Source organism: Gopherus evgoodei, chromosome 9 (assembly GCF_007399415.2).
Source record: "Gopherus evgoodei ecotype Sinaloan lineage chromosome 9, rGopEvg1_v1.p, whole genome shotgun sequence".
Classification (NCBI taxonomy): Eukaryota; Metazoa; Chordata; order Testudines; family Testudinidae; genus Gopherus; species Gopherus evgoodei.
This window is the reverse complement of record NC_044330.1, coordinates 100,668,949-100,741,037: the sequence shown is the minus strand read 5'-3', so window position 1 is coordinate 100,741,037 and position 72,089 is coordinate 100,668,949.

Genomic DNA, 72,089 nt, shown 5'->3' with positions numbered 1-72,089 from the left:
CGACTTCCTAGATGTGTTTTAAAATCTGATACTCTAGTTGGGCAACCTCCTGCCTTAAGATATCACATTATAGTAGTATCAACTGTGCTGAGTACAGCTCTGCTCCACCTGTATTAGGATGGAAAAACAATAGCTGAATGGAAATTATCTTTGTCAGTCCCTTGGGTGATCTCTTTGTCAGGTTTCACTATAAACTAAAGCAGGCCTGCACAACTCGTAAAGCGGCGAGGGCCACATTACTCCAAAGAAAACAGCTGAGGGCTGAAACCCCCAAGCCCCACGGAAACACTCCCCAGGGGACCTCCCGGCCCCACGGAAACACCCCGCCCCAGCACCGCCCAGCCCTGCAGAAACAAACCCTCCTTCCCCAGCGTTACCCTACCAAAACAGCTGTGGGCCAAAAAGGAAGGTTGGGGGTGGGGAGGTGATACTTGATTTTAAATCAACCAGAGGCTCCCAGCTGAAGAGGTGGCTGGGAGCCCTCAGGAGCAAATTAAAAGAACTCGGGGCTCCAGCGGTTGGGGGAACCTGGAGCTTTGAGGGGCTGGGGCAGGGATTTAAAGGGCCCAGAGCTCCTGCCACTGATGGAAGTCCAAGCTCTTTAAATCCCAGCCACAGCCCATCCGCTGGAGCTGCGGCAGGGATTCAAAGGGCTCTGAGTGGCCTGCAGCCGTGGGGAGCCCTGAGCCCTTTAAATCTCAGCCACTGCCGGGATTCAAAGGGCTCTGGGCTGCCTGTGGCAGAGGGGAGCCCTGAGTCCTTTAAATCTCAGCCGCGGCCAGGAATCTCTGAGGGCAGCCCAGAGCCCTTTGAATCCCAGACGCGGCTGGCTGGGGTTTAAAGAGCTCTGGGCTCCCTACCGCTGCTGGTAGCCCAGAGCCCTATGAATCCCGGCTGCAGCTGGGATTTAAAGGACTCTGGGCTCCCCACTGCTGCGGGCAGCTCAGAGGCCTTTGATTCCCCGCCGGGGGTCGCATAGTGAGCCTCCGCGGTCCGCATGTTGCACAGGCCTGCACTAAAGTGTATAGAAAGGATGATATGTGGGCAAGAGATGGAAGAGAAACACCAATAGCAAGAGAAGTAATGTGAAAACTTAAGACAACTTTTAAAAATTTACCAACTTGACAGTCTGGTTTTCAATCAGTTTTTAAAAATTGGCATGTGTGATCAGGATAAGCCTTACAAAAATCAGGATTAAAATCTCATTTACACTACTGCTGCTTTAAGTAATGCTGTCAATGTAAAATGGACTTCAAGATACTTTAGACTGCAAGTGAGAATCAGCTCAACCATTCTTTAGTTGTGTTAATGATTGCTTCAGTGCTGCTACTGGCTAATGCATCCTCATCCATCCCCAGCAAAGAATTCTATAAGCTTTTCTCCCGATTCATGGCTCAGTTACTTGGTTGCACAGAGCTTCAAGTCAGTGACTGCAGATCAATAGGTGAATTATTATTAGGCTGTGTGATGAGTGTGCTTTTGTTTAATTGCTGTTTGGTGGCACAGCTTGGATGGAAACACTGCATCAGAAAACATCTGTGGTTTTTTGGGTTTTTTAAAGTTGCCCTATTTACAAAAAATCTCACAGCACTGACAGCAATTTCATTGGGTATGTAGAAGAATCCTGAATAGAGTCATGTCACAAAAGGATTTGACACACATGCTGCACTGTTATGGGGCTGAGAATAAGATTAATAAAATGTCTGTTCACCTGGGTCAAAGGTACAAATGAAGAACAATTTCTGCTTGTGCAATTTGGCTAAATTCCTTTGAATTGAGGAATAATGGAAGTGGGAAGCATCTGAGCTAACAGTAGCCTATTAATTTGCACTAATTTTACTCATTATCATTTTCCAGTTCTTCCTGGCTTTTGCTGGTGTAAGTGGGAGGAGACTCAAGCCCTACAGCTGTAATGTAGTGACTCCAAACCAGTGACTAATGACTTATAATCTGTTCCAGAGTGTGACTCTAATCCAGTTGATTACTTTGGGCAGGTCTACATGACAAATTTACGTCAGTATTTCTAGAGTACGTCTGTTGCAGATGCTCTAAGCCAACAGAAGGGAGCTCTTCTGTGGGCTTAATAACGCCACCTCTGAGAGTGGTGATAGCTATGTTGATGGGAGAAGCTCTTCTGTTGACACAGTGCTGTCCACACAGGTGGTTAAGGCTGGTATATTTATGTAACTCAGGGGTGTGGATTTTTCACACCGCTGTGCAACATGGTTATACCGAAGTAAGTAGGCAATGTAGAGCAGGCCTTTGTTTGCATCTGGGTTTTGTTATAAACCTGGGTAGATGGAGAAAGCAGCTAATCCACCTGATATTTTTGAATGGCAAAACTCTCATTCCATACTCACTCCTATTCCTGTGGCTCTTGGCATGCATTTAGGGCCTGATCCCGCACCAGTGGAGTCAATGAGAGTTTTAACATTGACTTCCATGGCAATAGGACTATATGCTTGGAACAAGACGAGACTGGGGAGTTTGGGTTAGCAGGAGGTTATCAAATTGTTTTATCATTTTGATTCATGTGGTTTCACTGTGGGTTGGGAATCATCTGTATTTATTTATTGTTCCTGATTCTGACAGGCTTGGCTGCAGCAGACCACTAACACTTTGAAGGGAGGCGAGAATTTTCCTGGTTGGCTGGTAAGCTATGGTGAAATAGAAAGCTACACGTCCAGTTTTAGCCACTTGAAAATGAGGTGGCTTCTTCAAGGAGCACACTGTGCTTTGGATGGGCTGGGTAAGAGGCCACCTTTGCTGTTCCTGCTGACACTTTTATTAATAATAATGATAATTAAAAGCACCAGTGCCTAGAGTGAATAGCACTAAGCTTAATTAGGTGTCACTCCCTGCTGTACAAGTATATTCATTTACATTAGCGGAGAATGGATGCAACACCATTGGCTTCAATATCTTCCTTATTTACATACTATACACTTATTTTTTTGAGAGAATGATGGTCTTCTCTTTAGTGTGCTCCTGTTGACTTAATGTTTCGTATGACTAGATGCTGTCCTGGGGACTGCTTCTGATGGAGGCTTTATACATAATATCTTCCTGTGCACTTTTATGTCGTTACTTTCATTCAAGGATCTCAAATTTCTTTACAAACAAGTTCATCACTTCTTACCTTTTAGCAAATGAAATAAAAACTAAACTTGTTTTGTTGTTAGTGTGGCAATACAGAGCTCAGCTAAATTCTCCCACAATCCGCATCTGATGACGTGTGCCTATATATGGACTGACTATCCACAATACGCATTGCAGACTCTTGGCCAGCATTGACTGAGACAATCTCTGTAATTTACTCCATATGACCTTTGGCCTGCAATCTTCCAATGAAACTGCAAAACTCGGCTCCTAGAGCTATCTGCCTGTTCTGCTCCAGTCAGAATCCCTTGCCTTCCCATGTCAGTAAGAGATCAACAGATGCTAAAAGAAGTTCATATGACACTTGTTTCCATGTTTAAACCAGGCACTAGCTTAGTTAAAGGTTCACATCTCTCTCTATCCAGACAAGCAATCTTTCCCATGACCCAAAAATAGAAGTTCACTGGTTTAAATTCTCTTTGTGTCTCTCATAATTGCAGCAAAGGAATATTTCAGCTCATAACTGATCCTGCTAAGTACTGGCCCATTGTGTTTTAGGTACTTGACTATCAGGATGAAAACCTAGATCAAGAAGACTTTTTTATGTGAACATCATCTTCACCTCCTTCCTACAATGGTTTAAGCACACTGGCCCCATCCAGCAAAACACTTACACATATCCTTAATTTTAAGTGCGTGGTTGATCTAATTGAATTCAGTGGGCCTATTCATGCTTAAAGTTAAGCATATGTATAGAGCCAAGCGACTCCACTCCGTGCCGGATGGAGCTCCTAGTGGCTTTCCCCATGAGGGTCATTGTATTGGTTTATGCCCTAATCTCAGAAAAATCTTAATTGCATTGCAGGGGTGGCCATTATGGGTACTTTATCTTAATGAACATCTCAGTTGACCCCCTTCCCATAGGCATCACCATAACTTAGTTATTTAATGAGAAACAACACAATTCCCCCACCCCAGTAAGGTAATAGGAATATCTAAACTGTTCTTATCTATTTACAGCAAAGCAATGCCTAATAGTACACAAACAATTTGTCCAACATTCCCTGCCCCCTTAAGTCTCCAGATTGTTTTTATTAAAGAATATAGGGGGAACAATTCAAAGGCACAAAGAATGATATTCTCCCAGCTGCTGTTCCCAAAGAAACTGTCCCCTGCAGCTTGCTGTTTACACTGTAGACCTCAGGTCTGCTTAACACACAGTTTGTGCATATGTTTATAGTGAAAACAAGGAGGCTTTTTTAACAAAGGACAGATTCAAATGATAGCAGGTAGGATTAGTGGAAACTAAGCTATAAAAGAAAATCATAACCTGCATTCTCAAGCCTAAAACACTGCACAAGGTGTCCTCTTGTCTAATAAGGTAATGCTTCCCCTAAAGGGCATCTCAGAGCGTTTTTCAACCAGAATGGTTCAGGCACTTCTCTCATGAGTCGAAGCCCAATTGTCTCATCGTGATGGGGGTGCCAGGGCATCTCTCTTTCCCCCTAGATGTGTCAGACCATTCCTTTTGTTCTTTACCTCTAAAAAGGGAGTCTCTCCATCCCCATTTAACTTCTTTCTGTTTCTCCCTGCTCCTTCTTATGTCCCCAGAATTTCACTAGCATTTGACTCAGTACTTTAATAGACTTCTAGTGTAAGATGCAGAATATGAAATAGTTATCTAGGGAGATGTATTCCACCTCTCTGGAGAAGTTCTGCCTCAAGGTGAGCTACCGCTGGGTAATTTACCTTTAACTATAAGGCCTTAGGAACATACTATCTCCTTATATATTATCCATACTTACATTTCACAAAGATTATGATGACACATGTGACACAGACTTTCAGCAGAAACCTTACATGACCCACTTTTGTGAACTAGAATGTATGTAACAGACATAGGGGATCCCTGTAACCCTTATGCCTCCCTGTATCCTCTGCCAGTTGGCATCAAGAGGTCCTTGGGTCACAGAGACTTGTGCTCCTAAGGGGCTTCAATGCTTTTAAAAATCCTACCCTAAACCCATCATGATTTTTTCAATGACCTGTCCTGTATGGTAGCTTTTCTAGCTTTCTTCTGACATAGCAGTTTTCAGCTTGGATTAATTAACTTCATTGGCAAATTAAACTTTCATGGGAAATAATGGCAATTGAAAGTGCTAACTTGTTAGCTCAGGAACTCCTTTACATCTTCTCAAGCTAAGACAGTGCTTAATAGCTACATATTCAGCCATGCCTTTGTTTAAAAATGGCACTTAATTTCTTGCCATGAACTTGATTAGCTATGAATTATTAGTTACGTTAAATTAATAGATTAAATTCTTAAGATATTTTCAGTAACTTGGGTGAAGGAAACCAGGCATATTGCCATAATCTTAAACTTAAATGGTTCCCATTGACAAAGCATTATATATAGACAGCTTGTAAAAGATGAAAAAGAGCAAATAATTATTCTTTGGTCAAAGCCGGTATAAAATACACATCAGCATTAACATACAAGACATATTTCAGTGCATTATTTAGTATCTTGAAAATATTCAGTAATTCCATGATACTGAGAGAAGGAGATGATTTATCAAAATCCCACCAAATTATCAGTGTATAACAACAAAATAGATGTCTTTGTTTGCCTAGCTGCAGTGGTATTAACTCATCTAAAACATGGAAGTGTGACCATGTGGAAATATAATGCTCCAAGGAAGGATTCTTGTACAAATACCAGGTGCATTAGCCACGTTTACTAGCTCCACAGAAAAGCTCATTGACTTCAACAGGAGTTGACCACGTGCTTAAAGTTCAGTGCATGCTTAAGTGTTTTGGGGCCTAAATGAATGAACTGAAGTCATTCTCTTTCGAAATAGTCCCAAATCAGTTTAGCCATAAAGGTGAGATTTTCAAATTTTCCTAGGGGGCCTAGGAGTAGAGCTTGTTGATTATCAGAATTTTTGAAGTTTAGTTTTGGCCCAGTATCAAGATGCAAAGTCGTAATCTCAGAATTTTACATAGAAAAGATATTTTGTTTTAATAAGGTCAAACTATAATGTAACAAAAGGCAAAACAAAACATTTTGACCTTAGTTAAATGTTTTGAAAATTTCCCAGAATGCTTTTATTAAATCAATACTTGTTTCAATGTTGTCAACTCAACATTTTCTGAGAGGAAAACCATTCCCTCTGCAAAAATTTCTACCATTTCTACTTTGGAATACATGAAACTCAATGGGTGATGTGCTCCTGTAGCATATAGGGCCAGAGTTATGACGGTATTTAGGAAAGTCAGTGAAAGTTATGATTTAGGTGCCTAACCTCCTTAGGCACTTCTGTACCTCTCTGTACATGCCAAAAGACCTCTGTACATCTGCCCCATAACTTGTGAAACTCCCATTTAATATCTACTGCCTGTTAAAATGTTATAGGATGAAGATTCTATGTTGTGGTCTTTCACAGAACAAACTGGTGAAAAATGAAACACTGATACAGTTAATAAATCGTGAACCTTACGTAGCAGTGTTTTTGCCATCAGTATTGCCCAAGAGATTACAACTACAGTATATTCCATATAACATGTGAGTTTTGACTAATCCTTGGTTAAGGATGAAGGAAATGGTAAGAGAAGTATGTTCTTGTGAATTTATGTGTGGGGAAGAGGTTTTTACAATATAAAAAATTGCATTTATTGTCTGCCTCAAAGACCAAAAAGTAATTTGGAGTGATAGATTTTCAGAACATATAGAGAAGTGATTAAGCACATATATTTTGTGATAGGTATACATTAAAAAAGAATGTCATATAGAAAATAAGTACTTTGAGTGTTTTGCTAGATATCTGGTTATCTCCCTAGATTTATACTGGAAGAAGAGATTTAGATACCCAGTAACAAAAATACAGCACTTTCAACAAATATGTATTCTTTGTCATTGTATACAGATAAATACCAGAAAACAGTGGTAGAAAATGTTAGTTTGGATCCCTGAAAGCTGTTGGGTTTATCCTTGTTTAAACCTCTTGTTTGCTATTTGAGAATGTCTGGGCAACTGGGTATTTGTTTGGGGAATGTCAGTGCTTCATATGAATACGTGAATTTAGATTTGAACAAAGACATTCATGCACAAACCAGAATATTCATTGTTCTCTGCTTATTCTTTGTTCTCTGTTCTGTTGTTCAGAACATTTCAGTCATCTGTTCCAGGAACAGGGAGGAAATGTGGCTTATATCAGTAATATATAGCTGCACAAGTAGCATGCGTCTCATGCTCTCGGTACATTAATACAGAACAACAGTCAAAGGGAAACACTTAATAGGTTGACATTAGTTCACAGGAACTGTTTGTAAATAGTTGCACATAATGTAAACCAAGTTCTGTTTGCAAAAGAGTCAATTTATAAAAAAGGCTAAATTCCGTTGGTAAGTTATCAAGACAAAATACAACAATTTCAAATACAGCTTGAGGGGTAATGCTTAGGGAGGATGAAGGTATATCTTTGGATTTCGGTTGCGGTATCACATCTGGTTCCCTTCTGTTTCGACTGACTGCATTTTTAATTGTAAGGGGTACCGAGAGCATGAGACACATGCTACTTGTGCAGCTATAAATCTAAGTAAATAAAATAATACTCTCATCTCTTTTTTTTAGAAAACCAACAGCATTATGTTTTTCCAAGAATACTCTTTATTTAGAATACAGTGTAATTTCAACTGTGGGAAAAAAATTAAATTATTTTTGAGGTGACAGGCAATTAAATGCCTGGTGCTTTCTGAACATTGCCTAGTAACATCATTGTACATAATAGAGGCATTGCATGGTGTCACATGTGATAACTTGTGATATGTCATGAGGCAGTTTCGTTAGAAATTAATTTGTTTCTAATCTGATCAGCAACAGACAGTTTCAGATGATTCAGTGCTTTAGAGGTAAAAGTCTTGAGAGGCCCTTTTGGTGACTAATTTGCAGAATCTCTGAATGAAGATGGGCAATCTTGATGTCTTCATGGCAAAACGGCCATCAGGTTAGCGCTGTAGAATCCTTGCACCTGTCCTGATGTGATTTTAAAAATAAAGGCTAGAAATCAAAACATGATCCCAATCAGAGACAGGCCATCTGAGGCTAGATCTCCAGCTGCTGTAAATCAACATGGTTCCATTGACTTCAGTGGAGTTATGCTAACCTACACCGTTTCGTACTTTGCATGCTTTTAAGATAGACTTTCATTTACCAAATATCTCCACTCACTTTTCAGTCTTGTTTTCCAGGCCTAGATTCAATAGTATAGCACAGTAAAATGTATGCAGATAGAATTTTATAGAGATGCCCAGTTTAATATTTCAATAGAAAATTATATCCTATTCTTCCTTCCCTCTGTCACACTCTGTAATCCTGATGTTTTGCTGGCTTTTTCTACTCTCTCTAGTAGGCTTTTTCCAAGTAGGGAAGGGAAGTACAGATGAATACATGCTCCAATTTCATTTCTATCTACTATAGGCTTCTACTTAACAAGCTTTGATTATGATAAAAATCTTTTGTATGTTTATAGTCAAACTTTTATCCATTAATTCTGATCCTATAATGCCCGCGGTCTGGATTTCTTCACAAAGCTGTATATGATTGGAGGTGGTGTGTGCGCGCCTTTCCTCAGTGATGTGTAAAATTCATTATTCAAATCCCTGCCCCTGCAATATCTCTAAAGATATTCTTAAAAGGGGACACTATCAGACTGACTGATTTAGGCCTCAAAGGTAGAAACAAGCATTTAGAAATTCTAAGACTAAAATGCAGCTCTCCCTCTTTGTGACTTTTAAAATTCCAAAGAAAAGAGTTTATTTTTAGGATTTGAAACGCTGCCCATCCATGTTTGTAACCCAGGCAATGCAACGCTGTGCTCAGGCCTGGTGGCCAAAAAGTGGGACTCACCAGATGTGTATAACGTGACTAATCCGTGTTCCTTGCCAATGGGGAAAAAATAGGTAAAATCAACATGAATAGTGAAAAAAAATTAGATTGCTGCAAGTTTTTAAAAAATGGACTATGTTAAAAACACAAGAGAAAGAACTTGTGTCTTGAAATGTATTTATATAATTCTTAACCTGATGGCATCCCTTATATTTGTAAACTACATGCCTAGAGATCTTTTTAAGAGATCTCAAGAGAAGGCGTGATGGGGAGGCATGAGTTGTCTGGGTCATTGAGCTAGGTAGACTTACAATTAGCTTTCCAGTCCCAGAAATTTCTGGAAGTGGGTGTGGTAGTTTGGGCATGCTCAATAGGCTCCCTGTATCTAGACTGGCCCATTGAGGGCTAGTAGTTAGGGCACCTGCTTTATAAAGCAACCGACTGGCCTGGGTTGGAGAAGCAAAGAAGCTGAAAGCAGCCTGTTTTCCCCTTAACTCTGAAGCATTTTGCAGCAGAGTTATTCATTTATAAATGTACTATTGACTGGTTGGTTAATTAGTTAGCTGACTAGCTAATGGAGTGATTCCACAGTACAGCGGAGGAGGCAAAAGAGTCCATATGGTTTGTGACTGGAGATTTCTGTAAGCAAGAGGAAGGAAGATATTATTGCAGTGTTTTAGATTCAGCCAACTGTAGAATTGATGGAACAAAGATTCTGAGACTCAGGTGAATTCAGTCTATGCTTTTTTTTAGCACACTAACTCAAGCCCTGTCTAGTGTGAATCTGTCTACCAGGGATGGGATACTTGCTCCCAGTTGCACTGTAGACAAACCCAGAGTGGCAAACTGTCAGTGTTTGAGTGGGCTTGACATTGGGCAAACTGAGTGAGTTTGCCCATCCCTAAAAGTTTTATAGACTAGTCTTTGGGCCAACAATTATAAAGGAGTGTTTGTTGTTCCAATGCTGTCTGTCATCAGTTTGTCACTTGTTCATATGCTAGTCTGTAGACACACATTGACATTTGAGCTATGGCTTTCTTACACACACGTTTCCTAGCCCAACATGGGTATCATGAGAGTGGTCAGCCCAGTTCTGCTCTGAGTTTTACTGATCTGAAGTCCAAGGAACTCCTTTGGTTTCCTCTGAGTTACTCTAGACTTGCACCTTTGTAACTAGGGACTGAATTGTGATCTACAATTTTAAATCTAATTGTTATGGTCATGTGAGATTGCAAACCATAGCACAAACCACAGGTCAGCTTTCCACCTTCTCTGCATGTATTTCGTATACACATGCTCTGTGAATACCTCCAAAGGTCATCGGCAGTGTCAGTATGAACCTGTTAGGCTAATGCTTTCATTTCTTGCCACACTGTAGAGTAGTAACTGTAATTTTTACTGTGTGCTGACAACTAATACATCTTTCTGATCACTAGGTGTTAAGTGTTAAACTTAGTAAATTTCAATCAAAAAAGAAAGGGAGGAATAGCCATATTAAAAACTGACTGAAAGGCTGCAGTTCTGTGCATCAGGTTACAGAGCTTACTGAGTGTGAAAATTTAAAATTCTTACGAGGCAGCAGGCTAGGTAGAAAAAGATTTGTTTAAGACAAACTGCTAGAGAGAGAGAGAGAGAGAGAGAGAGAGAGCAAAAATCAGAGAGATCACCGATGGCCATCATTCTAGGTGAATTTTAGTAGCTGATCCTTCTTTCATGGACTTCTCAGATGAATTGGGAATGGAATACCTTTGCAGCGTCAAACATCACACTGTGCTCTCACATATATTTGGCATTTTTGCTGCTTTGCAAGAGTCACCGACAATCATTAAACGTTTATTATCTCACTCAGCTTGTAGCTGAACAGCACAAGGCATGCCATTGATAGATGGTAAACACAAGTATATCATCAGGTGCTCTGTCAGTCATTTCTCTTTGATAATTTACCTGCTCACTTCTCTTCACAACACTCTGCCCCCATGCTGCTTCAAATTTACGACTGTATTTTGTCTCCCTCCAGAGTAATGAATGTGGCGCTGATCGGTCTGCATCATCCATAGCTAATCTTTATTCACATGATGATGTCTGTCTGGAGGGAGATTTTTTTTTCCACTTGTCATTAATTTGATCATCTTAGTGATGTATTTTACTTTATTTTTAATTTCTCATCTGTTTGTGTCTCGCTTCTGTTGCAACATAAAACTATCATTCCTCCTTCTATAATTCTTTGATGACCCTCAATCCATTTTATTCGGAAGTAACAAGATCATTCATACATCTGCATTTTATATTAAAAAAATACCTCCGGCCATATCCTTGCCTGGTGTAAATTAGCACACCTCCATTTTCTTAGTGGAACTATGCCAGCTTATACCAGTTGAGGAACTGACGAGTAAGTCATAAACTATTTCCCAAGCCAGTGTGATATAGCTTCTGTGAGACATTGCAACTTTTCATCTGTTCTTCCTCCTAGCCTAGGGATCCTCTTCATTATTTACTATTTGATTACTACCTAAGCTAAGCAGCTATTTCCTCCTGCTACTTGTTCCAGGTGCCTGTATTCCAGTTCCTATTTAATAATACATCTTTCTCAGGCGACCTCTTTTCTGAATGAATGTTGACTCTGACCTTCATTTTGTTCGGATCAGTTCATTACATGTTCCCTCTTCCTTTTTTCAGCTCTCCTACGCTCTAGGGGATGCTCACATTTCAGCTCAGAAGGGGTTTTGCTGCTAATGAATATCCCTAAGCATCGCAATTTAAAACATATTCCACTGTGCGAGATCTGTAAAAAGAACAATGTACATTGTGGTTAATGACTCAGACCCTGTTAAAAGGCATTAAGTTTAAGTTAAACTATTTCTTTAAATTTAAGGCTTTGGTTTCTTTTGATCTATAGTGTCTAAAGATTTAAACATAATGAGCCAGATTCTGGTCTCAAATCCCATGGGAGCCACACCATTTGTGCCAGAACACTTCCCCTGATGATGCTGGTCCAGGACAGATTGTTCCAGCTTTTCAGTTTCAAAATTCATGCCTCCATGATTATAAAGAAGCATTAATTACTCCACTCTGGCTTGTCTTAATTTAATTTCAGACACTGGATCATGCCAGATGCCAGCGGCACTCGTTTACATTTTAACTGAGACTTTCACATGTGCATGCTCGCCATGTTTTACAGCGAGCATGCACATGTTTTACATGTTTTAAAAACAAAAAATCTGCTAGGGCTATTTCTTCCATCCCACTGACTGTGAAGTCCTGTGCCTTAAGGTTCTTTCTACATTGTGTTCTTCCCCGCTCCCCCTGCAGTGAGTCTCAGAGCCCAAATTAACTGACTTGGGCTCACAGACCTTGTGCTACGGAGCTATAAAGAACAGTGTTGATGTTCCATCTCAGGTTAGAACCCAGGTTTCAAACCCCAGCAAGCAGGTGGAGTCTCAGAACCTGGGCTCCAGTCCAAATGGGAACATCTACAAGCTGTTTTAAGCCCTGTAGTCCAAGCCTGAGTTAGCTGACCCAGGCACCGAGGCTCACTGCTGTTTTTTAATTTTGTTTTGTTTTTAGTTTGCAGGGTAGATGTACCCTCTGGTTTCTATAGCATATGTGGTAAATGCAAAATACACAATGGTATGGAGTAATATAAAGGCTTTATCTGTACTCAGCTGGGATAATCTGCATAACTCCTTCATAGCTGTGCCACTCATTAGTAATCATCTCAAACTCACGTTGATAAAACCCTTTATACCACAATGTCCTGTATTCCATCTCTCTCTCTCTCCCTAGCCATCCATTATAAAAATGGCTGTTTGTGATATGTTTTGTAACTGTAGCACCCTTGTGGCCAAGATGGAGTCTGTTCTGCAGGCAGTTTTAGCCAAGGAAAGACGTGCATAGAAACGTAGCAGGGGACACTCCCTTCTATCCTGGGGCACCTATTCCACACCCCCTGGAGTAAGCACACACACCAGTATAGTACAGTGAGTATAGGAAAGGGAAATATTTATGTTCAAAGGGATGAATGGTGCTGCTGCAAAATCCTACCTCAACACCTCAAAGTGGTGCAGCAGTGACCCTAGCTTGTCTGACAGTGAGGGTAATGGAGTGTATTCTTTAGTATGTTCAACCATGCTATTAAGGTGTCAGACTGCCAACCCCAGGGAGAGGACAACTGTTCTCCTTCTTGAGGTTGGGTGCTAGCTAAGTTGAGGAGGTAAACATATCATTGACAGCATAACCAGTGGGTGGATGAAGAAATGACTAAAACAGCATGAATAAATGGGCCCCAACTCCGTGTGTACTCCTTGATCTATTCTATAACAGTAGTGGGGAGTTCAGTCAATGAGAGGCTGTTAAAAATCTCAAGGGCCAGAAAAAGGGCTTCCTATAACTGCAGGACACTGGTGAGAGATGATTAGATCAACCATCTAATGGAGGAGAAGGCAAAGAGAGCCTGAGATATCCTTGGTCTCTGCAAAACACAACAAAGAAAGGAGATGGAAGTGAAGTGGAGAGATGAAAGTACCATCATGCTGAGAAAAGGAGAAGTCATGAGAACTGTTGAAGGAAATGGCTTCATCATTAACAAGGAATGGTCTTCAAAAATCATCTCCTGCACGTTCAAGTCATCATGCATTGGAGTGCTATGCCTCTAACTGAACAAGAATAGCACCCTCAAGATTGGTCAGATCTATGCTCCCATTAGCACAAGTGGAGATGACAATGTGGAAGAATTCTATCAAGAGCTTGAGGAAACCCTCTCTCAAATATCCACATATGATTGTAATGGTGATGGGAGATTTCAGCGCCAAAGTTGGAAGATGTGTGTGAAATTAGCCAAGAAAGAAAGACCAACAAGAGCAAAAGAAGAATCTCGGAGGCAACACAGAACTTGCTAGAGAAGCGGAGGAATATGAAACAAAATGATGGTGACAAATCTGAGTACTCCCTTCCTCTGCAAGTTGATAAGAAGACTAAAGGAGGACTTTGAGAAGTACTGAAATGAAAGTCTCTTAAAGATGGCTGAAGATCGCAGAAGTCTCAAAAAATGCAAAAGGGAATCGACACTGTACAGGCCATAAATAATGGCACTGAAGAACAGGGATGGAAAACGAATAATTGACAGAACAGGGATGGAAGTGGTTTGCAAAGATTTCTACACCTAACTGTTCATATCTCAGATAAATATCTCAATACCAGCACTTCAACAGACCAACAAGCATGTACTCTCATTCCTTGTCAGCGAAGTTCAACATGCAATTCACCAAATGAAGGAAGGAAAATCCCCAGGTAAAGATCGACAGACAATTGAAATGATAAGAGCTGGAGTCCAAGACCTCTGGAAAACCCTTGCTCAGAGGTTTAGCCTTTACTTGAAATGCAGAAGATACCATCTAGCTGGAAGGAGTCCAACACCATTCTGCTGTACAAGAAGGGCGATTGTGAAGATCTAAAGAACTATCATCCAATATGTCTGATCTCACATATCTACAAGCTGTTCACCAAAATAATAACAAATTTGATTCTCACAGAGTCTGGACAAGCAGCAGCCAAGAGAGCAGGCAGGCTTTTGAAGGAATTTCAGCACAATGGACCATATTTTCCAGTATAAATCAGCTATTGAAATGCTCAGGGGAATAAAAATTCCCTTTATGCATTGCCTTTGTCAAATAAAAGCATTCAGCAGTGTAGAGGTGAATGCAGCGTTGAAAGCTCTTGCAGAACAGGGCACTGAAACAAACTATATCAAATTATTAAAGGAAGCAAATTCTGACTTTACTACAAGTACTACTACTACTTTATTTGATACCCCTTTCACATCCCAGTTAAGAAACATGTGAAACGCGGTTTCACCAAAACTCTTCACAGCCTGCCTTGAAATGGTAATGTGGCAGATGAATTGGAAAGATGGAATCAATATCTATGGAGAGCAGTTAAACCATCTGAGATTCACGGACAATATTGTGCTGATCACCAAAAACACTATCAAACTACAGAAAATGCTGCAAGAACTCAACACAAAAAGCAGCTAAGTTAGATTGAATATTAACTGCTCCAAATCTAAATTTATGCAGTCTGATACTTTGCCAAAAAGCAAATAACAATTAAGGAAGAACAAACAGAAGAAGTTGAGGAATATGTCTATTTGGACCAAGAAATTAATACATCCCATGATCGGGAAGGTGAACTCTCACAAAGAATGAAAGCAGGTTGGTGCGCTTTCAGTTCTATTAAGGATGTCCTTCAAAGAAAAATCAGCAAGCAATATGTGCCAGCCTCCTCAACTCAACAGTACTGCCAGCAATGTTGTATGGCAGCGAAACATGGGCGCTGACAAAGACAGAGGAGCAGCAACTGTCTGTCACAGAGAGAGCGATGGAAAGAAGAATTCTGGGAATTTCAATCCACGACCGAGTCCCCAGTGAAGTGATCAGACAGCAGAGTGGAGTGCTGAGGGATGGATTGATCAAGGGTGATGAATGGAGAAAAAAGGGGGCAAGATGGAAGAGTGATAAAACAGGGTTATATCTAACAGGCCCTACAGGCCCAGTGGTACCACAGTCTGAAAGGGCAGACACCGGGCAATGCGTCTACATTCAGAGATCAGGAGTACTAGGCAAAGTTCCAGTCTTGCAGTGAGTCTTGGGTGCTCCTGGTCATCTTTGGCACCAGTCAACCTTCCCCAACAAACTCTCCGGTGCCCTCTTCTGCTGCTCTCTGCAAACCCACACAGAGCGAAACCTCCCGACTTACCTAGCTACAGCCTCCTCCCTTATTCCCAATGCAAGGTCACAAGCCCCAATATTCATGGCCCCATTCTGCTCTAGGTAGCAGTGCTACTGAGTCCAGCTCCAGTTTGTCCCTGTCAGGTGATTCCTCTCTGGTACGGTGCTCCTCGTGGCTCCTGTTCTGTGGTGTCCCCGGTCAGCCGCTCTGTCCCTCCTGTGCTTCAAGCTGGTTCATGGCTGCTTTGCTATGTGAGGGCCAGCTCACTGTAGCCCTGTTGTGTGCTCTCTCTCCCCCCCACTCACCTCCACATGCCCCTGGACCCATCAGCATTTCCTCTGCCTGAGGACAAAGGTTTAAAGAGACCATGCTCTCTAAAGCCCAAGGAGGTTACAGTTTGATGAAGGGAGTGCTTGGTCAATCTATATGCAAGCAATTCATCAAATGACTATAGAAAAAAAATCCTACTTCAAAGCAGTATAGAGATTGAAGAACTGTTGCCCCTGGCCTGCCTCCCAGCCTGCATGGTCAGAATACTACATATGATCTCTGATGGGGTGGGAAATAAGACTGGAGCATGTCCTCAAGCCAGTACTCCACCACTCCTTTGTCTGTCCCAGCTGATCTAAGTCCCCTTCCCACTTATGGAATGCTAGCGAAGAACCGGAGACGTGATTTACTGAGGTAACTGGCAATGCCTTGCTTCAGCAGTAAGAGTGACATATTGGATTTAGCTTATATTCCCCTGCAAAGAATTAATCCACAAAGTCAGCCTCTCTCCCTTGAGAAGACAAATTCTAGCCTCTTCGCTGAGGTATTGTCCACATGGGCAAGACTTACCATTTCAAAAGCATTTCTCTGCAGTGTTTCTGTCATCTTCGTTATAATTATACTGTAATTTGAAATGACTGGAAAATTGGCAAAATACCATATAATTAAAGGGAAGAGCCTGATTTGATCACAAGACATAGGGTTTTTCTGTAATTTTTTTTGTTTAATAATAATAAAAAAGTTTCAGAATTTGAAATGGAATTTAATTAATCCAGGTTGAGTCTTTAATTTAATGGTGACAGATAAACCTTAATGAAAATGAGCCTATTCCAGTGAATACAATTTTCTTTTTTAGAATTTAATAAAGGATCAGTCAGCTTCTGCAATTTACATCTCTACAACTCCACTGACTTCCTCATATACATTTTGTGCCTGTCATTTTAGTCAGTATTTCATTTCAACTCTTCAGGCTTTTTGAAAATGAAGTTTTCTTTTAGGCCTCTCCTGCAAACATGTTACTTTAAGACTATGAGCAGCCCCATTATTCTTAAGGTGTGGGCCTTTGGACCAGATTCAAAGCCCTTTGAAGTCAAAAGGAGTCCTTCCATTACCTTCATTGGGGTTTGGATCAGGCCCTTAATCAGGGAATATTTTAAATCTCAAATTTCCATGGGTCAGGAAAACTGTTCTCTGCCCTACTTAACTCCTGGCTCTCTGTCTCTGCAGTTCTAATTGAGCTATAAAGTTTGGCAGCTCAAGCAGGGAGACTGCAGTGCAGCGGTGTGATCTGTCCAGCAAGACAAGATCTACGTTGCAGAGACTGTCCCAGCATTGCTGAGTCAGCATAGCTATGCCAGATGCAGCCTACACGGGCAGGAGTTTTTCAGCCTGTAAGAACACCAACTCCCCGAACAGCACTAGCTACATTGATGGAAGCATTCTTCTATTGACGTAGCTGTGTTGATGCTAGGGGTCATGTTCACACTGCTGCATCAGTCAGAGATGTGGTGGTAATATTGGAGTTGCTTTGTGTACCGCTGACAGATGTAGCAATGCCAATATAACTTTCACGTGTAGACAAAGTTTGGGACCATTTTATCTGCTAATTTATTTTTGGAGTAGAAGTTGCTGCATGGGGGAGGAGGGTCTAAAACTGCAATATATGTCATATGTATTCAAAACAGAGCCAAAAATCCCCTGAATTGCTTTAGATCTCCCCATCACAAGTCTGAGATTCGATATCTGTCATTTAAACATGAAGCTTTTTGGTAGATTTTAATAATTTGCTTTGTAGGAATATCTGTCAATGGTTGAACCAGTTCTCCTTTAGAAAACTTCTCTCTGGGGCAATGTCATCTGCAGTCTTGGGTCAGGATGGCCATTGGACGTGAGCAGTATGTGTTGGCTAACTAATGCACCAACACATCAAAATGAAGATTTAATTTTTTTCAGAAGAGCCCTGAGGTTTCCCAGCCTCCATTAATTTGTTTCCCCAGGAGCAATAAAAGTACTGAAAGTCTGCAACATAAATACATCCATCAAAAGAATTTCAATTCCCAACTTTGAAAAGGAAGCATCAACAACATTGAAAGCAAAAATAATTGTGGGAGATCTGAAATCAAAGGCAAGATTCATGGAATTCAAATGGAAATAATATTGTGTGTTATCTCTGTACTCATGTGCACTTGTGTTTTAATTGTATGTAGTTATACATTTGCAAGTCCTGACCACTTTAGATCCTCTCAACCTAAGTTTACTCATTATCAACTGTTGCGGAATCTTTTGGAGACTTTGGGTGGGATGTTGAAAGGTATTTAGGTGCAGATAGGCACCTAGTAGGATTTTCAAAACTACCTGCCTGCATCTTTGGGCCAGATTTTTACTTAATGGTTGTTGCACTTTGTGTGGCAATGCCTAGCTTATTTAGGAGCCTAAATCTCATTTTCAAACAGATTTAGGCACTTAGCTGTAAAATCCCATTGACTAAGTGCCTAAATCACTTTTGAAAATGAGATTTAAGCTCTTAAATCAGCTAGCATTCAGGAGCTAGTCACCTAAATCTGTTAGGGGTTCCTTCACTCAGTGTTAAATGCCTCTTTATCTTGTAAACTCAGAGCCTTTGTTATTAAAGTAGTACCAAAAATCCATCTCTCATATTCCCCAGAGGATGTTGGATAAGAGGCAGAAATGGTGACTTACCCCCACTGTAGCAGTGAGGTTGGCCTAATCTAGATGTTCTCATGCTACAACAAAGGCTTTCTGAAGCTTGCTTGCAAACTCTGTATTGTCTCCAGAGGATTTCCAAACCATGGTCTGAGTAGAGGGAGCATTTTAGCATACCGCATGATAAGTGCAGATGATATCTCCAACTGTGGAGAAATAAAGTTAATAGATGAAAAAGATGCTTCCTCAATTTTTAGAATCATTGTTGTAGTCTCCTCACCTGTGGAAATAGTGGGCAGAGGGAGGGAGATTAATCTGGCGTTCTGCATCCATTTAGGAAAACAACCACACATTGTATTTGCTAGCCAGAATAATCAAGTGAACCAAAGATCTATGCATAAATTTGATGTCAGGTTGTTGGGTAAATAATGACCATTTGGAGAGTGGATCCAATCTAGAGGAAACAGAATTCCAACATCTGGATCTCAGTAGTAGGCAAGAAGTATTCTAAATAAGATCCGCCTGGCTTGTGCAGGGGAGGCCCACCGTTCAGGAACCTTTATTGTTTAATGATAAAATATTTCTAATGTTCTGATCTACATCTGAGGTGATGCTATCACAATCATTACAGCACAGTGAGGATTCCTAGCCTACACATTACCTCTGTGATACAAATACAGAGACAATTCTGATTTGAGCTGAAAAGTGTGGTACTATTAGTTAGTTTATGGTCATCAGTAAAGTAGGTTCCCTGACATGAATCCAAGCCTCCAATCTCTTCTGCTTAGACTATCTTACATGAATCCAATAACAATGACCCAAGTTTTATGTGATAATAGTTTGGAGTGGCCCTTAGTATGAGTTTTTCTGATTTCTAAAAAATTTGGAACTACTAGAAGTTGTAAAAGCAAAGGAACATTTTAAAGAAGATAAAATCTAGAACTTTTCATTAATTTTAGTTTTTACAGATCTATGTGTGGATAGTTGACTGACCAATACAGTCCTTTTAATCACAAATTTCTTGCTCCTGCTCAGTGAGAGAGCTTCTGCATAAAATGCATCAGGTAAATAAAATGCACAAATATCCATTTCATTAACTGATAGGGTCTCCTGAAAGCAAGGCAATGGCCCTCTGATAGGAAGCCAACTGCTTTCCCCTACGCTGAAAGTACATTTATTTATATCAATTCAGTTTGACACTCAAGCATTATGAATGTTAAAAAAATAAAAAGACCAGGCAGCATTCGCTTTCTTTATCAGCATAATTTATAGGTCACAATTTCCAGAACTGCAATTTCTGCTTAGTCCTCATTTTCCCCTTTCTCAGTAAAATAATCAGGCACGCTACTCATAAGCAGCTGTAAGAAAAGCATCACCTTTCTTCTGGAGCAGCTTAGGAATTGCACTTAAATTAGGTTCCTAACATCTTAATTTCTCCCCATCCACTCCAAATTGTCTGCACTGGTCTATGAAACATATTAATAGTAACGCCTTTAGCTTTACAGTAATTAAATGTGACGGGTTGCCATGCCAGTGGAATTCACATATCTTTCCTGGATCGTGTGGTCCAATATGACAAAGCACTGTGACTAGCCATTAAGGATACAGATGCATTATTGATATCAAATATATCATGATTCCCCCCTCAGGTTGTGAAATGTGTCAGGCTAAGGTTTCCCAGTCCTCCATAAATTGGCTGGTATGCTTCAGGCCTTGCAGCAGCCCCACAGCCATCTGGCTGTAGCCTGGGAATCTCCCTCCAGAGGAGAAATCAAGAGTCAGGGAACATCCTTATTCTAGAAGAAAACAACTGCAACTTAGCAATTACCGTTTCAAAATATTCGTAATGAACAACTCTCAACCTGTAGGATTTTGCATTCTGCTCTAAATGATACCATTATGCAATATGCTGACTTCAGGGTGATCCAATGGGGGTATGAATTGGGACAGAATTAGGTCCTACATTACTCTGGGTCTGATCCTGCAATATGTACCCACATTTCCAGCTGAGTTCCTGCAGGTTGCCTCTCAAATCCTGTCTGGAACCTCATGGGAAGGGAACCAGCCCCTGGAAGCCAAAGGTCAGCAAGTTAATAGAACATAATCACCTGGATTCTGAGACAGAGAGAGAGAAACACTCACAGAATTTATCTAAAACTAATGCTTATAGTAAAGTTTCTTAAACACCCATCACAGCCTTAGGTTCAATAACTTTATTGTCTTTAAAAAATCACTCACACATATATCTAATGAGTTAAGAAATGCATGTTTAATCCTGAGAGGTCATGCTATTGTCACCTAAATTCTTGTTTGAATTTTTAAATGCAACAACTTTCAGCATGACAACTTTTCTTATAACCCTGTCTGTGGCATGGGGAAGATTGGCAATTACGTAATCACACATAATTTGCGGGGTGGGCTTCCTTAAACTGGCATCTGAGATACAGTCTCAACATTAGCTTCAACCTGGAAGTGATTTCCTATAGCAGCTACTTGGCTGAAACTTCAGTATCAGTTATCACTGAGATTAAAAATACCCTGTTACTTTTGTGGACAATAGCTAAACAGGGTGCTTTCTCAAATTACATTGAATGTATAAAGAATTCTTGGTTTACTTGACAGTTTAATCAATTTCATAATTAGATTTGGCGATTTAATAGTAACCCATCTTTAAGCAAATACATATATCAAATTAGAATAATCACACAATTGGAAATCTTTAGTAACAGAAGGTGGGGTGGTTTTGTTTGTTTGTGTGTCTGTCCCAACTGGGTATATTTTTTGCTTTCACGAATGAGTCCTCACACCACACATAACGAGCCAAGTTACGCTAAGTGAAGTAAGAGAAACAAGCAGAAGGCAAAACTGCAAACTGAATTGAATTAATAACTCTGCTAGACACCAAAAATCATGGACTTAACAGTGACACTGGTTTTGTGGCTCATTACAACAACTTGGAACACATCCCACTGCCCTCTACTCTCACTTACTCCCTTCTAACCCTTTTTGAATAACAATCCAACCCACAGTTGTCCTCTTTATTTCAAGTGACTGCTTCTAGCATGCTGTTGCCCTGTCCAGAGTGGCTACATGGCCATGAATGCCTACCTCTGGGCAGACTGTGAAAAGCAGGGCAGACACCCCAAACTGGTGGCATGGTCTATACTTATATTTCACCAAGCCAGTACCAAATGTGAACTCCCAAAATACTGCAATAGTCTTATAATAGAGACACAGACAGTCCCCTTAGACACTCCAGTCTGTCCGGCCACTCAGGTAAGCTGGAATATGTGATAAATGGTCACGTACTCCAAAAATCACAAAATATCAGGGTACACCCAGGTCCAAGATACTAGTCATACCACCCAGGTCAATTTCCATCCTCACACCAAAAACAACGCCGATAGTCAATTCTAAATTAAACTAATTAAAGGTTATTTAAGAAAAAAAGAATGAGAGTTACTGAGAGATTAAAGCACGTAAATATACATCTATAGCTGAATCACAATCTATCATTTCAAAAGGTAGCAGAGATACAATAATCTGGCAGTTTCCCAGAAGTCTCTTAGGACTAACCAGAGTAACTCTGGGGATCTGCGTCTTCTTGTTAAGTTATTCGGCCTTGTTAGAATCCAAACAATCCAGGGATGAATTTTTTTCCCTTGTGTCCATATTTATAGCGTCTCACAGAAAACAAGCTGACAGGGTCACTTCCCATGTGGGCTCTTTCTTGATAACACAGAGAAGTGAAAACAATACATGCAGCATCCCATTTGTTTTCATGAAGTTTAAACTCCCAGTACATTCTTCTGCATTTAACTTTGAGCTGTACTAATACAGAAGTGAACTGGCTTAGCTTCCCGCTGTGAGTTTGTCAGTTCTCAACTGATGCCCAGACCTTGGCCGGAGCTGGGACTTGGCTTACCAGTGTCACACACGCATTACATCTTTTGCTTAACTATCTGTCCCAATGGGTCTGTAACTGTGACACACTGCTTCCTCCCCCAGATGTGAGGAGGCGCTCTGTGTAGCTTCAAGGCTTGTACCTTCCACCACAAAAGTTGTTCCAATAAAAGATATTGCCTCACCTACCTTGTTACTCATATCCGGGGACCAATACAGCTACAACACCACCACAAATGAGTGAAATAATACTCATTCATATTGCAGCTCCTCAGATATTGTAACAAAAGGCCCAAACCTTGAACCTATGTTCAAGCGAACACATTTCAGTGGGTGTAATCTGGTGGGTAAGGATTATTCCTAGGAGGAAAGGCTGCAGGACTGAGGTCATAAATTGCACAAGAGATATGAAAAATCTCCATCTGTCTTAAGCTGCAACCTAAATTAAAATGTTTCAAGCAACTATAAAACTCCTGTCGAAGACTTAAATTTAGCATTACCTGACTTACTTCTTCAGCTCAGAGGACTTTTCCTTTTGTTTGTTTGACTGTTTGATAATATTTCTCAACAGAACCACCTTCTCAAGTATAGTACATAGTCATTGTTGTGCTTTAACATTATTTGGTATTACAGCTAGTATCCACCATGTCTTTTGATATTGTTTGTATTTTGCCTTTTACTTTGCACAGACAACACAATTTCTCTTGTCCATTGATAGAAAGGAGAACTAAGGGGAAAAAATAAGAAAAGTCAATCTCTACATAATAGATAAACACTTTTTATTTGTATTTAAGAGGGGCTGAATCCTTCACAGAAGTGATCTGCATGAAGTCCAGCTATGGAAAATGAATTTTCCATCCCAGGAGAAATTCCGATATTTGAATATTTTCATCCTGAAATGGGACAAAAGTCAAAATATCAAAAACAATTTGCAAAAAGTTGCACAGAAAATGTTTATTCAGAAATGCTGAAATGAAACATTTTTATATTTTCAATTGAAGTGAAACAAATGTTGACAGGTCAATTCAAATCAAAACATTTCACATTTTTCTATTGAACAATTTAATTGAAATTGACTTTTTTTACATGAAAAAATCAATTTTGACAAAACTCCATATTTGATCAGAAAAATATTTCAGTCAAAAAAAAATGTGATCATCTCTAACATTGTCATGTGTAAAATATACAGCCAATATTTCTAGTCTACTCTTTCAATAGTGGAAGAAATCAGATAGAATAACTCAATATATCCAAATCATTGCCTTAGTTTATAAGTCTTGGAGTCCTATGAAATCTATGTTTCCTTTTAACTACAGTCTTGAAATATGTGCCCCTGCACTGATTCAACCGCTCATGCAAATGACTTAATTCTTTATGTTTGTACATATTAGGAAATTTTGGGGAACTTCATCAAGCTTGATTCAGCCCAGGATTTCACTGATGGACATTGGTCCTGCCTGAGGTTAAAAATTCTGCCTGGGGATAAAATTCTGCCTGGAGCATTATGCTGGCAGTCCAGCTTTAACTATTAATGCTATAATGCTTTATAAGGCCTGCCAGCATTTAAAAAAAAAATCCTACCACAACAAACTACTTTACAAATGAGCTTTAATTTGTTAACTATGCAGCAGGCTAGGCACTTATAAAATATAGTTTGGGATTCAGCAGTAACTCCCTCTTAAATATGGTTTAACCCCTTAAGAAGGTTGTTACAAGGTTACAAAAGGTAAATACATTTTGAGTCATGAATATTAATAGTTGTATTTAATGATTATATATTACTTACATGTTACATGTTACAAAAGGGCTACATTGCATGCAGAATGTTAACAAAAGATAAGTCGAATAAAATGCTCTTAAGTTGATCAGATAATACATTGCACATCTGAACTGCTATGTAAATGATCAGTGCTTTAAAAACAATAACTACTTAGTTCTCACAACCCCCTATCCCCCATGAGCCAAGTGGCCTCTTTTTTTTTTTTAAGGTGTGGAAAAGGAGACACAAAGGGTATGTCTATACTACAATTAAAAATCCAGAGCTGGCCTGTTATGATGCAGTTACAGTCTTCAAAGTTCTTTTTCTTAGTGTGAGAGCAAATGTTCAGTCTTGGGAAGACATGTTTTTGTGGTAGTAGTTTTTGTTGTGCAAAGCAGTGGTCCTTGGGAAAGAAGCTATCTGACAAGCAGGAGAGTTTGCTTTCTGTCTTGTTTTCTGATTGGAGTAAAATTCTTGAGGCAGAGTTGCTCTCTGGGAACTGGGCTTTGGTGCTGGGCTGAAATCCCTGAAGAAGAAATTGCCTGCATGCTGTGTAACTGTCATATCAGGATGATGTAAATGTGTAAACAAGTCATAATTAGATACCTAGATTCCACCTCACTGATTTCTCCTTTACTGGGAAGTCAACGTGCAAAGCCCTGGACTTCTGTCCATACTTGGCAGAGGAGCATTGCTGGTGTTGGACTGGGACTCAGGGACTGGAAGCCAGGGCAACAATACCTTACTAAATCATACGGCAATGCATGGTCTCATCATATGAATATATACTGATATTTGATGAGATCTCAAAAGCTTTAACAGTCTGAGATATGTACACATTAATGAATACATGTCCTAGAAAATTCAACGCTGATTATGAAATGATATATATCAGTGATCTTTTAGGAAAAATCTGGTGTCAAAAGATTACAGTATACATGGATTGTTCATTTCTATATGTAATTGGAAACCTTTTAAGGCTATCTAAGGCCATGTCTACATCTAAAATTTTGCAGCGCTGGTTGTTACAGCTGTATTAGTACAGCTGTATAGGGCCAGCGCTGCAGAGTGGCCACACTTACAGCAACCAGCGCTGCAAGTGGTGTTAGATGTGGCCACACTGCAGCGCTGTTGGGCGGCTTCAAGGGGGGTTCCGGGAACGCGAGAGCAAACCGGGAAAGGAGACCAGCTTCGCCGCGGTTTGCTCTCGCGTTCCCCGAACCACCCTGCAAACCGCAGGGAAGGAGACCTGCTTGCTCGGGGTTCCGGGAACGAGAGAGCAAACCGGGAAAGGAGACCAGCTTCACCGCGGTTTGCTCTCGCGTTCCCCGAACCACCCTGCAAACCGCAGGGAAGGAGACCTGCTTGCTCGGGGTTCCGGGAACGAGAGAGCAAACCGGGAAAGGAGACCAGCTTCACCGCGGTTTGCTCTCGCGTTCCCCGAACCACCCTGCAAACTGCAGGGAAGGAGACCTGCTTGCTCGGGGTTCCGGGAACGCGAGAGCAAGCCGGGGAAGGAGACCAGCTTGATTACCAGAGGCTTCCTCCTTCCACGGAGGTCAAGAAAAGCGCTGGTAAGTGTCTACATTGGATTACCAGCGCTGGATCACCAGCGCTGGATCCTCTACACCCGAGACAAAACGGGAGTACGGCCAGCGCTGCAAACAGGGAGTTGCAGCGCTGGTGATGCCCTGCAGATGTGTACACCTTCAAAGTTGCAGCGCTGTAACTCCCTCACCAGCGCTGCAACTTTCTGATGTAGACAAGCCCTAAGTAAGTTTCTATGTGCTGTATAAGAGCTATATTGTATTTTACTAGTAACCAGAGGAATTTTCAATGATCCGTATTATATCCATGGGATATTAGTCATCAACAGTCACAGATGAATAAATGTATTAGGGAAAAAAGTCACCAGATTTTATTTCAGTAACGGAAACTGAATCATATTCTTTCTATAGCAGCTAATTAATTCTGTATAACAGCAGATGAATTGATTCACTTTACTGGCAATTGCTCTACATTTATGAGAAATAAGACAATGGGGGAAAGTAAAAAACTATCCTCTTTCAGTAGGTTGGCTGAAATGTTAAAATTGAGCCAATAAACATCAGAATGTGATAAAATCAAATCAATGCAGGGTAATATGGAAGCACTAAAGGCCCCTAATAGTCCATGGTGTTTTTTTTTTCTTTCAAGATTGAGCAGTGGGTGTAGTTTGCCCAGTTTTGGAAGATCTATATTGTTGATGTTGTTGAGCAAAGATTTTTTTAAAAAATATTTTATTGCATCCTCTGTTAGTGGTGTCTTCAGAGCTGGATGCTGTGCAGTGCAGATGTGGAACTATGTGGCCACAGGGCCTGATCCAAAGCATGGCTGAAGCCAGTGGGAGTCTAGCATGAGGACCTTATGCTCAAAGCATGTCCTGATAAGCAGGACACAGGGCTTCAGGGTATAAGATCACATCCTATGGGCACACTCCAATTCCCATTAAAATCAATGGCAATCTTCATTAATATTAATGGATCTTGGAACAGAACCTAACATATTTCCTAATGTATCCACATGTATACTTAAGACTATAGAAATATAACAGTTCTCCTCAGAAAAGCACAGTATCTGCCTAGCAGCTGTGTCACTGCTCGGGACATTTTTCTTGCAGTTCTGCCACTTATGTGCAGAGTAAACTTTTTAATACAGCCTGCTTCAGAAAAATCCTCCATATCTTTTGGCCCAGAACAATCTCAAGCTGAGATCTATTGACACAGTGCAGCCAAGAGGACATGAGCACCATCATTGCCAGGAGGCACTGAAGATGGGTTAGCAATGTGCTTTGGATGGAAACTGATTCCATCAGCAGAGTAGCAATCAGATGGACACCTCAAGGCAAGTGAAAACTAGGCCGCCTGAAAAAAACATGGCAAAGAGCTGTGGAAGCCGAGCTGAAAAACCTGGGGCAGAGTTGGGGAACCATCGAAAGACTTGCCAGAAACAGACAGAAGAGGAGGAGCTTCATCGCTGCTCTAAACACCAGAGGCATAATGGGAACGTAATGACGAGGAGCTTCTTGTGGGTGAAAAGAAAACAGATAACATACTGAGGGAATATTTTTCTTCAAATATTTGGTTGAGGAAAGCACCAAGGTAATGTTCATTAACTTCTGAATCCATTATCTAATCCTGTTAACATTCAATTATAGAACCTGAAAAGATATTGTGATATTAAATCCTGATTCTTTCCTTTAACTCTTCTAATTTTAAGAGAGAGTTAAATTGGTGCTCATCATGTGTTCTGGTGTAGAGAGCCTTTTGTTTCTTTAAACTGATTTTTGTGGTGAGAAAAGTAGGAGAGCAGAAGAATAAAGGAGGGGTTTTGTTTTTGTTGCAGTGATTAGGTAATTTCATTTGTACTATCACTTGTAAGTACTATCATTTGTAAGTTTCTTCGCTGTCAATCTTGGAAATAGGGCATGGTACCTACGAAATGTCGACATTTCAATTTGACAATGCAGAGAGTTGTGCATGTAGAAAAATTCACAGGAAACAAACAGTTATGAGAGCAATTTGTAATGGCAACAAGGACTAAGGACTGACACTAATATAATATTGTAGTGTGCACCTGTAGTGCTTGCTACTGGTACAGATTGAGGTTCTGTTTCCATTCTCTTACCCATTTTTATTGGTGCTTAACTTCTTCATGCAAACACCTTTGGGGATTATATGTTGTGGTTTGGAGCCTACTCTAAAGCTAGAATTGTTTGGTTTAAGCAAAATCAGTTTAGCCATATTTCAGCTGTGTGAGCAGATAAAAATAACTGGGCCAGGTTCTAATATTAGATTCTGGCCTTTTGTGGCAATTCATTGGCGGAAGAAGGGCAGCTACTGGCCACAATAAGATAACAGAGAATGCCCCTGTTGAAGGAGAATGCTGCTGGCATCAAGTGTGTGCAGATGGATCCAACATGAACCCCCCTTCCTGTCAGCACTGTGGACTTGTCGGGGCAGTCAAGGGTGCGGAGCAGGTGTGTTGAATCTCCACTCTGCTGTGCCTATATTTCATTGGCATATGGCCACTAAGGATCCTGGGTGAGTGGTACAAGAGAGAGCCGCTCTAACTCTTACCAGGGCTCAGGCAGACCTAGGGAACAAGCAGAGAGAATCAAACCTGTCTTCTGTCTGTTCCCATTGACATATTGCACAATTCTGTGGGGAGTTGACTCATGGTTTTTGAACACCAGGCAATGCTGCAATCCTCCTCATGGAATGCATATTTAGATAGGTAGTGGTTTACGTTGTAAAGTGTATGTGGTTAAAATATGTGATCAGAAATATGGCCAACTTAGCATTGTTGCAGGAAGCCTAACTCCAGTGTGACGGATAATTCCATTTTGATGTTGGGGGACTGACAATGGCTCTTGCATTTGTAAATCAATAATGTGCATTTATTCTCGGGGAGCTACAGGTTTGTCCATTGCTAAACCCACAAATGAGATTTAGGAGTGCATTCTCAGCTCAAAGCACTGACCATTAACACTGAGCCAAAAATATAGCCCGAAGCACGAATCCAGGATAAATACTAGCTGTGGGAAATGAAAGGTATGTTTTACTCTGTCCTTCATCTGGACACCTAAGGTATGTCTACACTGCAAATAAACGTCTCTGGCTGGTCTCTGGCTGCTGACTCAGGTTCGGACTCAGGGCTGTAAAGTTGCCATGTAGACATTTGGGCCTGGGCCCCCTTTCAGTGTCCCAGAGTCTAGGCTCCAGTGTGAACCAAAAATCGATACCGCAATTTTACATCCCCGTAGCCAAATCCCCACAAGCCTGAGTTAGATGACATGGGCCAGCCACAGTGTTTAACAGCAGTGTTGACATATCCTCAGCGTCTTTCTCGCTTCTCCACATATGTTCCATCTGGGCCAGATTGTTCCCTTCTGCTCTAGGCATGAGGGTTCCATCCCTTTTGCACTCCTGGGCAACAGCAGGGCTTAGCTTCAGTCCATGCCTTTCTCCATAATGCACATTGCTTTCCATGTGTGCCCCTTTAAATTCAAGCCACGGGAAGGGAAGGAAAGTTAGGGTCATGATCTAACTCCCTATGCACCATCTAGGGCTGCACCTTCTGTTCAGGCTAAAGGAAGGATGGTCTTGTGTAGGTTTGGCAGAATGCATTTATATTTGTTTTATAATTTTAACAGATAACATTGATGATTATTTTAAGCATTTTTCCTACTGTAACAGACTTTAATTTTCATAGTTGTGAGAAACTATGGTGGGGGGGAAGGAGAGGCCAGATAATAATTATTTAATGACAGCAGATGTTGAGAATTCAAGAGTTCAAGTTTTGTAACCATTAAAACACAAATTGTTAACATCACATGTCAAAATATATAAAGGAAAGAGCTGCAAATCAAATACTAAGTTCTTCCCCACTTTGCCTTTTTGCAAATTTCAGTTGTTACCAATGGAGAATTTTTTTGTCAATTTGGGGATGTGTGTGAAATCAACATTTACCAATACCTATGTTCAAAGCACTGGACTGAGGTGTAGAAAACCTGGGTTATATCCTCAGTTGTGCCATAGACTCCTTTGTTGACTTTGGGTAAATCACTTAATCTTGCTGTGCCTCAATTTGCCATCAATAAAATGAGGATCAGAGCACTTCCTTTCTCCCCTCCTTCGTCTTTCTTGTCTATTTCAACTGTAAGCTCTTTGGGGCAGGGACTCTCTGATGTATGTGCACAGTGCTGAGTATTACAGGAGTTCTCTTAACACCTAGAGGGATGTGGCCCCAATTTGACTCAGGGCAGCTAAACACCACCGCAATACTACTAGAATAATCATCTCCTCCTTTATCAACTATTCTCAGAATAGGAATTTAGAGCACTTGGAAAATTCATATTAACAACCCAATAGATCACAACAGCCTTTCCAAACTATTATGGTCCATTATCTAAATTTATATTTAGGGAGATTTAAACACTGTTTTGTGAGTTATGATCTATCATCCGGATAAGTATTTCAGGAATTTCAGAATGCAGATTGTTGACTGATATAAATCGTTGATATAAATACTCTTTGGCAGTCCCATTTGTCTGCATACTTAACCCCTGCCCCATAAATGTGTTACTGGTGAGGAAGCATTACTGCTGTGTGCACTTAGAGGAGATTCATTTAAATTTGTAACACAAGATCAGATGGGCAGAGCTCCCCCTCCTGACGTGCAGACAGAAGGTCAGTTACCTCCATGGCATTGTTCTCTCCTTCAGGCAAACCCTACAAGGTCTTTTTTGGGAGGGGAAGGGAGTGGATAGGCCAGCACAACAGGAAATGAGCATCATCCTGCCAGCATCCAGTGCAAACCCCAGAGGAAAGTTAATACAGCCAGATTTCCTATGCACTTGGAAATCCCCTGGTAGAGAAGGCTTACAGATAGCTGCTGGTGTATGGAATTTATCATGCTGCAGGGGTCTGGAGCTGATGAAAAGCCCAGACTCTCCTTTCAGCTCATATTCTGCCCTCGGGGAGCCATAAGATCCATGCACATCTTGTGGGATCCATGGGATTTGGAGGCATGATTTCTGGTTTCTTCTTTGATGAGGCCCTACACCTCTGATGAAAGAATTCAGCGGAAATCCCACTAGGGGAACTTTGTAGAATTTCCTGACCCCTGCATGGAAAGTCTATGTACAGCTGTGATCTGGCCCATGCAATATTTAAAGGCACTAATGATCCTTTTTAGAGGTGGCAACCCCAACATTTAGCACAGGCGGGGAGGGGTTTGATTCTCGGTTCGAGCCCATGCCCCAAGCACAGGTTAGATCAGCCTAGGAACTGCTCTAATCTTTGTCAGCATGCTACAGTTCCCCGTTCCCTGGGATCACACACCATCTGGGGATAGGTGGAGCACATTTCACTTTGGCCACTCCTCCTCAGTGCACCTGGCATGTCTCTTATAGCCCCTGATACAGCTGGGGCTGTGGAAAGAGATGGGTGGGAACAGGCTGCATGCTTTCTGGGGACTTCTCTGTGGGTGGGAATCCCCCAGCGGGGGCATTGCCGGTGGTTTCTGAGCAACACAAACGGAGTGATGTAGGGCCAAGAATCTGGTTCACCCTTTTTATAATGTCTTTTTGATTTAAAGGAAGGTGAAAAGCATCCAGAGCCTTTAATGTCTTGCTCGTCTCTGCACTCCCGCATAAAGGAAAATGGGCAACTCCTTTTGCTAGTTTTGTTTATTTTTTTCACAGCTTAATGGGCTGAGACTTTGTAGGACAAGTTTCAGCACTAGGAATGTTTTTATGTGGGGGTGGGAAGGAAAACGGAAACACTCACACATGGCAGTGAGGATATCTGCATGAATTGGGCCACTGCACAAAAGGTGGTTTTAATTTGACTAAGAATGAATAGATTGCTGCAAATCAATTACAGTCTAATAAGGGTCTTATTGTCAAACCTGCTGATAAAATGGAGTGCTATTGTTCTGAACTGCACTACACTGAAATGAGCTTTCAAAAGAACTTAATGCTGACTTGTAAATCTTTGATCTCTTATCCTAGTGAGAATTTAGAAACACCGACCCCTAAATGTTTCCGCTTTAAAATAAGCAGTTATTAGATTATTATTAAGAGAGTTTCCTTCTTGGGTCTGATGGGGCTGAGCAGCTCCATACTTTCAACTCCAATTGTCTTCAGTGGGAGTGGAGGGTGCTCAGCACCTCCTAGAGTCAGGCCCCTAGACAGAGAGAAAGATTTTGGGGGGTTGTTTTTCTTTTTGTATTGTATCCACACCGAATAAATACAAAGGGATGAAACAGCCCTGGCAGGAGAAGCTATATTTTGTGCCTGTCAATGGTTTCTCATTATGGAGCTGAATGAACACATCACTTGGTAAAACTGGGAAGCACTCTTGCTGGGTTTCAGAACCTGGGCTCCAACCCAAGCCAGAACATCTACACTGCTATTGCTAGTCGCGTAGTCTGAGTCCCATAAAAACAGAGTCAATTCACCCAGGCTCTGGGCCTAGGTGCTGTGGGTGGGTCTTTTATTGCAGTGTAGACATATGCTAAGTGACAAACCTTTGTGGAGTTTCTCCTACGTTGGCCTGTTGAGGTGCATGGAGTATGCATCTAATTCATTCAGGATAACCGAGGGGATCTCCTTGGAAGACCCATTCATCCCAACTGCTGTCTCCACCCTCTCTTGCAAGGTCACTTCAGTTGGACACTCCTCCAGGGACTCCCCCTGGAAACTTTCTTAAAAGTTAAAAAAGGCAGGAAAGCCTGAAGTTATAGGGGTGATGTATAAAAGAAATGAAGCTGTATGAGTGTCCTTGAAAGAGCATACTCTAATGACACACAAGAATGTGTAGCATTCTTCTTAAATTAGCAGGGTCAATAAAATTGCTGCTATGAATTGCAATAACTTCCTAATTAAACACCTCTTAACAGCTGGGAACAACTTTCCCAGGGAAAGTCCCGGGATTCCTTGCCCACTCCTCCCACATGAATCTCCGGGCAACCTCCTTGGGCTAGGGGAGGGGGATAATGCGACAGAGGCAGTTGGACCCTCTTCTGTGCAGCAAGAAAGGAGAGGGACCTTTTTCACACAGATCATGAGGATACAATCTTCCCCAGGGCTTTAGGGAAATGTTCAAAAGAGAGGTATGTGTATTTAGAGCAACCGTGTTTAACCTCAGTGTTACACTAAGTATTGAGCTGACTCAAAAAGCAGAATCTAGTTTTACACAGAGCCTGGCATTCAAAATGTATCTCAGCACGTAAGTAATGAATTATTATATTAATTATGGGGCAAATCTTGCCATTGAACACATGGGAGCTGAGGGGGCAGTGCCTGTAGGCAGAGGCAGCGCTCAGAGCTGCCTGGCCACGCCTCCACCTAGGAGCTGAACAATGGGGGGGATGTTGCCACTTCTGGGAAGCCTCCCAGGTAAGCGCCACCCAAAGCCTGCTTGACCCCATCCCGTGCCTCAACCCCTTGCCCCCTACCACACTCAAACTCTGCTGCTGCTGCAGGTGGGGTGCACAGTGGCCCAAGACTGTCCCAGCAGCCACTGGTGTGACTGGCACAGGGGCTGCCTGAGCTGCCTTTGGATAAGGTACACTGGTCACTGCAGAAGTCACGGAGATCATGGAAAGTCATGGAATCCATGACCTCTGTGACAAATTCACAGCCTTAATCATGAACAATGAGAGTCAAATAGCAGAGGGAATGAGTGAAGGAACCATAGCTTGAAAATTATTTGTCCAAATTTATCTGGCAAACACTTATTGATAGCAAATGCTTTTGTAGAATTTAGGACTTTCTCAGGCATTATTCATAAACAAAATTAAGATACATTTGCTGCAAATGTATCAGCAACAAATCATTTGGGCCTGTCTGGACACAACTGATAATGGGAGACTATCACAAATGTTGGTGGGTCAGTGCTGTTTAAATTAAAATCAGTTCATTCAGACAATGATCTGCACTATCCTGACCTATTTTAAGCTCTTCAGCCTGCACACTTAGCTTGGAAAGACTAGGAAGAAGGGATTTTCTGCGTAATTTCTGGTGCCTCATTTTTCCCATATGTGTCAGGAATATTGTTAGTGGAGCTTGTCTCCGTATATTTTGGCACTCTTGATTCTGGTCCCAACCAGAGCCAGAAAGACAAAAGGTGTGTGAAAACGCAAATTGGTTTAAATAGAGTTTGAGGGCATAGCTAAAAGATCACATTACTTTGTTTTTTTTTCATTTTATTTTATTTTATTTTATTTTATTTTAATCAAACTGGTTTGCTTACTCCTATCTTCAACCACTATCATCTCTTTATGAAAAGCTAAAAGAATAGCAATCTCTGACAATATTTACATATAGCACTGTTCACACAGACTGCCACCAGCAAAAACACATAAACAGGGTTTTGCTCTAAAGAGATAAACATTCGTTCATATTACCTCACAATCACTCAGACACATAAAATATTCCTTCCCATTATATTTCTTCATTAGGGATCACTGAAGCAGAAAGACATAAAGTTAGATTGACATCGATAGCTGCCTGCAATATAGATTCCAGGAGAGAATTATCATGTCCTTTCCTTAAAAGTAAATGTAGTGCACATGAAAAGTTCCAGACTGACAAGCCTGGCGAATGAGATCCTCTGTTTATCTGGGGAACAAACACAAGATAAGCAGCTTTATGACTCTGCCAGGTGCCTCAACCTTGATATGAAGGTAGAACAGGGTGAAAGTCTTCAGCCAAAACTCTTTTTCAGCAAAAGATGCAGATTCAGCAATCCTGAAACATTTTGTGACTTTATTTTGGTTTTGCCAAAGCATTCCCCTTGAAAACACAACAATTCTGAAAAAGTGGAGTTGTTTCATTTTGACATTTTGAAAATGAAACTTTTTGATTTTTCAGTTGGAAATGATCTTTTCTGTCAATGTTCCCTTTGATTGTATATTTTTAAAAAATGTGAAAAATGTAAAACAAAAAGCCGAGCTCGAAATCAAAATGAAATGTTTTGTTCTGGGTTGAACAAAACAGTTAATCGGACCCCAAAATAATATTTGTATTCAGGGCTGGTGCAAGGATGTTTCGCGTTCTAGGCAAAACTTCCATCTTGCACCGTCCCCTATCCCTGTGCCCCCGCCCTGAGGTGCTCGCCCCATGGCAGCTCCCCCCTCCGCCCTGAGGCGCGCCCTCTGCAGCAGCTCCCCACACTCCACCCTCTGCCCTGAGGCACTCCCCCGCCCCAGCTCACCCCTGTTCCACCTCCACCCCGAGCACGCCGTCGCTGCTTCACTTCTCCCGCCTCCCAGGATTGCGGCACCAATCAGCTTAGGCGCTGCAAGCCTGGGAGGTGGGATAAGTGAAGCGGTGACAGTGTGCTCGGGGAGGAGGTGAGGCAGGGGTGAGCTGGGGCAAGGAGTTCCCCTGCGTGATGCCCCCCCTTACTTGCTGCAGGTGGCCCTCCCTGTGCTCCCCTGCCCCAACTCCCTCCGCCTAAATGCTGGTGGTGACCAGGGCGGTCAAAGATCCGGCCGCCACGGTCACTGCCAAAGAAAATGCCGCCCCCCAAATCCTAGCTCCCTAGACGACAGCCTAGGTCACCTAGGTCACCAGGCCTGTTTGTATTACTTTTTTGAATTGATTGGGAACATTTTCTTTAAAAAACATTGTGGGATTGCCAGGAAACCAAAAGTTCTCGCTGAAGGTACTATGTCAACTTTAAGGTCAAGAAATGGTTCAGTCTCCATTCCCATTCAATCCTTAAAGCCAATAAAAAAAAGAACTTGTGAAAAAATATAGAAGTTCTTTTAATTTGGAAGTTCTCGAAATGGACCCATTTTTGTTTCTTTCAAAATGTTTTGAACCTTTTTCCCTTTTTTTAAAAAATCAAAAGCTTTATCAAAGTGGTTACTGAAATGTTTAATTTAAAGAAAATGTCTTTCAGTATGTGAAAAAATGTGAATAACCACTGTAATAATGTTTTCCATTTCAAATTCAGAGAAGGGGAAAGTCACAATTCATTCTTTGTGTGTCAATATTTCTGTTTTTTAAATCTCAGTAATTTTCAGTAAAAAAAAATGTTTTTGTTTGTGGAGGGGATTGGTGGGGGAGGGGCAATTTTTATTTGAAAACTTTTGACCAGCCTTTCTCCTGGGGGTCAGTAAGGTTGCTGCTACTTTCTATCTAATCAAATTATATTTTTGCATCTACTCTGAAATGGATTGAGGTCACCCCTTTATTGTGTGAATGTCATCAAAAGTCATCATATAGTAATCTCTCTAAAGCCTGACTAATTCGGGATGGATGAGCTTCACCTTAGGGAATTCTAATGCACTGCTGGTGAATTCAGACATCCTAATCATGTCATGTTCAGCTTAGCTTCTCTAGCAATGCTGAGGAGGAGGAGGAGGAGGAGGAGAATAGCTAAAGACACAAAGCAATTGTCCAAACCTTGAAAGTATGAATTTACATGGATAGACGAGCAAGGCATTCCATATTCCTTTTGGGTGGGAGAGACATCTAACTTTTAGTACTGATCTGTGTGCTTCAGTGTAGAATCCATTGGACTCCAGTGTCCATCTGCAGAGCCAGCAATAGCCCATGGCAGTGAGCATCCAAGCCCAGGTCAAGAGACTCAGGCTTGCACCACTGTCCTAAGATGAGCTGTGTGGACAGTATTTTAAGTGGTGGCTTGGACTGGAGTTCTGGCTCTGAAGCCTACGTCCTCCCTAGGTTTATGATCCCAAGCCACAATGTGTACACAGCTATTTCTAGCATGGTAGCATGAGCCCCGCAGGCCCAAGTCAGTTAACCTGGGCTCGGAGGCTTGCTGCCATGGGCTGTGTACATGTATCTCGAGAGGGCTTGCTGGGAAGGTTGCTGGCTCTGTGTTTTTGGGGCCAGACCTAGCACCTTTCACAACTGCACTGTAAATCTCAAGATTTTTTAACCAGGTGAGTTTTAATTATTAAGTGTGATTAACTGCGTATCCTACCCTTGAGCTATATATTATAGGCCAGATTGTTATTTTTTGGAGTTAATAATTTACACAGCACTATTGCCCTTTACCATTCTCTCTTGCCTGAAATTTAATGTTCCTTTAACATCTCTGCGGGTCCCTGTTCACCTCTGCAACACACATGGGAAATCTAAAAGCACTGCATGCTGAGGAGAGTAGGAGTGAGACAAGCCTTTCACATTTCTGTGCTTTGAAATGATATGTCTTACGCAGAAATGGCAGAAGGATGAGAGAGAGGGATAGATTTGTGTTTTAGACTGTTTGGTCATACACAGGTCTATCTGTCTTCCTTGGGTTCTACAAACATTTATGTGTATCTACATGAGTTCTTGGCATCCATCTGATCTTTTCACATTGAAAATAGCAATGGAGTGAAAAGTTCACTCTATAATGGATGTGCAGCTGAAGAAACCATCAAGATGACTCTAGCAGGGCAGCTATGGCATCATTTTTTGATGATTATTATTTATTTACAATAGCACTCACTGTTACACGAAGCACCTCATATTCACACCCTCCACACTAGTCCTAGTACAAAGTATGCCTTGTGTAATAATTTGAAAACTAATAAATCACTGATCATTACTATTCTTGCATGATGTATGTATGCAGTGGCTATTAAGAGTTATGGATACATTCTAGACTTATGATGAAGGTGTGTTTAAACCTGACATGTCAGAGGGAGAAGATGGCAGGAAACAGAACAATTTGCATTTCAGCCAACAGAAGTAGGAGAAGGAAGAACATGGATTTTCCTTCACCACCAGACTCCATGTTGTCTTCCTAGCATCTTGAATAAACCTTACTTTGAGGGGTAACCCGCAGATAAATTCTTTTCAATGGTTAACTGGTCTGTAAAGACAGAGGGGCTGACCCTCAATTGATAAGCAATTGAATCAACTGATTCTTATAATTCAGTAATATTGTATACAGTGTTTAGAGTGAGGTCCCATCTAAAAGCTAATGACACCCTAGTGATTAGTATCATTGTGAAATTTATGTATTAACACTATATGAAGAAATATGGATACTTAATGACACAGTCTGTGGCCAAAGGGGGAGAAACAAGTTCCCTCCTGGCAGAAGAGAAGGCAGCTAGTTTCCTATGTAAATTAAGAATGGTGAAATCGAAACAATGGAAGCTCTATTTACATACAGGGGGATGGGAGGCTCAGAGGAAGGGAAGAACATGAGGTCATCCTACTATCTTTCCTTCATCTAAGTGGGGAGGGGGTTGAAGTCTCTGGAAATTGAATATAGTTGAGAAACCTGCTTAGGCAAAGATCTTTCACATAGAAAGACAAGGGAAGCCAGTGTCTTCTATGATTCTATGTCAGCTTGCTTAAATGCAAGCAGAACAGCAGAAGTGGGTCTTCAACAGGGACTTAGATGTGGGTAAGATACAGGCCTCGTGTATTAGCTGAGGGAGGTTATGCCATGCATAGGGACCTGCATGGAAGAGAGCACAGAAGCAGTGGTATATGACGCTGACAAACGGGCGGATATGGTTAGGAACTTTGGTGGAGTGGAAGTGATGGAATCTGATTTAGGGACTGGCCCTCGATGTTGATATTCAGGTTCCCTCTGTACATTTGGGATTAAATCATGTCTCTATCTTTTAATGCACGTTAGAGAACATAACAAAGGCATGGAGACTTTACTTCCAGTTCTTCTGTTCAGCAAACAGCTACAATGTTTCTACAAGTGCTCTGGTGAGCTTCAGTTAGTACTAACCACCGGGGATGGTGTCTGTCTGGTGGGAGTGTGCTAATAGTCAAAATCTCTTTCCTCCCCACACTAGCTGCCTTTTTATCTAGGTATAGCAAGTAGCTTTTGTAAATATTTAATAAGCCCTTCAGCATATCTTGAAGTATTACACATAATGATCCCAGCTACCACTGCTCATGGAATGTGCTTACCCTCCCAGCCATTTTGTGAGGCTTCACAGAGCACCATGGTTTTTAGGAGGCAGAGAGGCATATATGAGTGGTACATCATCTTCTTTTTTTTTAATTAACTGACTTATTCTTCATCCATAATAGCTGCTCATTTAAAATACCATTCATGCACCAGGAAAACTGCTGCACTCTGGGCTGCTATATAGATTTTAAATTTTCTCCAGTCAATGTTGTATGATGCTTTTCAACTGCTCATTTTGGTCTAAGGCTTTAGTAATTAGATTAGTCATGTTAGTTAAAGTAGGACAAAGTAATTTTAAAGGAGACTGTGAATGGAAGGAAGAAGCTGAAGGAAAATATGCTAATGATATCTAAAATACTTGAAAGTACAATAGCCTATTGTACATTGATAGAACCAGCAAGACCTTCGTTCTTAAGAAAGCTGAGAATGTTTTGGTTTAAAGTAGATATGGACCCAATACATAAAATTCAGATCCAGATTTTGAACCCCCCCCCCATCCCATTCCAAAAAGTTTGTTAGTGTTCAGAGGCAGAAGTTTGATTTGGATTCTTGACATAGACATCTGGATCTGGATTTGGATCTGCCACCCCCAAACTCCCAGGTGGTTGGGAACTGAAGTTTTGGGCCTGTATTCAGGAATGCAGTCATATTCAGGAAGAGCACGTAAGTATGTGCAAAGTCAATTAAAGTCAATTGAAGTTAAAATCATTTTTATAAAGTATTAACATCAATTGAAATACTAAAGTTAAACAGGTATTGAAAAACTTTATTGAATAGGGCTAGATTTAGAAGTTGCTTTAATTCTTTCCCGAATCAGGGCCTTTTTTGGCTAATTCTAATGTCAGACCCTCTATGAAAATTGGATCCGAATCTGAAATTAGGAAATGTGTGGGCATTTTGATTTTTTTTCTTTAAATTCAATAAGAAAACTTTTTAGAATAAGGCGGTTAGTCTAGTTTGTAAAATAATTGCAGAAGCAGTATGATCAAACAAGTCCAGCTGGATAAAATCCCCAAGGGACATTTATATTGATAGTCTCTTGCTTACTATTTTAACTCATAACTTTAATGATGTAAACTCTCATTATTTTTCTGTAGTCTTTTATTGTCAGCTTAAATTCCATGGAAGGCAAAAGAGGGCTACAAATTTATTATATTTACAGCTACTGAGCCAGATTCCTACAATTATCAGATTCCTTCTACATTTCTTAAATAAAACCTGGAGATAACCCAGGCTCCTGACCCACATTTTCCCTCCCTGAATAAAAACAAAGACATTCTAACAATCAAGGATGTAGGTAAGCTATTAATTGCTCAGCACGTAGCAGCTACTTCCTTTATGCACACAGATACTGCACCACTGGTGCTTAGCATTACTACTGACTTACACCCCATATAACTGCATTGAAATCAATGTAAGTCCTCTTGGAATTTGCACCCTGGAGTACAAATTGCATTGTATAAAATCAAATCCATTGTCTAGCTGCTGAAAATCTAAAAAGGCTGAACAAGGACGCTGAATAGTCAAATAACAAATCTAGTGGCTCGAACGGAGGCCCTAGAGAATGGTCCCCAATTTCTTCCATCTGGCAGGTGCCAGACAACAAGCCATGGAGGACTGTGGTGGCGGACGAGCATCCGCCGAAATGCTGTCAACAGGTGGCAACGTCAATAGGCATTGCCACCGAAATGCCACCAACAAGTATCGTCATCCAGAGGTATCGCCACCGAAATACCACCGAGAATCAGCGGCATTCCAGCGGTGATGCCTCTGGATGATGCAGCTTGTCAGCGGCATTTCAGTAGATGCTCCTCCCCCGGCCAGTATGCGGGCACATTTAGACACCCCAGCGGGTGCCATGGCGCCCGCGGGCACCGTGTTGGGGACCCCTGCCCTAGAGTGAGGACTCCTAGGTTTGTATTAATAATAATCATGTTTATTGCACTAGTGCCCAGGGCCAGCTGAGAGTGGGGCCCTGTTGGGCTAGGTGTTGTACAAGCACAGTGTGTGGTGCATGGTTTCTGCCCCCAGAGCTTACAATCTAAATAGACAAGACAGACACAGGTTGGGGGAAGGGGTAGGGCACAAAGACAGAGTGAGCACTTTAAAAGCAGCAATTTGGGGCAGGGAGGGAGTCAGCTAAATTCAGGGGGTAAAGGGAAGTAGGATGAGAGGGACAGGGCAAGGGAGAAGATGGTAAGGGGGCAGATGTGGTGTGAAGCTGAGGTGAAGAGCCTGTGAGAGAGTGGGAGTGTTGAATCAAACAACCAATCAGCACAGGACAGAGAAAGTCCAGTCAAAACTATTATTCTCTGAATGTCCAAAGGACCAGAGGTCCCTGCTATGTCTGCTTCTGTGCCTAGTGGCTGGAGTCTCTGACTGGAGGAATCTCTTCTGCACAGTCCTGGATTCAGGGCTGTGGCTGAGAGGAGAGGTGTCATTGGCTGGGCTCAGTTTTACCCTCCCTATGATGAAGCAGTAGTCCCTGCTTTGGCTGCTTCTGCTCCCACCTGCTGGAGCCTCCACATCTGTTCTTAACTCTGTCGCTGACTCACTCTGTGAACTTGGGTAAGTGGCTTCACCTCTTTGTGTCCCAGTTTCCCCATTTGTTAAAAAAGTCTATTTTTTTCTCCTTTAGAGAGTTATTGTTATTTGTATTGTTGTGGTGTTGAAGACCTCATTAAGGATGGGAGCCCCTAATACTGGCCAAACAGAGACCTTCCTGCCCATAACTGTACGATCCAAGATTTCCTCCTTCTAATTTGTGATGGACAGAGCTCCAGCATTGTAGAGGGTCAATATGGACTGAGAAAACATCTGGCATAGAGCACACTAAACCTGGAGATAACGCTCGGGTCTATTGTCTTTGAAAATATCAGCAAGGTGCATGAACCATTCATGAACCTATAGAAATATGTTGTTTACTCAGCCCTCAAACCCACTTGACAAGAGCAGCCCCAAGTTGCCCTCCATAACCCAGGAACTGGAATCTCCTGTTTCTGTTTGTCAAGGTGACACTAGAATGTATCTAGAAACAGGTGAGTTAGATTTGTTGGGTCAATGGTAACATGTACGGATATAAAACATTGTATTTATTTTAATATGAAGTAGGGCAGTAGTTCTTGAACTTGGACTGCTGCTTGTTCAGGGAAAGTCCCTTGTGGGCCAGGCCAGTTTGTTTACCTGCCGCATCCACAGGTTCGGCTGATCGTGGCTCCCATTGGCCATGGTTCACCTCTCCAGGCCAATAGGAGCTGCAGGAAGCGGCACAGGCCAAAGAACGTACTGGTCGCCCTTCCTGCAGCCCCCATTGGCTTGGAGCAACAAACTGAGGCCAGTGGGAGCTGTGATCGGTTGAACCTGTGAACATGGCAGGTAAACAAACTGGCCTGGCCTGCCAGGGGCTTTCCCTGAACAAGCAGCGGCCCAAGTTTAGGAACCACTGACATAGGGTATGGTGTAATTTCCAGCCCAGGTGGACATACACGCTCCAGATTTGATCGCACGAGTACTTTAAAAATAGCCATGTAGCCACAGCAGTACAGGCTAGCCACACTAGTCCCTGCAGTTCCAGGTGGGCTTGTAATTGGCACAGTTAGCCCATTCTGCCATCCACACTGCCTCTGCTACACTTCTCTTTTTACTTGCTCAGTCAAAGCTAGTGCACCTATATCTACCCAATCTGGATATCACAGCTCCGGTTCGTATGTAGATGTGTCCATCGTGACACTGATTATAAATATTTTAAATTTCAAAAGCATTGTTTTACATCAAACCGTTCCTATCAATGTGCAACAAATGAAACCACCTATGTGGTCAAACCAAGGTTCACTTGCAAGAAGCAAAGATGAATCTCAATCTTCTTCTATGCAAGCATTAGCTGTATTAGTTTTTACATTTGATCTCATCCCAAAACATCACACAGAGGTTTGAAGTAGGTTTAGCAACATTTTGAACTCAAATGGAAAATATTCAAAACAGGAAATACTTTAAATGTTTAGATTCCTCTGAATGTTGAGTTAATGAAGGAGATTAGAAATATTTCCCTATCTGTATGTGGAAAGCTGTCTACAATAAATATTCAAAGAGTATCAACGATTTCACTGTTGAGAAACTATGGTATCAAATGTAAAAGTGAGGCCAATGCCATAAAAGAACACAAAATCCTCTTATAGAGACTTACATTCTGTTGGGAATGAGGTTTTTGATGAAATTATTGTAGCATTGCAAAGGAATTACCCAGTTTTACATCATTGGTATGCCAATATAATTCTCTCTCCTATAATATTTAATTGATTATATTCCTAGAGCTCATGGAACCCAACTGCGATTCTGTTAATCAGAGAAGTGATGATCTTGTGGAGAACAAACAATTCAGTGCTTTCTTTCTCTTTGCACAAGGCTTGAATATCTAGATCCTTCTGTTACATTCATAGAATACATGCAAACAAGTTAGATAGAAACATTAAATATTCTTGTCAGAAGGTTGCCATGTAACACTACTTTATTTCTTAAAAACCAGAACCCTAATTCACAAGAACCAAAACCAGGAGAGACAAATAGAGTGTTCTCTAAGGCAGAGAGACCCAACTCTCCCCAGTCTGCTATTTGCAGACTGACAGCTGAAGATCCCGATCTCATGCTTCCCTACAGTCCCCTAGTCTGCCAACAGGACCAAGAAACAATTTGCTTTTAAAGACGCATCTTGGAATTTTAAGAGTTTTCAGTACATCACAACTATTAAAGTATCATGCTAAAGCAAGGAGACTTTTCTTTGGAGATGTGGGGCCAGATCCTCCAGTCCAGTGCAGCAGCTTTGTACCACATTGCTGATGGATCATTGTCTTAAAACTGACATAGCTGGCCGGGGAAGGATCACCACAATGGAATGGGTGATCCCACGGTGGCACTGAGTTGGTGTTGTGGCTCCTTTGCTCTTCATACTCTTCCCTATTTCTGTCCTAGGTGGACTGACCAAGGGAAAGGAGCCTTGCTACAGCATCCCTTCCTAGCTGTAATATCAACCTTTCGGTTCTGTTGACAACCCGTGTAATATAAGGTGGGGTTTCCTGCTGTTCCAAGTGACTCAAGGGAAATGGATTGCTGCATCGCTGAGTCAGGACTGAGAGATCATAAAGGCCACCACTATACCACTCCCCTTCCTAAACTATGCTTTGTGCTGAGGATCTGGCCCTTAGGGCTTCAACATGAATGAGAAGTGACCAAGATGTGACACTGGTCTTCTGCCCACTGTGATGATCATAGAAATGTAGGGCTGGAAGGGACATCAAGATGTCATGTAGTCCATTGTGCACACTAAGGAGGGATTACACACTCACGCCCTCTTTCTCCTGGTACCAAGGCAGAGTGGGAAAAATAGATGTACTGAACCATTCAGAAGTCAGCTGTTTGCATACAGTCTGTTCAGTTCATTAAATTTCCACTGTATTACCTTTATCTCTTGCTGAACTAAAAATCCATTTAATCCTTAACCTCCTCCCACAAACCCCTACATACTCAACCCCTACATACATTTATAAGGCACTTGTACAGCAGCTGAGTGAGCCGTACAGGTGCACTGAATTAAGCTGATCGTGATCAGCAAATGTTCACCAGCGTGTTCACTTAGCAAACATCAAGATTCCCATTATTTTATGATCCAGCTGTCAAGTGAATTCAGTTCTGATGTGTCTCTGAGAGCTTAAGACACATTTCATGTTGCAGTCTGAGCTTAGTACGAAGCGAAACCATTTTCACAAGAATGCAGCATTTTTTAATAGAAACCCTGACATCTATTTTCTAGGTTTCGAGACTTTATGCCAAAATTCATCACCACGGCAATTAAGAATTAAGTGGCTCAGAAGAGCTATGGAATAAATAAGAGCATCTATCCATGAGCATCCGGGCTACATTCTACCCTGAGTTATACATGTGCCACTCACTGACGTCAATAGGGGATAAATTCATCCCATTTCCTCAGACTTTTCCAGGCCTGAGTATGCATACAGCTGACTTCTGAATGGTTCAATATATCTATTTTCCTCACTCTGCCTTGGTACCACTCAGTGGCCAGGGATCACTTCATCATGTTGCAGCTTGACTCTTACTTCCCTTGTCATGCTCCTTCAGCCCCATGTCTGCTCAAACATGCCCCATGTGCTGGGGAGGAGGGGTGCAGAAGTGCCTGCTGAAACTCCAGGATTACCCTAAACTGGAAGAATTCTATTTGGCCCCTTTAGGGCTAGTTTAAGGTCCCTTTGCACCACTGAAATATCACAAAGGGGCCTGAGGAGCTGGTTGTAAAGAGGTAAAGTAATTTTCATTGAACCTTTTTAGTTTTGTTGCTATTCCGTTCTATAGGACTCTTCCCCAGGGCATATCATGGGGAAAGACTTAGAGACTAGAGATATCATTTGCACAAAACTCTTCTTCCTTCCCATTCAGTGACAGAGTAGGCACTCTTGTTGCTGTAGTACTCAAATCCCTACTCAATAGTTTCCAGGTGGACACCTCAGAAAAATGAATCTCTCTTAAATAAGCAGTATGGTATCCAGTAATTGCACCTCTCTGGAAACTGCATGAACTGAAGCATCATCATCATCATATACAATGGGCATGGAGATATTTCCATGATGGAATTTAAGATTTAATTTTCACATTGGTGGTTCCAAAATCCCTTTGAGTTATCTCAGTGCAAGTTTTCATCTTCTAATCTTTTTTTTTTATATTCAAAGAGTGTAAATGTCAATCTCTAAAATTAGTATTAGCAGCTTTCTCTGCTCCTACCAAGAAGATAGCAGACAGACACTAATATACTCCAACCATTTATCTTTCTGTGGCTTATAGATATAATGTATATGGCACAAATCAATGTTAGAAGACTCTATGAGCACTTGACCTTACATTATACCATATTAATAAAATATGAAATATCCTTTCACTAGTATTTCATTCACTAGTTTTCAGAACTGGTATTCATTAAAAAGCTGGCATTTGGACATGGACTCTTATGATGCTTTTCCAGTTTTCAGTGTTTTGGAACAGCATGATACATCATCTTCTTTCTTGCCATTTCTTCATTCAGGTTTGGCAACTTTTATAGCCGCCTTCCAAAATTCATGGTCATATTCCAGGCTGCAGATTGGTCTCTCTCAGGTCTGCTGATATCCACTCCCTGTACTACCTCTTTGGTCTCCTCCTTGGTAATCTTCCATCCACAATCATTGCAAAAGCCTTCCTATTGATACAGCTGTCCACTCTCTGCTGGATATATCGTGATCAGTTCACATGAGCATATCTATTGGGTGAGATTTACAAGCTTGACACCTTTGGTATGGAATTGGAGTTTTCTTTCTCCTAGGTGAGCTGTCTGCCAAGGTGGATGAGCCTCACCTGTCCCAGAAAGACTTATTTTAAGGTCATCTTTATTCTGTTTGTCATACTCATCATAGGGCTTAAGTAGCATTTTATAGAAGCAGCTGCACCAACAACTACTCCACAAGGCCTGCTGAGAGATGCCACCAGTTGGTCCATGACCTCTGCTTAAATATTTGCAGAATGTTTCCCTATCTGCCACCCAGGGCTGTTAGAAGTTAGTCATTCTTACATAGGTATTATGCATCATATTGGACCAAATGGGATGAATTTGGCCCATTATAAAGGCATTATAAAATCATACACAACTGAAAATAAAAACCAGAAAATAAGAAGAAAACAACACCATTATTTTTTATCATCTCTAACTTGATCAACAGTGAGAGGCTGGCATTAAGGTGTGTGTGGCGGGGGGAAACTTGTGACTGTTTGATCTGGGCCTAATATAGAAGTTCCTCCTTAGACAGATCTCCCCGGGACCTACCACTGGGGGAATCAAGACTAAAATGTTCATGTAAAACTTCTCAGGAAAAGAAAAACAAACAAACCACCTTTTAAGGGAACATCACTGTCTAAAGTAAGAACAATGAAGGAAATGATAAATATGAATGCAATTTGCCTGGCGACTTTTCATATTTTTAATAAGAAGCTGCAAAGCTACTAGGCTACAGAAGTTGCCTAGTTGTTAATATGTTCGTTAACTGGCCGTAAACCAGTTACATACATTATTTACTAATCTCTACTGTTAGAGACTATTTTAACAAATTACACCTACACTTTTGTTTTTGGAAGAAGGAAAACAATCATTCTATACATCTTTATATGCACAGCAGTTGTGGGACATATTGTGTTTTCTTTGAGAAACCAAAGTGCAATTCACTTCCCTTAATACCTCTGTTTCTGGAGAATGATGCACACTGAGGAATTAAATAAGCAAGTGAAGGCCTAGAAAACTGTTAATTCTTCAGGTGCAGAGAGAGAAATCTTGTTCCTATCATATCAAAATCCACTGACAGCATCTCAATCCAGGCAAACCTATCAGACCGTGACCTGCTGTGCCACAAACCACAGGTGAGTGACAGTGAATTAAGGAAAACAACTGTAGCAGTTTATCCTGCAGCAATTCCTTTGTGTTAGTGGAGATGAGCATCAGCCCTGCATCCAGTACATTATTATACCACGTATGGCTAGAAAGGCAAGTTTTATCACTCCCTGGATCTCTCTGAGTACTTACACGTCCCTCATCACCACAGTATCTGGACCTCCCATCATGTTAAGATGAAAATTTAAGCAGGTTAGATTTCTGAAAAAAAAAAGTTATTTTTTTTTCATTGAAAAATGAGTTTTTGATCAAAGATAATGTTTTTGCCGAAAAAATAATTTCTGTCAATTTTTTTTAAACCGTGATGACATTGGTTTTGGATAATGAAAATGCTTTTGGTTTTCAGCTTTTGGTGTTACCCGCCCTTTTCTTTCTCTTTTTTTCCTTCCCTTGTGTCAATGGGAAAAAATTCAGTTATGAAAAATCTAATATTTCCCCCTGGTTTTGTCAAGAAAAAAAAAAGAAAAGAAAAAGAAAAAAAGGAAATACTGTGGAAAAAATTGACAGCAAAGTGACATGTTTTGTTTCGGGATTTTTTTTTGCAGAAAATGCCTTCTAGAGTTTGACCAGCCTAAGCTGATTGGTGCTGCAAGCCTGGGAGGCGGAAGAAGTGAAGCAGCTCACCCATGCTCCGCCTCTACCCCGAGCATGCTGTGGCTGCTTCACTTCTCCCGCCTCGGAGGCAGGAGAAGTGAAGCAACCACGGCATGCTCGGGGAGGAGGCAGTGCAGGAGTGAGCTGGGGCAGGGAGTTCCCCTGCACGCCACCTCCCCCACGCTTATATGTTGCAGGCAGCCCTCCTCGCGTTCCCCTGCCTCAGCTCCCTCCGCCTAAATGCCGGCAGCGATTGGGGTGGCCGAAGATCCGGCCGCCATGGTCGCTTCCGAAGAAAATGCCGCCCCCCAAATCCTAATGCCCTAGGCGACTGCCTAGGTAGCCTAAATGGTTGCAACGGCCCTGGGCAGAGGTTGCTCTTATTGTCTTGGTACTGAGTATCAGAGTCTTAGTCCAGCTCTGGTGCACATCCTTTCTCCCATGGTCATGAGCCTCCTGCTCGTGGTTGACAGCATCGTTGGTCCAATGGAATGCAGGTATAATACAGAGCTTTGAAAATCAAGCCAGCTCCCTTGCACTGGACTCTGTGTTCAATGGAAAGCCAGTGCTGCATATCTGAGTGATGTACTCCTGGTGGTCTGAACGGGTGGGCTGCTGTATTCTGCATGCCTTTTTAAAAGAAGTTTTGCAGTGGGACCCAGATCTTCAGCTGGTGTAAATCAGGCTAACTCCATTGCAATGAGCAATTCTATAACTCTGACTGTATAGAACCTGTGGGGGGTGAACATGTGTAGGTGGAAGCAGAACATAATTTGATTCTGCTGTCTTTGGTGCTGGAAACAATATAAACATGCTGCCATCCTGATATCATTGTATTATTGTTAAAATATTTGGTAGATGCAAATAGGAGCTGATATGTAATAGTCTTTATATGGCATTGCTGAGAGCAAAGTCTGAACACCATGACAACAAGAAGCCTGCAAGCTGTCATGTTATTTGTGTTCAACTTTCAGAATGGAATATAAAAAGGGATCAGTTGACAGATATCCTCAGCATCAGTAGTAATCAGGAAAGGAGGAACAGAAAGTGTTGAACATGAAGAAATGTCCAGCAATACACTTCGGGAGCTATAATCTTTGGCATAGCTTTTTTTTTCTAAGATGAAAATTAATTATTTAAAACAAAACAAAAAATCCACCCCAACCCACCCCTTTCAACACAAGCACTTTCGCCTTCAGAAATCATCCACCTTCCTATGTGTGATGTTGAAGGAATTTGCTAACCAAAGGAGACAGTACATGAGAAATCCTTCTAACTTACTATAAATTACGGAACCACTGACCAATTATAAAATTGACATGGATGTCTGAGGGGACCTGAGGAAGCATCTTTCAAAAGAGCTGAGATAAAAGTACTTCAGATGGGAGACGGAAAATAGATAAGAAGGACTGAACAAAAAGCATGAATGGGTAGCATTGTGTCTATGGAAATTGTTGCCAATAATGCTGCTAATAATCCAAAAGCCACTGCCAAGGTTAGAGATTGGGTCTAAACTTTATTAGTTTTATTTTTTAAGTGAAAAGAAATTATCTGTAGTTTCTAGCAGTTTGTACTATCAAATCCTGATTCCTTATTTCGGTGCATCTTGTGTAGTCATTTACACCAGTACAAAATGGTTATAAAACACTAGTGTTCTAGTAGAATTTACACCTTCCTTTGCACTTGATTACACAAAGTACAAAGCAGTGGAGAATGAGACCTGTTGCTAAGTAACAAACAATTAGACAGCAAATCCTTTTTGTCTTAGGCTACATCCACACTACAGTGGGGATCTATGCTCTGAGATCAATCCACCGGCGATCGATTTAGCGGGTCGAGTAAAGACCCACCAAATTGACTGCAGATTGCTCTCCAGTTGACTCCTATACTATATCCCCGACAAGAAGAGTAAGGTAAGTCGAAAGAAGATTTTTTTCCTGTCGACCCCTCAGAGTGTAGACCCCATGGTAACTCGACCTAACAAATGTCAACTCCAGCTATGTTATTCACGTAGCTGAAGTTGCGTAGTGTAGGCTGATTTACCGTGGAGGTGTAAACATAGCCTACTCACATGATTAACTTCAAGAAGACTATTTGTGATTAAGGTGAGCTAAGTTTTGAAGGACACAAAGTTTACACCTTTTTCAAAACCTAAGCTTTTATGTACAATTACCTACAGAGGCACTATCTTTTGATATCACGGTCAAATGGATAGCTTCTGGAAGATGCTTCCAGAAATGATGATATGCAACTCAAAATGCTGATTTGCTGGCAATTTTCTCTGTCTTAGGTGTTTCTATAACTTGCAGTGCTGCAATACATAAGCACTGACAATTGATAGTAACTACAGCAATGCAGTATTATTCGTGGCGATGCTAAGCAATATTTTAGCATGCACTCCCCTGCAGAACAAATTTAATTTGTCCAGCAGAAAACGATGTATCATCAGGGTATATTACCTGAGAAAGCTGAGATTTTCCATGTCATAGATTAAGCATAATCAGTTTCCTTGAATGACCTACAGTAACTAATAAATCACTGCATATTACACCACTTATAGAATACCAGGAAGCTGAAATAGTAATTTAGCACTTGGCATCATTAATGATGAACCTTACTAAAACTATGAAAAATTCTGCTGACAGGCCATCTGTTTGCTGTCAGCTAGAAATTGATGGCATGGCCCTCAACTACATTAGATGCAGAACAGCCCCTTGCAGAATTCAACAACTGATCCCTAGAAAGTAAACTTCCTAATTGTGTGTTCATCTTATCTCTTACTGTACAAAACTAATATCTTTGAAACCAAGGGAGACAAAGAAACAAAAATTGTGGCACATTATTCATTTAAAAAAAAACCCCAAAACAACAACAACAAAAACCCCAAGAAACCAACAAGGAGATTTTTGATTTTTGTTCTTAATAGAGTACAATTGCAGAATAATACATGTTCTTCTGAGGTTCATAACACCCTAGCTTTGGTTTTCACAGGGACAGATTGCAGAAGTCTGATTCATGATGGTGTCTACTTACTCATGAGTGGTACCTCTGAAGTCACTGGGCCTTTTCAGAAATGCTCCCTGAGGCAAGGCAGGGTTTTTCTGTCGGACACACACAGCGTATCCAATGTACAAATGAAGGCTGGGATTTCAGTTGGAATTCGCGGATGTTGGTTGCCTAATTTGCTTAGGTACCTTTGAAAATCCCGGGCATAATTGGACTTTATTTATTATTTGGATAGGATCTATTTTGTTGACTGGACTGGACCGGGACTTACCAGATATGGGTTTCATTCCTGGCTTTGCCGCAGACTCCCTGTTTGACAATGGGCAAATCACCAGAAGCTTGGTCCAAACGTAACTGGAATCAATACAAGCTTTTCTATTTAATTCCATGGAGCTGGACTGGGCCCTTTCTCTCTCTCTCTGTCCCAGTTCCCCATCTGTAAAACCCCAGGGATAATAATCTTTCCTTTCTATCACCCGTTGTCTCTTATATTTATTTAGATTGTAAACTTATTGGGCAGGAACTGTCTCTTACTAGTTGTTTGTACAGAAGCCACCCCCAAAGGGGTCTCTAAACGCTACTCTAATACACAGCAATATATAATGTATTGAACCAGTAGCAGCGAACACGACCTTTAATGAAAATGCTTGCTTCCTTGTGCAACTCCAGATCTGTTCCATGTGACTGTTTCTTCCCGACAGCTCAGTTTTGGTTACCAAATTCCCTAAGTCTCAAAAACGACTGCATAGGGCTTCCCCAGGAAATGCTGGGGTCAGACCACCTGTCTGCTGCTGTGTTGTCTAAAGAGGCTTTTTCAAGTGAATGCAGCACTGTGAAACACTCAGTATAAAGGTAGCAGTTACTAACACTTTATACTACACTTTCTCACCCTGAAAGAAATCCAAGCGCCTCATGGTTCCCCCTCTTGCAGGGTACTGAGTGTCAGTGTGAATTGTGGGTTGCTCAGCACATTGCAAGACCCAATATCTAAGGTACTGATTTGGCTCTCCCATCACCTCGGAATTATTAGTGTATTTATCCTCACAACAGGAGGCTGCTATTCTCATTTTACGGAAGGGAACTGAGGAGAAGTTAAGCAACTTGTCCAAGGTCACACATTACATCTGTAGCAGAGTAGGGAATTGAACCTGTGTCACCAAGTCGTAGGCTAGTGCCCCTGGACCATCATGCCACACTTGCAGTTTCAAGCCCTTTATACATCTAGCATCAATGAAACCAGCTGGGTGGACACCAGCTGGTTGACAGTATTTTGGAAAACTGGGTGAAGACATTTTGGCCAAGGATAATGGGCAAATGCCTACTCTTACAGAACCTACCACGGGATCTTTAATGTCTGCATGGAACAACCTGGATCTCACAGTTTTAAAAAGTCTCATCTGAAAGAGCCGCACACAGTAAACTTCATGGAACTCAGTTTATCTGCCTGAGAAAGATAAAGGGCTGAGTCAACCCTGCTGGGGTTTGCAGTAAAAGGAGTTGATCAAATTATTGAAATTGTTGGCTTCTAGCTCTCTACTGTAATGATAAAATAACAGTGATTTAGTGGTAGGTTTATATAGCACCTTTCATTCAAAAGCATCCCAAAATGCTTTACAAACTCATACACAGACTATATATAGGGATTGCTCACCCACCGCTGACAGGCAGCCTCCTACAGGGTGAATCATGGAGGCTACTTACCGGTGTACATCAACAGTACAGAACGATGCAGCATGTAGAGAGATGATGATTATGGAGCTGATTCAGATCTCATTTTACACTTACATTTCATTGGGGTAATTCATCAAGTTAGAGCAGAATCTGCCTCTTTTCTAATTAAACTGGAAGGGAGAATGTAGCCTCTCTGACTGGTCTATGACCAACATGCCAAGGTTATTACTACCCCTATTCTTCCAAAAAGCACAGCAGAGACCTAATGGCCACATTTGGATCTACATTTTCTATCTCCTCAGAAAGACAGCGCCTCCCCCAGTATATCAGCCTGCTGGGGAATTGGTTCAGCACTGACTCAGAAGTAAGTGTGCCACTTACTAAATCACCATCAGCATTTCCAAAGTGGTTCCTCAGAAGCTTCCCATCCAGAAGGCCTGCCTATGCCCAACCTTGCTTAGCTTGTAAAATGTTAACTTGAGCACATCATAAGAGGTCACAATAGCAGGCCAGCACTGCCTTATTGTGGTTACACTGTGTGCTGGAGAGACATCAAAACCACTGAGAAAGATGAAAGACAGAAGAGAAAAATAATCAGTACCTTGTTAAAATTAATTGGGTGCCGAGGTAGTATTATTGAGCTTATTGTTCCACGTGAGATGATAATGGAACGTTCTTTTTGTGCAGTGTTTCGCTGAATGAGCATCCCAGTTGTCACAACGAGCATGAAAAGAAACACGCCTTGTTGTTTTGCATTAATCAGTGAGAAATGCCATTGAGTAGCAGCAGCATTATCAAGCAATTTTTAGAGCTTGAATTAGATTTTAACTGGTGCTGAGCTGTTAAAGCCTCGTGAAACCGTCATAGAACACCACTGTAAAAGTCAAATCCTCTAAACCTTGACGAATTTGAATTTTACAAGCTACTGTATTTTTATAGCTTTTAAGTGCAGGGGAAATCCCTTACATTGTTAATAGACCGGAAAACAAAAGAAATAGAAAAAGGGTAGAAAGTCCAGACTCTGGAAGCTGTATCATTCCACCTTTTTGTCTGGTAGTCAAACAATGTTAAAGTTTATCTGCTTCCTTTTCTGAGAGGAGACATTGCTGCCATTTGATTCAAGAGACAATGTCATTGTCATTCAGCTTGTTAGTCGAGCTTTTCCTAGCTTTGAAATTCAGCTTAATATGGTCTTGCCAAAAAATCCATGCTAAAAAAAGAGAAGGCACCTGTGCTATGAAAGAAACACATCATAGCTATTGGATGCTGTTCGGTTCATTCCTCCACTGGCCCCTCTTGAACACTTTTTAAATACATCCACTCACCCATTAGTCCCAATGAATTAAAGTGGGAATACTGGGGAAACACACAAAAAGGATATTAGCGTCCCTCTAGTCTCTCTGATTGGGCCTGATCTCTCGTATTGTGAGTCAGTCCGTTAACTTCAGTGTAAAATGGACTGAATCCATCAGCCATTGGAACAGACTACTCAGGGAAGTGATGGATTCTCCATCTCTTGATGACTTCAAATCAAGACTAGCTGCTCTTCCAGAACATACGCCAGTTACTGAGCTCCATTTACAGGAATAACTGGGTCAAATTCTCTGGTCAGTGTTAAATAGGAGGTCAGCCAATACAATAATGCCTTCTGGTCCTAAAATCTAATCTCACTAGAATTTTGGAGGCTTGATTTGCCTGACTGTTGCACTGTGCACAATGTGGAAAAAATGGTACAAATTAACTCCAGTCCTCTCAAAACAAAATCCACAGAGAAATCCCCTGTAGCTTGAGGCATTTGCATACAGGGCCTCACCAGGATTCTGTCCCCACCCACACTGGCCTCACAGCTCATAGGGGAGCCATACTACTGTTGGATCACCCCCAAGGTGTGGAGTGGGACTTCATGCACAAATTGTCACTTCCAACAGATACAAGTGCTGATGTCATACAGAGAGGCTGGAGTGAAAAGCCACTTCTTCTGTACACCCTTACTGTATGATTTTCATGTAGTGGGGTCTGAAGGGACAAAGGAAAATGTTATTTCTCATTTTTGCCCTTTCAGACAGCTCTTGCCATTGTGCTAGTTTCATTTGTTCCATAACACACACTAAAGGTGATATGGCCTATATTATGCAAGATCATTCATTAGCTTAAGACCATTGCTATGCATAAACCTGGGTAAGTTTCAGTAAGAACAGATTGAGTTCGAACTGGGCAGAGGAGGGGAAATCCATCCTTTGAGAATTTTTTGAGATATTGATATTTTTCTTGATCCCTAATCAGGATAAAAATTCAAAATCTTGAGTCCGTTTGTGTCCAATAATCCAAATATATAAATCTCATCAGACTGGGTCTGTTGAAACATCTCATTTTAATATTTTTGAAACATGTTGGATTGATTTCAGATTTTTTTTAGTTCTTTTAAATTTTTTAATCTAAATTAACTCAAATTTCAAAATGTAAAGTTGCTTTGAACCAAAAAAATATAACTTTTCATTTTGAAAATAGCAAGATGGGAAGATCTTTGAAGGGTTATTTATTTATTTATTTATTGGATCAGGAGGTTTGTTGATACCAGCTATTTCCCATGACATGTTCCGGGTTCAAAGAATCTGCATTTTTGAGAAAAAAACATTTTTATCCCCCAGAAAAGTCCTAACGAGCCCTAATAATAATACTTGAGACTAGTCTTGGTTTAGCAGCTTTTCAGATCCAAATGATTACTTAACCATTTGTTGTAGTTGACAGCAATTTCATTCTTTTCTCTTTGGTTTGTTCTGTTTTGGTAGGTTTAAAATATATGAGTTTTTAAATGTGCTATTAATATGCTATGGATTCTGTCTGTTACAGCTATCCCCTATTCTATTTTGTTTCTTACAGCTGTCCCCAGACTCCATTTTGTTTTCTGTTCTCCTGTGGCCGCCCTTCCCTGGCTGTTAAGTTGTTTACCAGGGCCACTGCCCTTCTCAAAGGGAGGGCCCCTTAAGTTGTCTAACAATAGCCATTGCCCTTCTCAAAGGGATGGCCACTTGTGCTGTGTGCTAAGTGGGACCACTGCCCTGTTCAAAGGGTTAGTCCTGTTATCACCTCGTTGAGCCTGGGCTTGGTGTAGGGTAGGCAATGTCCAGAGCTGCAAGACCTAATGTGTTTTTAAGATCCTGGGCATGAGTCATAGGCCTCATGTGCTCTTGAGTCACCTATTGCACAGGACTATGTCCAGGCATGTCTCTGGGCTTACCTTCAGTTTTTTCCCTGTGCCCCCTCCCCTGTGACAGAGGGAGCCTATCAGGATTACTGGCGGGAAACTGCCCAAGTTTGCCTTTAAAACCAGACATTTTTGAAACACACCTCAGAAAGGTTCCTGCATTGCTGCCTGGTCTGATCAGCCAGGGGTTCTGGGGGGTCCTTTCTCCACTCTCGTTTTATTTTTGAGCGTACCCCCGTTTTTTGAATGCCCTCCCCCACGAAGAACAAATTGCTACCTGAGAGATCTCCTGATTATTGAAACTGCACCAAGCCCTCTTTGCCTCTTCTGATGTTGCTGCTGCTTCTGCCTTTGCTGCTGCCTTGGGGACTGGTGAAGAATCCATCTGTAAAACTTTCTATACTTTTATTTTATTATTTTAGCTGCTGGCTCTGTTTCCCCAGCACACAGACTCAAGCTAAACCTTGGTCTGTGTCTTAAAACCTCTCTTAAACTCCAGGGCTCTTTGCCGCTAAAAATAAGTTTGTGCCGCTGCTAAGCTCTGCTCCTGTGGGCTTTGCCTTGGGGCTCTCTGCTTTCAGCTGTATCCACCGCTGTAGGCACCATCCCTTGGCTTCCTTGGGAGCTGGGTCCTGGACACATACCACTCTGCCCTCTGTAATCTCCCCATAGCATAAGGTGCACCATAGGTTTTGGTTTTTTTAGTTTAATAAGTCATAGTTTGTTAAGATTGTAGAGCTTGTAAGTTTCAGCTGCCTTGTTATAGTTACTGTTTTGTTGCTCTATATAGTTGCTTGTTATAGCTTTGCTTAGAATTGTGATATTTGTTGTTTTGCCTAGTCGTTGGTTAAGATAGATAAGGTTTTTGCTGCTTAAATTCGCCTTTCTGCTGTCCTGATCTCTCCCTGAACTTTCCCGTGTCTGTTTTTCCCCCGCTCCAATCTCCCCCTCTGTGTGCTCCTCCGTGTCTCCCTGTTATAACCCTTTGCTGCTTTTCCCCCGCATCTGCACACCCTCCGAACTTCCTGACTCCTTGCTGCTTCCCCTCCTGCGTCTGCATCGCCCTCCGAACTCCCCAAACCCCTTGCTGCTTCTCCCCCTGTGAAACTTCCCAAACCCTTTGCTGTTATTTTTCCCTTTGTTTTTGGTCTCCGCTTGTTGCTTAAACCTCTCTCTAGCCCTTCTTTACACTTCTCCGCTGCCCCTCCCCTACCGAAGATCACCATCACACTGCTCCGTTGTCCTTACCCTGCAGGGCTTCAGAGTCTCTCGCTGCTTCCAGCCGCTCGTCTGCATACCACCAATCACTCACTCCCCCCCCTCCTGTTTCTTGACCCAGCCTTTATATTGATATTGTATTGTTGTACTGTAACTCACATTTTACTTGTAATTATAACACCCCATTGGTTGCCTCCACTTTTCTGATATACTTTGTATTTACATTGATGCCACTGTGTTACATTGTGTATCTAGCTATTAACTCATATAGAAGCTACCATTTTATTTTGCATTTCTTTTGGGTACGCTTTGCATTTCCACACTGTATCTAGAGTTGCTTATTGACTGTACTGTATCCCATTGTGCTGAACCCCACTTGCTGTAGCCCACTATTAGAACTCCCTACACTGTTCAATAAGAAGAACCCCCCCATCGTTGTCTATTGTAAACACCCTATACATCCCATCCCATCGTATTTAATTATTAAATTCCCACCACTTCCTTTTTTTTCCTTTAATAAAGAAATTAATTGGAACCCCAGCTGTGTGGTAATTGCTCCCCAAGATCCCATATACCTGCAGGCAGGGACAGATTCCTTTGAGCTTAATTTCATAACACTAGACCTATTAAGATTTAGTTAGGTTTTGTGAATTATTCTTAACACATAGTCACAGCACATATCTTAGCTCCTTTGCTACAAAACATTCTATGTGTGTTCCATAACACAGATCCTTACTACCGCTGAGATTTGATATTGTTCTTAGTGCTACATAATCTTAGATTACACCTTAATCGCTTTCTTTGGAAACTGCGGTGCACATGAATACTACACATTTATATTGTATTGATCTAAAGTACATATTATTTATTACTCTATTTACTAAAAAAGCACTGTAAATGCATGTGACATTTTTATGCTCTGAATTTATGAAAGTTTATGAATCTATGGAGTTGATACCTCTTGAAACTAAACTTCGGGATTAATGACTTTACTCCTTCCCCTCCCCCCCCCAACCCCAAATGACAGTTGTTGGAAAGGATGGTCTAGTAGATAAAGGCTGGACCACAGGAAACCTGAGCTCAATTGCTTGCTCAACCACAGCCTCCTTATGCGAGCTTGGGCACGTCTCTGTGGGCCACCTGTAAAGCAGGGATGATGCTTTTCTACTTCAAAAGGGTGTTGTGAGGCTATAACATTTTTTAACGATTGTGAGGTACTCAGATATTACTGTGTTGAAGGCAATGTAAGAAGCTAAGCAGGCAGGATCACAGGTGCCTAGCACATGTGAAAATCAGGCCACTTATTCAGGTGCTACCTTTAGACAATCAAGATTGGAAATTTTATCTTTTCTTCTTAACTTCCCTACCTAAATACAATGTTGTTTTATAAATAACAGAAAGACATTGAATTCCAGGGCATGGACTTTATGGAAGAGCATATTTTACAGCCCTAGTAAATAAATGCATTATGTTATACTGTTGCCATCTTGTAATTTTATCATGTTGTGTGATAGTTGTATTTTCCTTAAAAGCCCAGCACTCGGAGTTACGTGAGGATATCAGAACCTCTATCTACATGAGACAAAAAAGTAAATGTCTAGCCTTTCTTGTTGCAGGGAAAATCTTGCAAACATGAACCTTAAAGATTCAGAAATGAGAAGGCAAGTGGAAAGAACCCCAACATTGGCTGAAAAAATCATACTTTTTTTTTAATCTCATGATTTTGGGGGTCTGGCTCCTATTTTTTTAACACTCGGTGCTGGCAATACTGTAATTAATTAAACTAAAAATCATCCTAAACCTGTCCCTGGTAATAATCATAAAACCTGGATCCTACAAGTAACTGCACAATGAGGAACCATATACCGACACAGACAGGGTTTTTGCCACCCCAAGCAGCAAAAAAAGCCAACCAACAACCGCGATCTGTCGCTTTAGTCTTCAGCAGCAATTTGGCGCCTGGTCCTTTCCTCTGAGAGGGAGTGAGGGACCCGCCCCTGAAGACCCGGACGTGCTGCCCCTCACCGTTGGCCGCCCCAAGCAGCTGCTTGCTGGGCTGGTGCCTGGAGCCAGCCCTGCACATAGAATCCCATCAAAGTCAAAGAGACCTAAGCATCAATCCACACAGAGCCCTTTGTAGCACTGGCTCCCAAAGGATTTATTTGAAATTCATCTTTAAAAAAATAATAATACAGAACTGAGACATTGTTCTGACACATTCTAATCCAGAGGGAATTTCCCTGGTTGAACTCTAGTCTGATGGAAATGCTGACAGAGATTTACTAGTTGTACTACAAATAGAAATATGCCTTCTGAAGGAGGAATAAGTTCTTCTCTTATAACATTGTCTTGGCACTCTCACAGAGTGTTTACCTGGATTTCCAGGTAACTTGAATTCATTAGGGGCTTTTGTGTCAAACAACCTCATGGCTTGGTTCTGTGAAAGGTCCTTAAAATGAAGGTAGAATGGAGTTGCTTCCAATAATATAACTGTTTAATTCAGTCACATGCCTCTGTGTGTGTGTTTGTGTGTGTGTGCGTGCACGCACGCACCTGAACAGGATGTTCCTTCCTAACTATAGATTGTCCTGAGACACTTTAATAGAGACCAAAACAAAACTATAAAGGTAAGTGTATAAAGAGAAATTTTCATTTACAGCCTTGAGCAGTCAATTCTCTTCTCTTTCTAAGGGCCAGATTTTTCTAGCATAATTCATGTTGGACACTAATATAGGCCAAGCTCCATATAGGCCTATGGGAATTAGGTACCTAACTACCTTTGTGGATTTGGGCCTTACTCAGTGGGAATACTCATGGAGTAAATTGCTACTTAGTGTGCATAAAGTGTCCAAATCTAAACTTATATGAGTGTACTGGATGTATATATTGGCACATGAACACCTCATTATCGATTTGTCTGCTCATGGGAACATTTTATTTTATTATTATTATTATTATTTTATTATTATTAATTTTATTATTGATCATAATTATTTTATTATTTATTACTTCTTGAATTTTTGAAGTGGCCATCATCATAAGATCTTTTACTCATGTGCCCTACAAACAACTATCCCATCACACCATCCTTCTCCACATAGCCTCTTGGTAGCACTACATCTAGAAATGGAATTCAGTGCTGTTGAGCCAGAGTTGCTGGTAAATTGTCCTTTGGTCAAACAGTACTTCCTGAAAGCAGCACTTTAGTAAATATGGGTGTAACGGGTTGGGTCACAGTGACCCCCTTGGGACTGTTACCTGATGCGCTGCGAGTACCTCTGAGTCCGTTTTCTCTGCCAGTTTGGGTCTCCAGAACCTGCCTTGTCAAGTCAAATACGCCAGTCTGCTCCAACACAGACCTAGAGTCTGAATCACACGCCCCAAAGCTGCAGACTTAACTGAAAACAGCTTAAGAAGTGCTCCTGTCTCCAGCACCCAGACACCCAGCTCCCAATGGGATCCAAACTGCAAAGAATTCTGTTTTACTTTGTATAAAGCTTATACAGGGTAGACTCATAAATTATCCACCCTCTATAATACTGATAGAGAGATATGCACAGTTGATTGCTCCCCCAGGTATTAATTACTAACTCTGGGTTCAATAATAAGCAAAAGTGATTTTATTAAGTAGAAGAAGTAGGATTTAACTGGTTCCAAGTAATAACAGATAGAACGAAGTAAGTCAACAAGGAAAATGAAACAAAACACGCAAGTCTAAGCCTAATAGATTAAGAAACTGATTACAGATGAAATCTCACCCTCAGGGATGTTCCAATAAGTTTCTTTCACAGACTGGACTCCTTCCTAGTCTGGGCCCAATCCTTTCCCTTGGTACAGTCCTTGTTCCAGCTCAGATGGTAGTTAGGGGATTTCTTATGACTGGAACCTCCGTTGTTCTGTTCCACCCGTTATATAGCTTTGGCACAGGGTGGGAATCTTTTGTCCCTCTGGGTCCCCACCCCTCCTTCTAACTGGAAAAGCCCCAACTTTTAGATGGATTCCAGTACCAGGTGACATGATCACATGCCCTATGAGACGTGAAGCCTTCATTCTTCTGGCCTGACTCAGAGGAAGGCTTGAAAGTAAACAGAGCCATTTACAACCAGTTTTCCTAGTTGATGGGAGCCATCAAGATTCCAAACCACCATTAATGGCCCACACTTTGCATAATTACAGTAGGACCTCAGAGATATATTTCGTAATTCTAGTTTCAGATACAAGAATGATACATGTATACAAATAGGATGACCACACTCAGTAGATTATAAGCTTTGTAATGATACCTTACAAGAGACCTTTTGCATAAAGCACATTCCAGTTACATTATAGTCACACACATTAGCATATTTTATAAAATAATAAGGAGTGCAACGTCACAATGGGCCTGCCCCAATGCCCTTTGAAGTCAATGATCAGGCCCTCTGGGAACAAGAAATATAGATTTCTGCCCTCCAGTGTCCGTAACGCCTGGGTAGGAAAAGATGCTCTTATTGAAACCTGCATGCTAACAGCAGGTTTGTACAAGATCCATGCTTATGGCAGAATATGCATGTGCATTAGCATGCATATTTTTCTAATATAGATTACTCAAGATCAGATGCTGACTCAAATGAGGTAGTGTAACTTTCAGTGACTTTACAGATTCCTCTATACTTCATAATGCCTTATAGTTTTGATATGGCCAGGATATGTAATGGGGAAATTAACCAATGTGCTCTGTCTTGTATATTACATAATGAACTGGCTCCAGTCATGACTTGCTATCTTATTTTTTATTCAGATTAGCCAGAACAGAAAGTATTTCCCTGCTCACTCCCTATACATTTGTTGGTGTGTCATGTTCCCACACTCAGCGTGTTGAATATTGTTATGAGAAGGGTAATGCTCACCTATTAATGGTTGTTGATTTAGTCTCCCAGGAGAAAACTCCGCATAGAAAGTTGAGAGGCTGTACAGTCAATCCACCCATAGGGTCATCTTGTGGGGCTAATGGCCCATACTCTGCTGGGCAAAGCCTGTCATTGTCAATGTTAGCCCTGTGATTTAGCAAGTAATTAGTTACCAAGAAAAAACATGGGCAGCATGGCCTCAAAATATTATCCAGCATGAAATTCAAAGAGAAAAGCCTGCTTGGGGATGTGGCAGCTGCACTTGTGAACCCATTCTGCATAAAGAGCACAAGTCTTAGATGCTACAGATATTGTATCATCCCTTGTGCTCACCCCACCAAAAGAAAGAGACTCCGCTAGTGATGTTAGGCAATCCCACTTTTGCTTTATTTAAACTACCTTATAACCACTAGGCAAATCTTCCCTTCAATTATTTGTGCTAACGCAAAGAGAGAAGATTATAATTTCATATTTTGGAGTCGGAGCACCGTGGGACCCATCAAATGAAAAATATCTGCCTGGAGAATGCAGACAGTGGGCCTCATTCCCTGGTGAGCTGTGAAATACAGTGCCTGTGGGCCAGACAGAGAATATTCAACTCACAGAGACATGGTTAGAGAGAAGCACCAATGCTTAGAAGTCCGAGGATGAAAAACTGGATTGTCTTGTTGGGATATTTTTGTTTTCACCTTTTCCCCCCACTCTTGTGTTCTTTTCCTTTCTCCTTCTCCCTGAACAGGGAGCCTAATTAATTGCAGCTCAGAGTTCAAGAGATGTTCCCATCCCTGACCTGAACCATTTTAATACGCTCTAATTTTCTTCGTATTAAATATGCATCTGGTAGGAATGAGGATAGCAACGTGAAAGGAGAGAATGGGAAGAAATACAAGGTTCCATTTATACACATCTATATTAATGGGGACCTCCCAATCTTCAATGTGTTTATCCTCGCAATATCCCTGGGAGGTAGGGAAGTGTACCATTTCCTTAATGTTACAGATGGGGCCTGAGGCATAGACAGTCTACAGAACTTGTTTGAGGTGCACAGGAAGTCTATCGCAAAGCAAGGACATTGTCTAAACCAGTAGAGTAACTTCCCTCTTGCTGCTGCACTAACCAACCTGAAAACTACCGTGAAGATTAAGAGATTCCAAGGCCAAAAGAGACCAGTGTGCTTATCTCATCTGACCTCCTGCATAACACAGGTCATAAAACTTTCCAAAATAATTCCTAGAGCAGGTCTTTCAGAAGAACTATCCAATCGTAATTTAAAAAATTGCCAGTGATGAAGCATCCACCATGACCCATGGTGAATTGTTCTACCTGGTAAGTATCCTCACTGTTCTTTCCAGTCAGAATTTGTCTAGCTGCAACATCCAGCCATTGGCTCATGTTATAGCTTTCTCTGCTAGATTGAAGAGCCCATTATCAAAGATTTGTTCCCCATGTAGGTACTTATAAACTGTGATCTAGTTGCCCCTTAACCTGAAGTCTTAAATTATTGGGTCTGCCCAGGCGACAGTGAGAGAATGTATAATTGATTTGGCAAAGAGTACTGAAATGATGTGTTTGAAGCTAGAGAGAGCACTGAATTGATGTATGTTTGTTTGCATAAGCACGTGGGGGAGTCTGACACATATGGTTTTGTTGGGCATAGCAGTGACTTGCAGTGTGTGCATGTTTATGTGTGTGCTTGTTTTTTTTCATTTTTACAGAGGGGAATATAATGATTAATATAATTTATGGTAGAGAACAGTTGGGACATGATGGTTATTCTTACAGGGCAGGGACTATTGTTTTATTACTATTTTTTAACTGTGTGTGTGTGTGTGTGTGTGTGTGTGTGTGTTGGAGATGAGTACAATAATGGTGGGGAAAGGACACTCATGGAAATTTTGCTAGAAGGCCCATCTACAGATCATTGTGCACATTCCTTCCTTTCTTTTTAGGGGCATGGAGGGGTTGTTAAATCAAACCCTAAAGATTATGTTAAAACATCAATTTGTATTACTGTTACTACTGTACTGCTAATATTTACAGTAGTTTACCATGGAATAATACAATCTGATTACTGCTGCCTATAAAATCATTTCTGGTGTTAGGCTGCATTACTACAGCAGCACCAGCTTAGTTACTAAGAGTGTTACAATTACCCTTTGCTGGTCTCTGCCAGTTTTCAATGCATTCTGATGAAATAACTCTCATCTTTAGATATTGCATTTGTCACGTATTCCATTGTTTGTTGATTTATTGTTAATTCTCTCTGTGTGTATATATGCAATTGTCCATTTAGTTATGGCAGTTTTGTAATACACCACAGATGAAACAGTTGTTCAGTCTAAAGACAGAGTTTCTGGGTAGATATTGTATGTCGAGCCTTCTGGCCCTGAGTATCAAATTCCAGTATAATGAGAACCTTGTGCTTGTTGTATACTAGACAGGAATTCAGCTTATACTGCCAGAGATTTGGCAGCAACCAAAGACTGAGCAGTTGCTGCCAAAAATTGCTGGATATTGTGTAAGCCCTTGTACTACGCAGTGTGAAAATTGAAAAGATCCATGTGCAAAAGCTGAACTGGCAAATAAAATATATACAGTAAAGTGACATTTAACCATTGGCTGCATATCACAAACACATTGGATTTACTTGCCAATAAGACAGAATTTTGCCATATCATTGTACATAGGATTAATACTGATGTGCAAAATTCCTAATTTTCACTTTTTTTTTTGGAAGGGGGGAAAAGCTTATTTAGGTGTGAATAAGTGATGAGTGAACCTCAAAGAGTCTAGAAGTTCAGGTTTGGTGTTTGAAAAGAATTTACAGTTTCAAAAGTCTTTCTGGAATGTGGGAACCTTTTCAAATCTGCAAAATAGGGCTAGAGATTTCATGAGAATGAGAATAGATTATTCCTTATTCCTCTCTGTCTAGGCTAGGAACACAAAAGGAAGGTGTTTCTTTGGGTATTTTGGCATTTCCGGCTCAGCTGTGCCAAAATGTGATCATGGAAAAAATATATCAAAAGTTATCAAAACATTTCAGAACTGGAGGAAAAGTTCAATTTGAGTTTGATTCCCAAAACCACTGAAACCATTTCCCAGATAGATTGCCTGTCCCTAATGGAAATTTCTCCACTCTCCTGAAAATACTACGAATTATGTGTGCTAGCTGAACTCCTAGACAGTTCATGGGCTGGAAGGATGCCATGGGTAACTCCACTCAGAAGTCCAACCTTTACATGGGCTCCTAGGTAAAAAATCCACTTAACATGGCTTTATTGTCTTGCGATTAAAACCTTTTTCCACTGTATGTCATGAGCAGCTGGACTCTTAGAACAGGAAAGTGCAATCACATTTTATTCTGTAATATTTATTTGCCACCAAAGATTAAGTTACTGATCAAAAGAAATAGTCAAAACACCAAGATGATTTCTTAAAATGAAATCAAAATAATTTCTGTGCCCCTGCTCCTCGCTCCCTTAAATCATCTCTCCAAGGATGAAATGGAGGATGACAGGACTGAAGGAGATTAAACGGATGAAGACTTTTTGTAGATAAATGGCAGACATCCTAATTTTCTTGATTTACATTAAAGCCTAACACTTATCCAGACCTCCGTCATGTCAAAAAAGCAACGAAAGGGAAGCATAACTAATTTCTCAAGTGGACTCCGGATTACATTATTTTCTGTAGCATTCATTGCAGAATCCTATTTTACTGTATAGTTGCAACTGAAGTCCTCAGATCAAATTTGGCTCTCTTTCTTCTAGCAATCTGATGACATTGTTTTAGTTTATTTGTTTGAAAACCCCGCTATCCTATGTTAATTGCTTGCATTCCCACACATGCTACCACTACCCTAATAATTGTAATTATACTAATCATGCTGAAGGACCTTGTGCTTGCAATACTGTTAAAGCTACTGGACTCCATGGCATTGGAATGAAATGATGTAACCAAAACAACTTCCTCTCATTGTTTTCTGACAAGCATGTACAATCTACTCTAAACCTTCCTCCCCTGTGCCATGGATCACACACTGTAATGTTACTTAGTTAGAAAATCTTAGAGCCCAATTCTCTGATACCTTGTACCTTGTGTGGTCTTTTATAGCCATATTAAGTGGTTGCAAAGTGCTTTTGCCAATGTACAAGTGAGAGGAAAATTCCTATTTTATAGCAATTTAAGGCCTTTGCAAAGAAGCTACATAATTATCCGTATGCTTTGGGAATAATCTATGAATAAGTGTTGGACAACTAGAGTTCTTAACTCAAATAAATTGATTGCCAGTTCATTCTAGTTTAGCTAACATGTGTACTTGCAGCCTGGACATTCTAGGGAATACCTCAAACATCTGTGTTCTGGAAGGTTGGTGGAGTGGCCAAGCTCACATACAAAATGTGTTACTTAATGCAAATTGACAGTCAAACAGTTAACTCCAGTTGAAACTTTAGTGCAGACAAACCCTTAAATAACCTGTGTTAGGGGAAAACCTTCTTCTAAGTATAAGTTATTTCATTATAGCCTTTTTTGACCTTCTACTGAAGCACCTGCTGTTGGACATTGTCAGAAACTGTGTACAGGATTTTAATCTAATCTGATGTGCCGGTTCCTAGGGTCCTTTGTTATTTCAATATTTCTGCTTCTTTTCATGGATGAAATCAGGAAGCACAGAAGCACACAAAAACTTTAAACTGTCCAAGACAGATCCTTTCCATCTACACCAAGCATGTGGAAAGCTGTGTTGGGTGTGTAGCAGAGGATTCCCCTTGAGTAGAAGGGGAAAAAAGGGGTGGCATGAAGGTGTTGCATCTGCATCTATACATCAGTTCCACTCCCTGCACTCTTCTTAAAACATGGGGGATGTGTTTGGATAGACTGGGGGAGAGAGAGGATGTGGCCATAGCATGTTATTCTCTGGTTGTCCTGGGCCAGTAAATAAGCACCGAGAGAGCCAGTAGTGCACTGCTAATGTAATTTAGAGCAGCCCCAGGGTTGCTTTAGGTTAAATCTGGGATTTAACTATTTCCCCCAGGTTTCCAAGGATTGCGGGTGGAAAGGTTGCTTAAACACAGACTTCCTTCATCCTTGGGGCCAGCACTGAGTAAAGCTCAGTGCTCATGCCCAGTATCTGGTTCACGCTTAGCTCTCTCACACATGTGAATGAACCAATATTTCCTCAAACCGCCCCAAAGTTTGGGCTCATTTTGAGTGGTAGCAAAGCTTTGCGGAAAGGGGATCTTATTTTATTCTATAGCATTTCACCCCATATTTCCTCCAGATGCAAGAAGTCTAATCTGCAGCTCTGAACGGTTTATAGTTTATCATTGACTGATTGGGCAAGTTATGCCGTTTTAGTTTTAAATGCACAGAGCACTTACTAAGTGGTACTTCTCCCCATGGAGAAAAGTTCCCCATATTGATTGAACGAATACATTTGTTTCATAGCATTCCATCTCGGAAGACAACAGATGGACGCCCTAAGCCTTTAGTAAATTCAGAAGAAAAAAAACCAATATGCCGTCTGTCTGCTCCATCTAAAAACATAAGTCAAACCAAGATAAATGTGTCCCACTTGTTTAAATATGTGGTGCATGCACAGCTGCAATAAAGTTTCTGGCATTTAGTAATTCTCAAATACTTATAATTCTAGACAGACTAAGGAAAGAAAATATTTGTCATGTTTTAATAGATGTTCAGAGTTTTTGCTAGCTGCACACAGAACTATTTTGACAGACTGCTGGACCCGAGGAAACATAATGGACTGCACATTGGAGGGGAAGTCATTAATTGTACAGACCACGTCTTTTTGTGTATTTCCATATGTCTCACTAAACTAGTTTTGAGTGATGATTTGCATTATAATTAACATTGCAAGAAGAAACGAACTTATTTGATACAATTTCCCTCTTTGCCTGGATCACGGAGTTAGCACTTTTAGAAGGGACTGACAAATGAATAATCATATATTTGAATTGGTAAAGTGGATTGGGAACAACAAGACTCACAAGTACAAGCCTCCTGATCAGGGGCAGCTCCAGACACCAGCATGCCAAGCGTGTGCCTGGGGCAGCAAGCCACAGGGGGCGCTCTGCCAGTTGCCGCGAGGGTGGCAGGCAGGCTGTCTTCGGTGGCATACCTGCGGAGGGTCTGCTGGTCCCGTGACTTTGGCGGACCTCCCGCAGGTGTGCCGCCGAGTCCGCGGGACCGGGGAGCTCCCGCAGGCAAGCCGCTGAAGGTAGCCAGCCTGCCGTGCTTGGGGCGGCAAAATACCTAGAACCGCCCCTGCTCCTGATAGCCAGAATATAAAACGTAATGCAGCCACTCTCAAATAATAAGGCTGAGGATTAAATTATGAAATGTTTGACAGTGGCTAATGAGCCATAATCATAAGCAATAGGGTGTTAAAGGAAAAAGAGGGAATTGCTATGGAATGTTGTGGGTTTTTTTTTCTGACTAATTTTTACGTTTTTGTTCTGAGTACTTTTCCCCCTACATACATCTGAATTGCTCTTTCTTGCCAGTTTAGAGCTGAAACTAATGAATTGTGACCGTATAATGAGTTGTAATCTTTAACTTGGATTCTGTGATCCAAAACATACTTGGAAGTTTTGTTCTACATGCGACAGTGTGGGGGAATGGCCTCCTACTGGTGTTTAGAATATAGCCAGCAGTGTCAGATGTTCATTCTGCACTCTAACCCTTCCCTTGTGTTCTGCTCTAGGGAGAAGGGACTATAGATTACTTTCACTTAATTTTTTCTATGTTCTGTTCCTTTGGCTCTCAGCAATCGTCTAAAGCCTTTTCTGAAAACATCTCTAGCCAGGCAGCGCTGTGTGGGGGTTAGATCAGGGTACTCAAATGCCGTTCCCATTTCTGCCACTACTTTGTTCTGATACCTTGATTAAAGTCATTTAGGAAGAGATTTTCAAGAGTGCTCAGCATTGGGCCATCTCTGCTCCCACTTAAGTCAATGAAAGGCTCAGAGATATCCTAACTCTGCTGCTGTAGACATCCATGGCAAAACTCTCATTGGCTTCAGTGGGAACAAAGTCATGGTTATCCTGGCAAATCCCAAAGGGATGTAGCCTCCATTAAGATGAAGCACCACCCAGCTCAGCCACTGACATGCAAGGCTCCTCTGGAGGTCAGTACGTTCACGTCATGAGGATGTTTTTATGGAAGCCAACTGCCTGTGACAATTTGGTCAATTGCCCTTGTAGCTAAAATGGCGAAGAGTTTGTCAGCTGCTAAGACAAAAATGACCAAGGAAACCTTGTGAAAGGGCCATTCGAGGAGTAAACTTAGGCCGACATTAAATGCTTTTGAAAATCCCACCCTTAGCTGCCCAGGCCTCAGTCTGCCCATCCATAAAGCAGGGCTAATACCCACATTACAGGGGACCCTGCGATGCTGGAACAATTATCCTTTGGAAAATACTATTGCATGCCTTTACTTTAGCTGGAGGAAATGTGCTACGTAAATGCCAAATACTGTTAATATATTATTCTCTGAAAATATGGACACTGATTTTTCCAAAAAATAGTGGGAATGTCTGCTCGTAGTGATCTCAGTTTGAGATGACAATCTCTCATTAGACATAAGGACAAGTCAGGAAATGCTAAGCAAATCACTCTGTTAATGAGTCTACTCAGTCTCCCTCTATCTAACTCATTTATCTTATTCCCTTATTTTGAACGAAAATTCCCATTAACAGCTCTGCTCATCAAACAATAATTATCCTAGGAACTCAGCCTGAGGAGCTCAACAGTACAAAAGTGTAGCTTTTCTGCGGCTCTTTGTTTTCTCTGGCTGGGATGCAGCTCTGCACTTAAATTGGGATGCTACCTGGAAGGATCACTGTTGTTATTCCTTCCTAGAAAGAGCAGCTATTTCTTTTTCAGAATCACTTCCACTCTAGAATTATTTCTTCCTTGATTCAGCTATTTTCTTAATCTGAGAAGACTGGCAATCGCAGGCTGTCTGGAAGAGTTGCCCTTGCATTTGCTAAAGAAGTAATTCTGCTGTCAGGTTCAGGTCACACCTCTTATTTTCACCATAGTGTCATCATGGTTCCAAGCACTTTTCATTTATTAATGCCCCAAGGTGATTTTAGTAGTGGAGTATCTGCTCCTTCCTTTGCCATCTTGGCTCTGGTTCATTTCTTCCAAGGAAGGTCTCATCAATATTCTAATTCTCCCATTTTTCAGCTCCGACAAATATCCATTTCTCATCTACTTATCTATCGTACTTAGATGGCCCCATCACTAAAGTATCTGAGCACCTTCCACTAGTGCATTAAGTAATATGACTGTTCTCTCGTGTTCTCACCAAGGGGGAAATCATGTGTGCAATTTAGTGTTTTGTTTTGGCAGTGTTTACACACACACACATACACACTTTTTCTGTGTTTATGTTACAGAATGCAAGTCAAAGAAGTGCACCATGCACTTGGCAAGGAAGAGGGTGAGGTTTGTGATGGTCCTTTGCTCCTGTGGGATTTTGTTCCACAGTTTCAGACCAGCTCCTGAGAAAGCTCTGTCTCATGCACAGACAAGATTTATCCTTGTGGTGGAAAATTCTATTGTGCCTGAGGCTTGGAGCTGTTGAGCACAGCCTTCATCCTGGAACTTCAGGAGATCTTTCAGATATCCTGGGCCCACGCCACAGAGCCTCTTGTAGGTAAGAACTGAGGGCAAGGTCCACAAAGAGTTTGGGCATTGGATCCTTTAGTGCCAGGGATCCCAATGCAATAGATGGGGAGAGTTAAGGGCCTAAGAATGGGATTCAGTGGAAACCAAGTCATGGTTATCCTGGCAAATCCCAAAGGGATGTAACTGAGTGAGGAGACCATAAAATAGTCAGTAGGAAAAGCTGAGGATAGGTTTGGCCCCTAGCTCTGAGCCAGTGGGAGGCACCTATTTTTGCTCAGGATTCACAGATGTGATCCCTCTCCTGGAGTTAGTGCTGAGCTGGTTTAGCTGGCTTTCTCATAAAAAATGAGACAAAGACCCAGCACATTAAAGCCAAAGCTCAGGGGTCAGGGCACTCAGCTGGCAGATGAAAGAGTTGGGTTCAAGTTCTTACTGCAAAACAGGCAGAGTGGGGATTCCCCCACATCCCAAGGCAGTGCAAATCAGGATTATGACACACATCCCCAAATACTGCCAATCCGGTCATCCCTTGCTGTCTCTTGTGTGAGCCCTGCTCTGATAAGTAAGCTCTGAAAATATCTACAACATAGGGCCCCACAGGCAAGGTAGATGGCGGAATACCTAATCTGAGCATTAGGTGTCAGCTAGGATGCCAAGCAGCTCAACAGTGTCAGGACTTAATGTAGTTTTGTGCATACCCACTGGCAGGAATTTAGATGCCTCTAGGGTTAGGTAGAAGCATAGTGGGGGCTTTGAGGATCTATATTTTGGACTCAGCCCGTAAGTCCTTTTGTTGATCTAGCCCTGACACCTTGGACTTGATTTCTATGAGAAAGGCAATGCAGAGAGCAGAGGAGACCTTGGGTCTAGTTGAACTGTGCTCATTGGGATAGGGCAAGGAGAACTTCACATAACACATCTGCCTGCTCCCTTGATCCTCCCCATAATGGGCACATTGACCTGGTAGGTTATTGTAGATGGTATATATATCAGTAATGACATAGGTACACGAATACTTGCACTGCTTGCTCAGGGACTTCTGAATGTTGCAGAGGTTCCCACAACATCTGCATTCATGGTTACCTGAGTACAGCATATATATTCCATTCTCCATAATGTATCTAGTTGTGAGCACGTAGCAATCAGGACGATTGGCTAGGAAATGGGATTATTAATAGGGTAAGGAATTTTATACTTCTATGTCACTAGTTCACATCCAACCCAGATCAGTAGTGAATGAAAGTCATTAGCACTTAAAGACTGGGGAATCAGGTAATGGCCTCAGTCCAAAGCTGATCACGTTACAATTAGAGATCTCCTTTCCCGCATCAACAGAAGTTTCAGTCCTAGAGCCTGGAAGATGCTTTCCCTTTAAAAAAATAGGCAAAAACCAGGTCGAAGGCAAACTGGTGGAGGAGTGTGTGAAAGCTTCAACTGCTGCTATTTCTGCCATATCCATTTTGTGGCTAAATAGAAGACGTCTATCCGGGCCTGTCAATCCGGCACGTCTCAGGAGCGCTATATTCATTTGAGAAAAGATGGTTCCGATCAATGACAGATTAAAAGAACATAGTCATAAATTATTCATGGTAATAAATGGCAATAACTGACGCGTGCCAAA